At 44.1% G+C, this 61713-nt stretch overlaps 2 protein-coding genes across 2 annotated transcripts; one reads left to right on the top strand and one right to left on the bottom strand.

Moving 5' to 3' along the window:
* Nucleotides 1-4901: 4901 nt before the first annotated feature.
* Nucleotides 4902-22359, top strand: APCDD1L (APC down-regulated 1 like). The gene is made up of 4 exons (XM_059862477.1): nucleotides 4902-5292; nucleotides 16576-16687; nucleotides 17350-17908; nucleotides 20246-22359. Exons 1-4 carry the CDS (start codon nucleotides 5256-5258, stop codon nucleotides 21008-21010), a joined length of 1473 nt encoding a protein of 490 aa, XP_059718460.1. The 5' UTR covers nucleotides 4902-5255; the 3' UTR covers nucleotides 21011-22359.
* Nucleotides 22360-27722: 5363 nt separating this feature from the next.
* Nucleotides 27723-60693, bottom strand: VAPB (VAMP associated protein B and C). The gene is made up of 6 exons (XM_059862478.1): nucleotides 60538-60693; nucleotides 44872-45024; nucleotides 37382-37485; nucleotides 35083-35163; nucleotides 33721-33897; nucleotides 27723-31587 (listed from the first exon to the last, which is right to left on the bottom strand). The coding sequence occupies exons 1-6, from the start codon at nucleotides 60593-60595 to the stop codon at nucleotides 31429-31431; spliced, it is 732 nt and encodes a 243-aa protein (XP_059718461.1). The 5' UTR covers nucleotides 60596-60693; the 3' UTR covers nucleotides 27723-31428.
* Nucleotides 60694-61713: the final 1020 nt, after the last annotated feature.

Consider the following 61713-nt stretch of genomic DNA (forward strand, 5'->3'; position numbering starts at 1 on the left):
AATGAAAATTAATGCTGGACTGCTGGGGTTGTGAAGGAAGCAGCATAACCACAGAATCAGCACCAATTCTTTTGAATACAAGCCCAGTTTTTACTTTGGAACAAGAACTTGGACTCACATAAATTGTGTGAGGGCCTGGCCTTGGATAATCAGTGGGTGCTCCATATCTGGCAGGATCAAGTCCATGGTGAACAAGAATCTTGGCCTAGATTTGAAACACCACTTCTTCTGCTTTCCAGCCCCATGGTGTAACCACCAGACCACAAATGTCTTTCCTACTTTTTGCTGTTAAGAAGGAAGCGTCAGTTTTCAGGCTTGGAGAAATGTGGTGGACTGAGGGCAGGAAGGATCTGTCATTCATAAGAAAACGTGGGCTAGAATTTCAAGATTTATTTAAATTTTAAATTTCCTTAATGCTGATAGAGTCAGGGGGCAGAAGAAGGTTCCCTGCCCCTGGTTCTCACTGCAGCACGCAATGAGCTCTCTCCTCTAGCTGCCTTTTAACGTGTCTGCAAACACTAATGACACCTTTAATTCCTTCACACTTTGGAAAACAGTGGCACCTTGCACAAAATAGAAATCTGGCTCATTTTTGATTCTTCCTTCTTCCCAAGGCCCCAAAAGGGACCCTGAATTAATGCGCTTTCCTGATTAGCATGATGATATAAATCACAGCAAGCTGCTTTCATGTGGAGATGTGAAGCCAGGCTCCAGAGTGCCCTGCAGTGCACACACTCTCAGCAACGTGTAGTGCAGTGACACCAAACAGAGCTGCTGCTGCTTCACAAACTGCTGCAATTATCTCCAAGGATGTGGGAACTTTATCTGTTTCAACCTTTTGCTCTCAGACATTATAAAGTTAATTATAAAATGTGCCAAGGGGGAGGCAAGGAGAAACCTTGTTAACCTTTTCTTTCTGCGGTTTTCCCCCCTCATTGCATTTACATTGGCCTTGAAGAGCTGGGACATTTTGCAGATGGTTTAGGGTCTATAAATTCTTATTTAAATCATCGTGAGCCAAGTATAACAGGTAGCAGCCCAGACTTCTCTAGAAAGGACAAACTCCAGCTAAGCATGTAAATAATACTCCAGTGCTTTTTAATATATAAATACATGCACTGAGCCAGGTGCTCTGCAAGTTTTATTCACATTTTCCTATTGTTGCTCTGTATAATGCACTGGGCATGCTTTGCATGACTCTGCAATATTTTTTTAAATAGCATTTCTTAGTGAATAGTGGAAAGTAACAGGCTAAAGGAAGGTGCTACTTCCTTCACTGCTCATCTCAGGTGGCTGGTAAAGACAACCAAAACTCTGTCTTTATCCACCAAACCTCAAACGGTCAAGTCCAAACAGGCTGCTGCCAATCATGGAGAAGTGAGAAGGAATTACCTGCTCAAGATCAGGCAGGTATAAGAAATGATGGGTGATGAAGGAGGACAATGCTATGATTTTTTTACTAATGGTGAGGAGTGTGGCGGTAATACAGCATGGAAGTATTGCTCTGTGCTGAGCTGAGAGAAGCAGAGTACTCATTTCTACTCATTACTGTCCATTCCAGCTGGGAAACGCCCTGAGACAGGCCCTGACAGCACCTTTCACATGTCTGAGCAGGACATATCCTCCATGGCTCCAGGGTCCCTTGGGGAAGATGCCACTGTCTTCCTCTAAATGTTTTGTGTTAATTAATAAAGACTCTGCACATTGTATTTCTCCTGAAGAATCCTCTGCACATATTAACTGTTTTTACTTAGAACTGAAAGGAATAGCATTCCCACCTTATTTTTTTTCCCCTGAGAAATTCAAGAATTTTTTCCAGGTTTGTTTATTTTTATACCTTTTTTTATAACTTTTTGTTTCAGTCCCCATCTTCTAACTGTGCATCATGGTCCATCTGTTGGTGAGTCCAAGAGTGTTAAATGTATATAGCTCCCTCCAGAGTTTCCCAAGGAGATTCAATTTAGTTCTATGAGGGACACGTAGCTCTTCTCCACAAGTGCCCCAAAAGAGGGATATATTATTCAATTTCCACCTCCCCATAATATACATCCCTGAAACTGAAGTAGAACACAAGTGGTTCTAGGGGGTATATATTAGTTGTTAATGCACATACTCAGCACTTACAGGTCACCCAGTACATCACTTGGTATTCCCTCTTAGAGCCAGCACTCCAGAAACAGCACTGCTATGACTTATGGACAGGGCTTTTTGGGGACCCAAGTCTCTACTCAGAGGATCCCTCGTTTCAGACAACAGTATTTTCAGAGCAGTTGGCTGATCAGTCTTTGGTTTCCTGGCCTGCTGCCTTCACGTGTGGTTGCCTATCCTTGCTGTTCTGGCAAGGGGAAGAGAAAATATTTGGCCTTTGGGAACCGGACAACTCAATGCCCTGTATAGCTAACAAGAGTGCATGATCCTGAGTTCAAATATTCTGTACCTGTTTTGCACAGGAATGAATATTACACAAGGTGCCAGGCAAGTGAAGCATAGCTAATGTAAAAACACCTTGGTCTGGTTCCCAGTTACCCTGCAGCTGTGTTAGTATTTACAGCACTGCGAGTAAAGTGCCCCTGAATCAGAATAGGAACAGCTTTTATTCTCTTTGAATGCATAAATCAGGCCACATAGTTCTGCTGGAATTACAGGCTATTTGCACTCATTTGTCTCCCTCCACGTGCTTTGCCCAGCAGGTAGCCTGTAATTATTTGATAATAAAAATTATAGGCATTTTTACATTGCTGGTCCTCTGCAGGAGCCGAAGATTACCCAGCCATTTTTACACAAGCTGAGAATGCAAGCCTGATGTCCTGGCAGACTTCCAGGTTGGAAGACTCCATTGCCTGTCTAAATCCTCCTGGTATTTCTAACAGGCTGTGGCACTCTTCTCATCCTCCCGGGGCAGTGCGCGGCCGAACAGCTGCATCGCCGCGCTCGGGCAGCACCAGGGTGGTGGGAGGAATTCTTCCCCAAAAAAAAGACAGAGAAGGGCTCATGGCTCGGTTACTTTGATAAGGTCCCTTGGGAGACACAGGGATGAAAGAGGCCAGATGAATGAAATCTATCACTACGCCCTCTGGGGCTGATATGTGATAAAAGCTCACCATAGTTTACATATGATTATTAAAATTTTCAGACACCTGCGTGAAAATTGCTCTGCTTTGATTTTATACCTTCCCCCCAAAAATGCTTTTAGAATACTCTGAAAGAAGTCAAGGAGATTAATGTTAGAAGCTGGAAGTGTCATATGAGAGGTGTGTAGCCAAAATAAAAGTTTGTTAGTGGTAAAAGGCTACCTGTTCCATTACTTTTCTCATTTAAGTTGGCTATGCCTGAAAAGAGTAAGTGCTGGTTTATAAAGAAAACTTCTTGTGAAACTATTTCTTTCTCTCTATTATCATTAAAAGGACAACTTTTTTGCCTATGCATTTGAGAATTTATGTATTTGTAAATATAATAAAACTGCAGTGGTTTGGACATTTACCGAGAATGACTGGTTTGGGGAATTTGAGAAACAAAAAGAGATAAAAACATCAGCTAGAAAAAGGAGTGCCTGCATTACAAATGGACTTTGTTATTTTTTATCTTGGCAAGTATCATTAAACTTTAATTCTTTATGCACCCAAGACAGATAAGTTTGTCCCACTTCACATTAAAGATGTTATGCATTATTTTTGACAAAGTCATTAAACCCATTGCAGTGAGACCTCACCCCAGCACGCTGAAGGTCCTGCTTAGCAAATATGAGACTATGGAATCAGGCCTCAACTTCTCCCCACTGCAATCAGCAGGAATACTGCTGTGAACTTGGAGACGAGCTTCCTTATTTTCCCCTAAAGTTTCCTTTTATTTGGTGAAACAGCCAGTTTCACCAGGAAAAGTGAGTGTGCAGGGTCCTGGGGTTCTGCCGGGGGCATACATGTGTTTTGATTTCTTTGCCTCGTTTGCAAATACTGAAACTAGTTTTTCAGTCTGGAAAAATGCATTAAACTTTAGCCTTTAGTGACAGCACCATAAGTGTTGACCTGGCAGAGCCATGGCAGCTCAGCCTCTTCCCTCACTGCTTCCAAAGGCAGCCCGGCCCTCACACTACGGGACACACACATTGTTTATGTGCTCAAAGGGAGAGAACAAGATGGTTCATCGATACTCACGGAAACAAAGGAAAATGTTGTTCTGTCCCAGACACATCTAAGTTCAGATTTGTGCTTTGCTTCATGCCAAGAGCTGATTCTGAGTCCTTTGTCAGTTGCAGCTCTGTCCCACAGGCCTGGTTTGAGGACTGGAGAGGGAATGGCTGGCATGGGCAAGCACCACCTCAGGTGGGCATTCTGACCTGCACTCAAAGGGTCCCGTATTTTTTCTGTTGAGAGGATTTTTAAGGGATTTACGCCATTCTTTTGATGACCCTGGTGATAATGAAGGGTCTGAGGGTGCCAGGGACACAGTGGGCAGGAGAACCAGGCTGTGGGGATGTGGGGACAACCCCGTCATGGATGATCCCATGGTGGTGTGGGGCATGGGGATGATCCCCTCATAGCCTGGGGATAGAGGGATGATCCCCTCATGGCATGGACGATCCCCTCACGGAGCGGGGCTAACGAGATGATCCTCTCACGGCGTGAGGATAGAGGGACGATCCCCTCATGGTGTCAGGATAGAGGGACGATCCCCTCATGGCTTCCCACAGCGCAGACCTGGCCGGCACCCCGCAAGGGCCTCCAAGACCTCGGGGGCCAGGACAGCCCAACGACCGCAGGTCGGGTGAGGTGGGGCCGGTCCCTGAGGGAGAAGCGCCAGTCCTGAGGCAAGCGTCCACCTCGATCTGTGGTGCCGGGCCGGGGCTGCCCTTCTCCTTCTCCTCCTCCTTCTCCTCCTCCTCCTCCCCCGCGTGTGCGGTGCGCGGCCGCATGTGGGGCGCAGGCGGCGGAGTCTCCACCTCTTCTGGCAGCGGGAACCTGTGGCTGCCAAGCTCCATTAAAGCCATCAGCAGCCGGGGGGACGCGCTCCGCGGCGAAGGCGGGGTGGGCTGCGGTGCTTTATTTTAAAAGATATAGTTTTCTTTTTTCGCCCCCCCTTTATCCTTTCGCAAGGTTCGGGCTCAGCAGGACGCCTGCGGGCTGAAGCCGGGGTGCCGCCGCCGCGGGCACCGGAGCGCCGGAGGCGGCCCATGGCTGCACCGCCGGGCGCCGCGCCCCGCTGAGCTCCGCGGGCACAGGCGGCGATCGCGCCTCTGGCCGAGACACACAGCGGGCACCATGGTCCGGTGCTGGTGGCTCGCAGGGCTGCTCGTAGGTAGGTGCCACCGGCGGCCGGTGCCGTCCCGCGGCGAGATTACGGGAGGGCGAGCGGGTGGCGGAGTCGGGGTCGTACCCTCCTGAGGTTCCCCGTCACCTTCCTCACCCATCCGGGCACAGTGAAGGGGCAGGAGCGGGCAGGAGGGTGCAAGGGGTTGGAATGCAACGGGACTGACTTTATGGGGAGTGCAGAGGGACAGCGAGGAGTGTGCAAAGAAGTGTGCGAGGAGAGCGCAGCGGACTGGGGAGGAGGATGCAGGAAAATGTAAGGGGAGTGCGAAGAGGGTGCAAAGAAGCGGCGAGGAGGGGGCGACGGGACCAGCAGGAAGTCGCACGGCGGGTCTCGGTGGGGCCGGCGCCGCGACGGGGAGCCCAGGGTGCCCCCGCCCGGGCAGAGGCACCTGGCGCCCGGAGCTCCTCGCTCGTCGCTCCCTGCCCGGGTCACCCTCGGTGCCCGCCGGCCCGGGCAGGGTTTCCCTCAGCTTCGGTGCCCGCCCGGCCCGGGCAGGGTTTCCCCGCCGTGCGCCCGCGGAGTGCCGGGAGCTCCGCAGCCCCACCGCCGCTCGCCGGGGCAGCGACGGGCGGGAGCGCCCCGGAGCCCCGGGTTGCTGCCCCCGAGCTGTGCGATTGGGACCGGGGACAGAACCCCTGAAGCCTTTTCCGAAGGAGTGAGTGCCGTGCAGGGATGCCAGAAGGGTTGGCGGTCCGGTGCTGAGCTGCCCAGGGAGGTGCTGGCAGAGGCAGTCGGACATCTCCTTTGTCACCGCAACTCGTTCCTGTCCCGCGTGTGGTGCACGGAGAGCATCGAGCAGAGTTTCGCGGCAGGAAGGGCTTAGAGGTGATTTGCACTGGAGCTGGAAATTCTCCTTGGGAGGCTCCAGCACCTGCTCTAGCAAGGGGCAACCTCACAAGTAGCCTCCTGCTCCAGGGACGTGATTCTGAGCCCCAACTGTGCAGACAGACTCGCAGAGCAGCACAAGCTGCATCTTTGCAGCTCTCTTTCAGAAAGGCATCTTTCAACCCCACGGTTCTTGGAGCAGTTTCAGAAGAAAAGGTTCTGGCTTAAGAGGCCATATGGGAAAACAAAGGCAACTGTGTTGTGAAAAATACACAAAATAATTTCTGTTTACGACAAAGAGCAGAGTCTGAGGGAAACTCCTCCATCCTCAGACAGTATTTTCCTAGGAAATGCAGAGAAGATCCTTGGTTGAGACTCCTGAACAGAAGGGACAGGTGAAAGGAAGGGTGGGAGGATGTCCCTGAGGGCCCTGTGCAGTCTGGACACTGAAAATCCAGACTCCTGGTTTCTACTGCTCTTTCTACCACTTAGTTCACTCATCTGAGGTTTTGGGCAGCAAATACCACACTGGCTCGCCTCCCCAGCTCAGGGCTTAGTGATCAAGGCAAAAGAACTGTGTAGTGACAGCTATTGGACATTACTTGCATTAAGTGTAAAGGACCAAACTATAGAAAGAAATCTCTGAGCAGGGCACTTCTGTAGAGTTACTTTCCTGTTCTCCTTACGTGGGATCTTTGTCATGTGTTTGCAAAATAAAGCTGAGAAATATGAATCCTCTAAGTATCTTACTAGCTCAAGTTGCTCTGCTCAGGGATCTGTTATACTGCATTATGTAAGTTTACTTACTGAAGTCTAATCAGAATAATTATTTCTTAAATCCTCGTGCAGTTTCTCTTAGTCTGCTCTAACCTAAACTCTCTGCTTCTTGCATCTGATGTCAGTGAGAGAATTTCCATTGATTTCAGTAAGAACAGAAACTGAACCTCAAAGTAACTGTTTAAATACCTAAGGCAGACCCAGAACTCATTAAAATCAAAGCAAGCTTTGCTCACTGTGAGCAAGACGAGCATTCTGCATTTTGCATAAGGCTGAACATTAGCATGAGCATGACACCAGTGCATAATTAGTTGAAAAACCACTTCAGTTAGGAACTGGATCTGACTTTGGAGTCTCCTCCAGAAAAGAATCACTCATTCCTGGAAATGTCCCCAGAGACCTGCTGACTTTTACCTAAGCTTTCATGAAAGTCTGTACATTCCAATAACACCGCACTGATATTTTTCATGTGTAGCTTCTCCTACGTGGTTTTAACATAAAAAATCTATTCTTGCTTTCAATGTTTATTTTTAAGTTTGAAAGTGACAATGTTGAGGTAAAATAAGATCACCAGTTGCATTCAGTTAAGAGATTAGCAAGAGAATCCCATAAGTGATAGAACACCACTCAGCAAAGAGATGTGTGTCTATCTACACAATAATATATCTGTTCTTACTACTAAACCAACATCATTGTCTTTGGTTCAAATATTTATTTGGTTAATGTTTACTTAGCTAATTTTTTTTACCAAGTTGGTGGTTATTATTCTTCATTTCTCAGGCCAAAAAAAATCAACAACTAATGTGCTATGCTGGATTGTGTGATATAACTCTATTTGTTCTTTCAATAATTATAGGGTTAGCCACGTTTCAAATTATATGGATATAGATAAAAACAGGGCTGAGAGGCAAAAAAAAGCACAAGTGAAAAAAATATTGTGTGGTTTCTATATTTTCCCCACAAGCACAAATTGTTGAGTAAGGAGATTTTCAAAAGCCAGAAATTGCTGTGAAGAAAACCAAAGCTGGAATCCAGTGCTAGGGGAGGCTGCATCTGGCAGAACAAAGTTTGGAAAGAGGTTTTGCTTTCAGTGGGATCCTGTGTTTCCCCACAACAGAGCATATGTCATCTATAAAGACAATGCTTTCATGGGTGAGATACAATCACTGCTAAAACCAACCTCAACATTAGGAAGCACCTATACAATGCTCTTACACAAGTGCTTTGGATTTCTTACTCATTTGCTGAGGAAGATAAAGGTATGAAAGAAAAAACTTCCTGATTTTAAGATGGTGTATCTCAGATATAATAATCCCAAGAAACTGACAGTGAGAACGTGAGAATTTCAGTGTGTAACCCTTCTTCTGTAGGCTAAGAGTGCTGCCAGAAACTGAAGATATGATTCATAGAACAGCTCCTTCTCTTCCCATTTTAATTTGTGTAAGATCTGAAGGGTTAGTAAGCTACAATCTGTGGGTTTTTTTCTTTAAGGAGTTAAAAGGTCTCATGGTTTAAAATGCAAAATAAGAGAAGTTCTGTTTCTGTGTCTTAGAAAAGAAGCTCTAATATCTATTTGAAATGCCAGGGCTTCAGGGTGTTAAGTGATAAGAGGGTTGAAATCCATCATTATTTTTGAGTTTTAGTAGGGTGATGGTGTGATAATTGTGGCTTTCATAGTGGTGTTTTCTCATTTTCAGTGAATAGCTTATTGAATCATCACAGTTTGAATTCAGCCTGAAACTGAATGCTGCAAAGAAGCTCAGCTCCTGTGGCACTGTTAGACTGATATTTGGATTGGTGCAAGCTCTGCTTACAGCTGGTGTGAGGGGACATAAATCAACAGGAGAAGTCTCACCACAGAGTGCTTGAAGAGATTTGCTTGAGTTTAGATTTTAAAATAATGCTTTCAACTTGAGTGTATGTCAAGCACTGAAAAAGTCCCCCACGGTTTCTCCTGGGTTAATAAGAAACATTGACAAATGTGTGATATTTTGGCCTTGTCTAACTCCAAGACTGTGGTCTTTGGAAGCAGCTTTCTCCTGGCACTCTGGGATCAATGTATGCACCAAGCTCCCCACTGAGACAATTGGATTCACCTTGTTCACACTCTCACTAAATCCACAAGTGCTGGACAAGCAAGTTATGGCTTGGCTCTCCCCTGTTGATACAAAAACACAATGACATGTTATTTTTAAAGCTTTTCAGGGAAAAAAAAAAATCATATTTCCCAGTTAGGCTGCCTGGAAAAGACAGATGAGAATATAAATGACAGCAAGGTTTTGCTGCAGAAAAGCTCCCAGAGTTTGTTAGTTTTGAGTAGCACAAGTCCTGTTATTAGATTATGCAGCACGTAGGCTGAATGTCAGCTCTGATTTTAGCATCTGTCGGCAGAGTTTAGGAGAACTGGAATGCATCAAAACTTGGCTGATGTGGACAGGCAAAACAGTAGACTGAAATTTCAGGCTATCTAGAAACCACACCCAGACCCCAAAACACATGTTAGAAGTAACTTTAATTCTGTGCTCCAGCTGAACAAGTAACCTTTTTCTGTGGTCACTTGTGGCTCTAAGTTAAATGTGTGTGTATTGCTGGTGTGGGCTCTGGATCAGTTTCCCTTCTTTCTGCAGAGCTTTTTTCCTGAGGATGCCTTCTGCTATGACTGCTTTTGAATGCCCTTCTCATCCTTGGCTTTGCAGGAGCCAAGTAGCCTCAGAATATTAGATCCTATTAGATCCTATTTTTATTACTATAAACAGTATCCTTGCAGCAGCGCCAAAAGTCCTGTTGTGTTAGGTGCAAAATAAAGAGAGAACAAAAGGATTGTTCTTGCTTTAGTAGGTTTATAACCTAATTTCCTGGACTTAGATTTTCAGCAATGAGTACTTGACATGGCAGGGACCTGCTGGGATTCCCAGCTGAGTCCAGCAGTTTAGTACCTATTGCCATTGCTTAGGTCTCTACATCCCTAAATGCCTTTGTGCATCCAGCCCTCATTTCTAGTCCCATGGAGGCCAGGCAGGGATTCTGAAGAGCAGGACAGTGAACAATGTGCTTACACAGGAGAGCAGCTGTCCCCCATGGGAGCAGGGAACTGGGACAGCTCCATAGCAGTGGGATACTGAAAGGCCACTCAGATTATCCCGCCAACTCCCTGCCAAGAGTGGGTTGTTCCCTGATGAACTAATGCTTTGCTCAATCCCTCAAATCCTGCCAAGCAAGTGGACTTAGGTTGCCTACTACATTGTGTCTCGAGAAGTTCACTCTGACATACAAGCCACATGTTTTTCCTCTCTTCATTCACTCCCAACAGAATCCTTTTATTCACTGCAAGGAATTCCTTCCTTTCCTTGGTGTTTGTGCTTTGTGAATATTTATAGGCTGTTATCATATCCATCTTGCTCAGCCAGGCTATATGTACTCTGCTCTTTTAATCTTCCTTTGTAACTCAATCCCTCCCACCCCCTCATCATTTTTTGTTGTTCTACTCTCAACTCCCGCCAGTTCCAGTTGCTCATTTTGCTTTGGGTAAATGCTGTATTTATGTTAATATTATGTGGTGGGTGGTCCTCTCTGCACTCTTGGTCCATGTGAGTGATTTAGACATTTGAAATGAGGTTGACATTTTATAGCCAAGCCATGGCTGATTACTGGTTCTGCTCTTCAAAGCACTCCAGGAAAAAATATGCTTAGCCATCACTATTACAAATGGCCATGATTGCCACTAATAAAGTGCCGTGCAGGGGTTCAGGGGTGCTGCCAAAACCTGCATGGGTGCTCTATACATTCCTAACAACAGTGTGGCATTAATTTCACATCCATATGCTGGTTATTCTGTTGGGTTTCCGACTCATCTGAATTAAAGAATATAGATGTAATATTTGCCATTTGGTAAGAATGTGAATTCTGGTTAGAATTTAACTGAGTCATGATGGTATGCTGGGGTATTGTTCAGCCTTGTTTTTGTTTTGGAAAACAAATGCTTCCCCCCATGTGCTCTCCCCAGCCTCTCACTGTTTAGGCACCCAGGGAGTTAGAGATCTCACTGTGGTCTCACCTATCTCACCAAACTGAAATTCAGTCTTTCAGCAGTTCTCAAGTAAAAAGGCTCTAACATAACCTTTCTTTCCTTTGTTTTCTTTTGGGTTTTGGTTACATATTTACCTGTGCCAAACTTACATGGCAATCAGAGTTAAACTGATCAGACTTTAACACAAGTCATGGTATGTTAATGCTGTGAGTTCTCAGATTTTGGCTCACAGCAGAACCCCCTTCTCAACCCCCTTGCCCTCTCTCCTGTCCCTGGCTGGGCTGCCCAGTGCAGGGCTGGCAGCAGGATGGGCTCTGAGCTAAAGGACAGTTACCTCTGAGCTGACCACAGTGGCTGGGCCAGCTGGGGCCATTGGGCTGCCTGGAATTGCTGCTCTTTTCTCCAGTAAATCTTTTGACACTGGCCAGTTTAGCTCTAGAAGAAGCATAGACTGGTCTGAGTCTGTGCAACATCTGGGGGTGAGAAGGAGGAACATGAAGTGAAATGGCTCCTGTCTCTGTCAGGACAGCAGGGATATTGTGAGTAGAGCTCTGTTGTGTAAAAAAGAGTGGTATTTTGGTGAGCATGATCTGCAGGAGAGCTCTTGGGAGGGTGGACTCACATCTGGCTCTTGGGCTTTATTTTGTCACCACAAGTCCTCTGTGCCAGCTCTTACATGTCCAGCATAGTTCATCCCACTTGAGAATATCATGATCTGTAAGGTCCCTTCCAACCCAAACCATTCTGTGATTCTCCCTATCCCATTTCTCCTTCTTTCCTTAATCAGAATGTTTACTGTCAGTTTAGGGGCATCTTCTGAATAAGGTGCTGATGAGACATTTCCTACTTACAGACTCCAGTAGAACTGGGATCAAGCCCTTGAATCCCCTTTATAGTGTAAGGCTTGGTTGTCTTTGGGGTAAACAGCCAGAGAGGCAGTTTTAAGAAGCCATTTTATTTAAATGTGGTTTATACTGAAGAAGATCTTTGGAGTACTTCTCCTTCCTCCCCTTCCCTACCACAAATCCCATCTGTCTTGTCATCTGTTGCTGGACATGACACTTAACAAGAAAAATACATAATTCCATTATTCCAAGAGCAAAATATTTACTTCTCTAGTGCCTTTAAAACCCCCAGGCAACTCACCACAAGCCCTTCACTATTTTAATTTTGGATATGAGACAGATCAGGCAGTGCTCACAGCCTTAGAACAAAGCCAGGCTAAAACCATGGAATGGGATGTCTGAGCTCATATGCCATTGTGCTAAATGTATGTGGTGAAAGTATGTTTTGAAAACTTCTCTAAAATCCCAAACTACTTGGGACTTTTGAGTTTCCTCTTAGGATCTGCAGGATTTCATGTGTGATTATGCTCAGCTGTGCAGAGGAAACTCAGGGTGATGCTCTGCAAGGATAGTTCATGGGTAATACAGTTACTGCAACAGCCTTGAGGGCATAACTGAGAAACATTTAGTGAATTCAAAGCATTTTATGAATATCATGAACTGAGCACCAGAATGGTGAAACAGCTAAATGTGAATATACCCATTTTACAGACAAATAAAAGAAGGGATGAATAATAGAAATACTTTTCCAGAAACCAAACAGTGCTCCAGTGAAAGCACTGGCATCGTCCCTCAACCACTTGACCACATTCTGGCTTCAGTTCAGGGAGGCATTACTAATCAGGAAAAATGCTCATGCACTGGCTTAATTTCAAGCACATGCTTAAGTTTCACTGCAGCCAATTAGACTTAAGCGTGTGCTTAAGTCCTGTCCTGAGCTGTGTTCAGTTTGCATATAGGCAAAATGCAAGGTTCTGCTGCGATACAGTTTTCCATCCCCAGTGGGTTATATTTAAATTTTATAACTTTATCATATTATAATATAAAATTTATCTCTTCCCACAGAGCTGTTCTCTTGAGAATGCCTTTTTCTGAGTGAATTAAAGGCACCACTAACTTAATCTCCACACAAATGCAAGAAAAATTGATTTGCTAAATACAACCATTTTGTTTGCTCCTAAAAGAATTCTTATTCCTTTAGTGGCTAACCCAAAATCCATTCTGTGTGCTCTCAGGAGAGAAAAATGCTAAAGAAACACTGTTTTGCTGTGTTAATGAGGTCTGTGTGGAAAAGCATAATTCACTTATGCAAAATACATTGATACATTTCTTATCACCTATTTCTTTCCAGTCTGAACATTCCTCAGAAAATATCAAAGGTTTTATGTCATCTCTAAATGAAGAAATGTGTAATGCTCCATTACTTCAGGCCCTGATCTTATCCCTATGAATGGGTGACTAAGTGAAACATTAGAATTATAAATGGGAATGATAAATTCTGGCCATAGGAGGCAATAACATGTAACAGATTAAACAATCTAGCTCTGGAGAAGAGCTGATCCACAGTAACTAATTTGTTGCAAACTGTAATATATGCATTTTCTCCTCCATTTATGAAGAAACAGATGTGTGACTCAACTTTGCTTTTTTCCAGAGTCAATCTGCTTGGGGGAGCACAAACAAGATTTGTTTCCAAGGAGGAATACGACAGTATTTCTCTCTTGGTTGATGGTTTTTTCCTTTAGAAGTGAGAAGTGGCCCTGCATCTGGAGCACACAGCTCTTGTGTAGCTCAAGGCTCTCATTTCCAGACTTGGCTGTTGCCTTGAAATCTTCTACCTTAATTTTACCAACAATTTACTGGGAGGAGAATTTGAGAATTTCCAGTTCTGCCCTTCTTGTCAATTTGATGCCATGGATCTGATTTTCCTGAAAGTGGTTTATACAAGTGAGGGTGGAATGGTTGGTCAGCAGCTGCTGCTGGTGCTGTTTGCTCCAGGCTTGGTCTGCTTTGTGCTGATGGCAGTGACGAGCAGTCCCTGGCTCTGCCACTCCCTGCCTTGTGCAGCCCCTTGCTCTGAGGCTTTGGGCAGGTCTTTGGGATGCAGCACACCCTGGAAAGCTGGGGAAAGCCTCTGTTTTGTCTAAGGGCTGTGCTGGGGAGCTCTCTGGAAATGCTTGTGGTCAATCGATACAGACGCACGGCAGAGCGAGTGAGGGGGACAGATCACAGGCCTTTTTTTTGATTTTCCTATGAATGAGGATTTTTGTCTTGAAGATGAATTGTGAATAATTCCTTCCTCCTGCCTGAGAACTCTATAGAGCAGTTAATTTGTGTCTCTCTAAAGAAAGAGGAGCTGCTCTGATGCGCTTTACCAGGGGCTGAGTAACAGAGTGACATATGAGTGACAGCCACTTTGCTCTGCTCTTGGAAAGAGAGGTGCTCTAACTACAGATTTTAGGTCTGGGACTAAACTTTTCCAGCTTGAAAGGATGTTTGGATCTGGTGGGGCTGGAGTATTTGAGAAAGAAAAAAGCAGCCACAAATTTTGGACGCAAGCCAATAGCTTTTGGTTTGAGGATGCATCCAGCTTGGAGTCTCGTGCACAATTAAGTAAGACAAAATCCCTAGGAATTCCCATCATGTCAAATATTTACATTCTGGAGGCTTTTTTTTTTCTTTTTTTTTTTTTTCTTTCCCCATGAAGTTTGATCCTGATTATAAAAATTCCCTTTTGTATTGAATGTGTCAAAATGCAGTGCTTGCATTGCCAAAGTGTCTTTGCTCCCAAACAATGTAGACTATGAGTGTTTCTGCCAAGAGTAGCACGAAGGGTTCAGCGAGATATTGAAGCTTCTGCTGCAATAAACATACACAGAGCTCAGTTTGTGAGTTGACTGGGTTATATTGAGTATATTTTATAGCTGCATTCTATGTATCTATAGACTGCACTGATACCTCTAGAGTCTTTCTGTGGTTATGGGCAAGACCAAATCTGACCCTTATGTCCATTATTACCTCTAATACAAATAAAGTTATTTTTTAGTTTACTATATTCTTTAGGATAATAATATTGTGTTTGTTTGAAGTGTGGTTCAGTTTGGACTGCTCTTGTTCTGATGACTCTCCAGAATTTAGGCCACTTAGGGCAGTCAAATGAATCTTGGCATATTCTGAGTGTGAGTTTAAAAAAAGCCCTGGGAGAATGGAGCACACAGGACCACAGAGTAAAGTCATGGCAAAGCTGGGGTGAGGATACAGATCCCCAGCTCCTAATGGCTCTCCTAAATAGGCACCCATGGGGCAGCCTCACACATGCTGCAGCTGCCAAATTAGAGGTTTAACTAGTAGCAGTGGGTTTTGTCATCCCATATTTTCCCATTTTCATATGAAGAATCACAGGAACTGCATTTTAGGAAGCATGAGTGCAAGCAATTGTGAAGGAGTTGGCTGTGCCTGCTCACCTCATCCAGCCCTTAAGGATGGTAAGAGCAGTGCAGTTGTGAGTCTGTTCCCAAAAGAGCCCTGCACTCTAATAATGTGCCTTTCCAGCTGTTTCATACACTCCAGGGTGAGGTACCAGAAAATGCAAGGCTGGTTTCCCTGGCCTTTGGATACTGCTCTCCATCTTCACTGGGGGCTTCCCTTTCCATGTGTTTATTCCTTTTGTGGTAGTTCAGGCTTTGTGTGCTCAAGTCCACGCAAATACATTTCAAGTGACCTGTAAAGCCTTCACAAATGGCAGCACCATAGTGAACTGGCTGAATTTGTTCATCAGATAAAGGTCTGAAGTTATTGAGTGGGATTCCCTCTCATTTTAGAGGGGTTTTAGTGGGGCTCCCTCTCCAGGAGCCTCTGACTTGCATAGCAGACATTTAATTACTGAATTCCCACCTGACTTGGTCCAGAGCTTGTATATTGTGACTCTGTGTGTTCATCTTCTTGACTGAGGCACGGGTGTGCAAACCTTTTACATCCTCATTCTGTGGGAAGGCGACACATAGATGTTGGATCTTTTGTTCCAGCTGATAAGCAAGCTGGAAAGCAACCTGTGTCTTAACACTGGTATGGAGTGAATAAAAGTTGGCTTCAAAATGTCCAGCACACTCCTGGGTAAAATGCAAAGTACAGCTGGAGCAAACGAACCCCATCTGGGCTCATAAAACCCTGGCTGGTCTGAGCTCCACTGGGACCGGGGTCAGTTGTACCACAGAGAATCAGTGGGGTTTCGGGAGGAGCTTCACCAACAGCTCATTCTGCGGTGCCATGAAGAGGGAAATCCCAAGTTTCTTAGAGAAGCAAGCCTGCAATGAGTGCCACAGAGTGCTTAAGCAAAGAGTGAATAACGTATGGGAATATATGTACATATGTGTGCGTGCATGCAAAGGTCTTCAGGATTTAGCCGAGTGTTCACACATTCCCTAAGCCAATAACATCCGTTGTTATGGGAAATGAGGTAAGTGACAGAATTACTGTCCTTATGGCGGGCGACAGGCGAGGCCAGCGTTCCCATGCTGTAATTCCCCGTTCCAGCCACTGCCTCAACAATAGCATGAGAGGGGAAGAACACGAACAAAGAGTGCTCCGTGTTATTTGAAGATTTCATCTAAAAACCAGTTGGATTTAGATGAAACTCAAGTCGGAAAACTTGAGTGAAATAAACCGCCCTGTGTCCTTAGCTAAGGGTTTGCTGCTGAGCGGGGTCCGTTCATTGTCCGGTCGGGGGCTGGGCGCTCGGGGGGCTCCGCTCCGCGCTGCCCCGCAGAGCTGACCCCGCTCCCCCGTGTCCCGCAGCCTGCGCGGCCGCGGAGCCGCGCTGCCGCCAGCAGCTGCGCCACCTGCAGGACAGCGCCGGGATCGCCGCGCGGCTGCCGCCCCGCCTGGAGGGGCGCTGGGTCTCCACCGGGTAAGGCACCCCCACACCCCGGGAATGCGCCCCAAACCCCGGGAAGGCACCCCAGCACCCTGGGAACTCGCCCCCCTCCCCTGATAATGCGCCCCTAAAACCACGGGGAAGACACCTCGTACCTTGGGAAGGAACATCCATCTCAAAGCACCCCAGATCCCTGGGAACTCGCCCTTAACACCCCGGGTAAGCCACCTCGTTCTCCTGGGAAGGCACCTCCAGACCCCGGAAGACCTCAGAATGGACCCTCAGAGGCCCCAGCCCCTCAGCACAGCAAACTGTCCGGCAGCAAGACGAGGGTTTCCTTCTCCCCTTCCCCAAGCCCTCATTCCCATCTGGAGGAGGGCTGGGACCCCTGGGTGTCCCTGGAGCCACCTGCCATTTCCCATCGGGGTGCAGCTCAGATGGGCAGAGCAGCCCTGATTCCTCTGCTCTCTGCACTCCTTCTGCGGACATGCCTGAAGTGTAAGGCCTCTGTCCATCACTTTCAGATTTTAGTAGCTGATGCCCAGACTGTAAAGCCACCCATGGGTGGCCACCATGTTTGGGAGGCTCTTGCCCAGGAAGCTGCTCCCAGCTCTGCTCGCCCTCTCCCGCACCCCGGCTGCCCTGGGAGGGATTTCTCTCCATCCTGCCGTGGCTCAGCGCTGCCTTCCCCACAGGTGTGAGGTGCGGCCGGGGCCCGAGTTCCTGACCCGATCCTACCTCTTCTACACCAACCGGCTCTTCAAGGCCCTCCAGTTCTACTACCGGGACCCGTCCTGCCGCGACCCCTCCTACTCGCTGGTCATCAAGGGCAAGCTCCGGCTGCGCCAGGCCTCCTGGATCACCCGCGGCGCCACCGAGGCTGACTACCACCTCCACAAAGTGGGCATCGTGTTCCACAGCCAGAAGGCCATGCGGGAAGTGGCCTCCTGGATCAACCAGACCTCTGGCGAGGGCTGCCGCGGGTTCCTGCCCCCGGGGCGCTCCTGGGCTCCCGGAGCCCTGTACGAGGTGCTGAGCGCCAAGACCGAGCGCGACTGCACCGCGGCCTTGGGCTTCGCCATGCACGAGCTGAGCCTGCTGAGAGTGGAGAGGCACTTCCAGCCGCTGCTGCAGCCGCAGCAGAGCGGGAGCCGGCTGGTGGAGGAGCTCTACCTGGGGGACATCCACACGGACTGGGGGGAGAGGCTGCACTACCGCCCCACCGGCTACCAGCGCCCCTTGCAGAGCGCCCTGGTAAGGATGAGGCCTTTGCACGGTCCCCTCGCTGCATCAGGGCCTTGCCAGCAATTCCCTGGCTGTTCCAGTCACACCTTGCAGCACTTGGCCCCCGCAGTCCTAAGGACACGCGGGTGAAGCAGGGCAGGAACCTGGGGGGTGCGGGGTTCACCCTCTGCCTTCCCGAGAGGACAGGACCAGGGTGGGTGAAAGCTCAGCAAAGCCAACATGGGAAACAAGCCTGCACTGACATGGGCCTGGAGCTACCAGCTTTCTTTTGGCCGTGTTTTCCTAGGAAATGCATTTTCCTTGTTTCCTGCACCAAAGTCAGTGAAGGCTTCAGGCTGCACATTGTTAGAGCCTGTCTGCTCTGCCCTTCATCTGCTCTGCCCTTCATCTGCTCTGCCCTCTCCTTGCTCCTTGGGGTGTGCTCCAAGCTGAGGATAACAAGGGATCTGCCATTAACTCTTCAGCCCTTGCTGCAGTGCCAGTAGCACAGGAACTTGCCCCCAGTGCAATAATGTTATTACACGGGAATCAGACTTCCATTTTGACATACATAAAACTGAGCAGCAGACTTTGGTTGCCTTTTATTCTATTTTGTTTTGTTTTATAGCAACTTAGTTATTCCCAAGAAAGCAGCATTCCATCTGAATCGAAGCTGATCAAATCAGAAATATGGTGGTGAAAAAACCACTCTGAACTTTGCCAGATAGAAGGGAAATAAATAAAAAGAAAATTATTTTGGGGCAGCATTTCCCCACACCTCGAACCACACCAACTGAACTTTGAAAAACACAGAGCAACACTCCTCTCCCTCTCAAAAGTAACATTCTCAAATTGGTTAAACTTGTATTATCTTGGGCCAAAACCATATATATGAGCAAAACCAGATGGTAAACATAAACACTTTTAAAAGTTAATTTAAAACCAAACCTAAAGATACTGAAATTCACTCTCTGAATGCAGCCCTGTAATTAATCAGCCAACAGCTCTCCAATGGACCTGCACATGATGTCACCACTTGGCCATAATTAGAAGCTGCCATACATTAGAAATAACTTCACACGACTGGTTTAAGCAAGTAAGGGTTTTGGCTCCATGTCCATAGTGATAATTTTATTGGGCACAGGATTTTTCTTTTTTTTTTTTTTTTTTTTTTTTTTTAAATTTTTAATTTCTGTGAACTGACAACCATTTGCCTGTGCTGGTGAGTTACACAGCTATGTCAGAAATTACTTTTTAACTCTCTTTTTGAAAATATCACTCTTTTCCCCTTAAATTTATATCTGTTTTAAAGAAACCCATTCTCCCCAAATTACCTTTCATTATCAAAGAATTTCCTGCCTAAGGAGAGCATATATATTTGCCAACTTCTGGGATTATTTAGCCATAATGTACTGTGTACTGTCAGCACTCATTACTGTGACAGTAGCAGTAAAGCAAGCTGAAAATGACTAAATTACAGTAGACTCCAATCAACTTGCATGTAAATTACCCACCCTACAGTTAACTACGGAGTTATTTAACCTTCTTGCCTATGACAGTTCAGTAAAGATTAGCTCGTGTTCTAGAAAATTATATAATGTTCCAACCCTGCTTATTTAAAAATAAATCAGTTGTGATATATGAAGTACAAGAAAAATTTCCAAGCTACACAAAACCCCTGCTGGCAGCGGATCAGGGCAGGGCTGGTTTGACTCAGAGCTCTGCACCGGCGGGGAAGCGAAGGTCAGGGCCTCCTTCTGCAGAGGGTCCCTGAGTTTCCTTCCCCCGTTCTGGCTGCTGGGAAAACCCCGCGTCCCCCTCCCTCCTCCTCCGCATCCCTGGATGTGGCAACAGGGGCAGGAACGGGGCTCGGGGGAGGCAGAACACCTTGGGCTGTCCCGGAGGTGCTGCAGCCGCAGAGCTCCCCGCGGCCAGGTGTCACAGCCTCCTTCATTGCCAAAACTGCGGCATCCTTCAGTTCGGCACCGCCCAGCGCCCTCATGCTCGCCCAGCTGGCCACGGGAAACGGACGGGGGGGAGCACCCTGGGTGTCCCGAGGGAGCGCTCCCCGGCCTGGCTGCGGCTCTGCCCTTGCCCCGGGCTCCTACCCGGGCTGTCCTCAGCAGCCCCGGCCCGGGGTGGCCGCAGGGCGCAGCCCGGTGTCCTTCGGCTACCAGAATAGCAAAGAGCAGGGCAGCGCTTTATCCCCTTAATCTGCTCGGCAGCCTCTGCCAAGCTCCCCGCAGCTCCGCACCCTGCTGCGGGCGAGGGGAGTCGCAGCTTTTGAAAAATTCTGGAAGGGTTTGTTTGGTCTTTTTTTTTTTTTTCTTCCCAGTTGGCAGAACTGTTATTTTCTGTCTCCTGCAGCACCACGTGCACCCTTGCCCGGCGTGTGGGATTATCTCCAGGGCCGATGAGCACCACCCCCCGATCCTGCCCGCCCGAGCCGCGCTGCCCATGCAGCTCAGCGGCAGCTGGGTCAGCACCCACTGCGAGGTCCGCCCGGCCGTGCTCTTCCTCACCAGGTACTTCACATTCCACGGCAATAACCACACCTGGGAAGGGCATTACTATCACTACTCCGACCCGCTCTGCAGGCAGCCCACGTTCACCATCTACGCCTCCGGGCACTACAGCCAGGGCATCCCGTCCTCCAAGGTGCGGGGCGGCACCGAGCTGGCTTTTAAAGTCACCCAGGCTCGGGTGACGCCCATGGACCAGGTGACGGTGGTGATGCTCAACTCCTCGCAGCCGGGGAGCTGCGGGCTGGCGGGCTCCTGGAGCGCCGGCGTGGAGCAGGATATAACACCCACGAACGGATGTTTGGCTCTGGGCATCAAGCTGCCCCACACCGAGTACGAACTGTTCAAAACGGAGCAGGACACGCAGGAGCGCAGCCTCCTCTACATCGGGGAGCGGCCCACGGACGGCTCCAGCCCCGACAGCCCCGACAAGCGACCCACGTCCTACCAGGCCCCTCTGATCCAGTGTGCTGCAGCCTCAGAGGAATTCTCCAACTACATTAGTCTGAAATACGTGGGAAGAAAGGATGCTAATGGGATCGAAGCACTAAAACCTTTGCCTGTGGCCTTTTTATTGTTTATAGCACTTCTGTTTTTAAGATGGGACTAGTTATCTCTTCAGGTACAATGCAGAATTCAGATAAATCTTGGTGCTAGCGTGATTTTTATATCCTCCAAATGAGCACATCTGGAATCAGTTTTACTCAGATTTGGAAACACTTTTTAAAAACACCCAATAGCAAATGAAGCCAAGGAGATATGCCTGACTCCACACTGTTTGTCCTGTGGCTTTATTGCCTAATCTCCCCTCTTTGCGTGCAAATTTAATGTACTGACACGGATGCACTGCACATTGCAACAGATAATTTAGCAACATGAGGGGGGGAAAAAGTGACATCAATTAAAATTGCTGCTTTGAGCTTTTGACATTGCTAAGATTTAATCAAGAGCTTGATTCAGATGTAATTCAAACATCCGAAGTGTTGGCTGCTGAGTTTCTTTGAGGTTAAGTTCCCTCCCATCACACTCCTTTTTGCTGTTCATGCAAATTTCATCTGCAGAGTCAGTCAGCAATAAACAGTCAGCAAGTGTTCTTGAGAAGGGCACGGTTCACGTGCCTCTTGCAGTTTACAGATATTTTCTGCACTTTGCCTGTGTATGTCACACACAGGGAGCCACAAACAGTCTTTGCACTTGGAGATGCCCAGAACAGCCCTCACAGAGGGCTCAACTTTTCCACCTGACCCTGGGCATAGATTACAGTAGATGGAAAACACTTCTATGCACAGCTCCAAGCCTCAGCATTCCCTGGCTGCAGCACTGCATCCCTGCTGTGTTACCCAGCTCTCCAGTGCAGTGCTGGCCTGGCTGTGAGCCATCAGCAGTGTCCCCGTGTCACTGCTGCCATGCCCGGCACAGGCACCATCACCATGAGCTGTGGGAAGGGGAAGATCCCTCACCAGCCCTCTCAGGCCATGCATTTCCACTGCCTCCTTTGCAGTTACTGGCACAGCAGTTGTTAATCCAGCTCTCCTCTCAAAGTGTCACTTCCAGCCTCATTCCTGTACAGATGTTTTATAAATCTGCCTCTGGTGAACAATGAGCTGAAGAGATGCTCAGATCAGACAGCACAGTCAGGTCAAACTGATTCCTACTGACAAGCAGGACAAACTATGAAATTATATTCCCTGTCTGCTGCAGCTAAGCATCACATAACTTCCTCGAGAAGCCCTTCTCCAGCAGCTAAATCCTCTCCAAATAAGCCTATATATCTTATCCACAAAAGATATTTTGTTAAAGCAGCTATGCAATAGCCACCTTCTTAATGCTGTATTTACGAACTTGCAGCTTGTACTTAGATAAATTATGGGGTTTATAACACAAAAATACTTTGGGGGGATCTGTACATTAATAATTCAAATGAGAAGCTTATTAAATGCATTACAGTTGTGACATAAATGTTGTCAGCATGTTCACATGTTCCAGGCATGACCCAATATTAGTCATGCACATAAACAGTTCTACTTGAAGGTGATACACAAAAGGGCCAGGCTTGGCTGCCTTACCTTGGGTTCCCTCCCTAATCCCTGGAGACTTCAGCAGGTAAATCTTAGTTCCAATCCTGTTGGTTGTGCTTTGTTCTCTGCTGCTGCACAGAGATCCACGGGCAACTGAAGTGATCTCAGAGGAGGTGGTGTCTCCTTGGGGATGTTCCCATTAGGATGCTGTGAACTGGGCGAGTCCTGGGCAGCTCAGCTGCACCTCCTGTAAGCCACACACCAGCAGAACTTTTCCTTCAAGAGTTTCCCATCACTGTGCTCACCACAGCCCAGGGAGAGGCTCCTGTGGCTCCCATCAGCACAGGTACCTGTTCTGCAGGACACAGATGCCCATGGCAGGAACAGGGAACAGCCTTGTGCTGCCTCTGGAGCGTGGGTGGAAGAGGGACAAGGCAATTCCTGCCCTACGTTTACCCCCACAAATCAGAGTTGTGTGCAGATACTTTTTTTCATTTACATGGCACCAAAATGGATTAAACTTTACAAGTGTCCAGGCTCTGCATGGTGTAAAAGCTCTTACAAGGCCACAGATCCTTTCCAGGTGGGGATGGGATTAAGGTGGTGTGACACACCATCACACACTTATGCAATGCCAGCAACAAGCCCTTGGAAGGCTCTGCCCTGCAGCAGCTCAGGCACCACTGGCTCCAGCAGCACCAGTGCCCCACTGCTCTGCTGGCTGAAGTGCCCTGTGAAACCTCATCAGGAGCCTTCTTGTCCTCTTCCCCCCTCTAAGGACACCTCTGAGAGGAAAAAAACCCACAGAAGAGCTATTTGCATAAATATCATAACTTTTATTGTTCTGTTCACAGTTTTTGAAGACACATTCCTAAATTACACAGTTATTCTCTCTTAAGAATTTGTGCCTTTTTCCAATTTGAATTTGCCTGGCTTTGACTGCCAGTTGGTGATTCTTGTGTTGCTTTTTAAGATCAGAGAGCTGCAGTGTGCAGTATTTTCTGCCTGTGAAGGTACTAGTGCACTGAAATCAAGACAGTCTCAATTCTGGTAGAAAAACTCAGCCAACTGAGTTTTCTCTCACCCTCTCTAAGGCATTTTCACACTCCACCAGTAATTTCTGAATCATATTTTTTGCATCCATTCCAATTACTCAGCTTCTCTTGTAGAATGTAAATATCCAAATTGCATCCAAAATTCCCAACTCTCCCAGCTGAGACATACAGAAGGATAATCACTTACAGCTAACAGTAATTAAAAACAAGAACACATTCGTATTCATTAGGCTTTTACCCTGGGACTGCACTGGGAATGTGCATGGAGCTGTTATTCATTCTGGTCCTGGCTATGGGTATTTCTGTAATGTTTCATCAGCAGTGACTTTGTGCCTGTGTCCCTCAGTGATCTGGAACCACAGACTCTGCCAGGTCCCTGCAGAACCCTCCTCTGGGCATCCCAGAACCATTTCATGGTGGTTCTCTCTGAACTGCAGCAGTGTGTCATTGGCAGGGAACACACAGCTCTGCAGGGCCCTGGCAGACCCAGCTCACTCTGATCCCAAAGAGAACTGGAACCCAAAGGACAGAATGAGAGAACTTACACCAGCTCCATCAGGAACAGCCATCTCCTTTTCCATCCCTTTCCAGGGTGTCCCACTGTCCTGAGCCACTGCCCCCAGCAGCAGTTCAGACACTGCCCCAAGCTCCTCCCTTGCAAACACTGATCAAGGTTTTTGGGCCTCCTGAATTAAAAACTGTTAATTTTTAATCCTGAGCATTGCTAAGGAATGACATCACCTTTCCAGTTCTCTTATACCATCCCTAGGTTTTACCTCCTGCATCTATTTCTTAACAGTTCTTATCCTATTGCAGATTTCCTCTGAACTTCAGCTCCTCATCACCCTCTCCAAGCCACATTTTTCTTTTCCTTTGGGTTGTGCTTTCCTTATTTTCTACATTTCCTAACTCCCATTTTGAATGGATTGCTGTCTGCTTCCCTTTTTCTTATTTGTTTTATAGAACTTTCCATCTAATTTTTCCTCTCATTTCATCGCTGAATTAGGATGGGCTGTTTGCCAAAGTTGTCCCCCTTCTCAATTGCAAAATTATTGTTTTTTTGGCCATTTAATACCTTTCACTTAGAAAACTGTCAATTCTACTTCAGTTTTTCATCTAATTTCCTCCTCACTTCCAGATCTGATATGAAATTTGCTCAGCTATGCCCTTTTGAAGCACCAATTAAATTTATTAGCAGCTCACATGGCTGTTTGCTGAGCTCCACTGCAATCAGGATCCCAACCTCATTTCTGACATTCATTTATCTTTATCTGGCATAAACAAGACAAACCAAATAATTTCATCCTTCATGTCTAACACTGCTTCAGAAAAACAGGTCTAGGATACAGACCAGGAGCTTTAATCCTGACTACTGGGTTCCTTTCTACCACAAAACAAATAAATACATGAAGAAAACCCAAGCCAGTGTGTGCTGGAAGTTGATGGTAACAGGCACATGTGTCTTAGTAAACTCTTCCACATTCACTTATCTTGGAATAATTTTTTAGAAGATTTATTATTTCTTAACCCCTCAAAAAATAAAAAATAAAATAATTTCCCAAGTCTCAAACAATTTTCTGGCTTCCTGCACTGAGACTGAGCCTTCAGTACCTTCTTTAATATCACAATCTCCTCAGACAAGCTGCCTTTCCAATTTTCTACTTCTTTAGCAGGTGCAGAAGTTTAAAGTGTGAGCCAAGTCTGCCACACAAACAGTCCTGGGTCTGACACACAGCTCAATTAACAGTAACTTATTTTTCCAATTACCCACCTTCATGCCTCCCTGTTTAAAATACCTCAGAATGCATTTCTGCATTCCAGATTTCCCAGATGAAACGAAACAAAAAAAATCTGAAGCACTTTTGGATACGTTAACAGCATTGTGCTACTGCTTTGTTTGAGAAACAATCCACATGGAATATCAAAGTCTGTCCCACACTATAAATAAATCCACTGCACTGGCACAGCAGGGGCAAGCTGGAGACAGAAAGGAGATGGGTGACAAGGCTTGCTGCTCCAAACTCCCCAGGGACTGAAGAGGAAGACAGAACAAAGAGGAAGCAGGAGGTGAGTGGCTGTGTGGGATGGGGAAAGGCACCCAGGAGCAGTCAGGTCTCCATGCCAGGGAGAGCCCTGCCAGGCAGCCCGGGGCTCCCTGGGCCAGGGGCTGGGACAGGCAGGCAGGGAAGAGCAAACCTGGAAGGGTGACAGGGAGAGAGAGACCCAGCTGGAAAAGAGGCAGCAGGGAAGCAAAGCCATTAAAGATGCTCGGCTGAGCAAGGTTTCTTAGCCAAGGAGCAGGGAAGGAACAAGGATGACTTGGCCTGGACCAAAGCGCTGAGGGAGGGAATGCAGTGAGATTTGACAGCTCAGGCAGAACAGAGCAGGAGGCAGATTGGGCAGCAGAGCCTCCAGCCCCCACAGAAATGCTCCTTTGGGCTCAGCACTGAGGCAGAGATTCCTGGCTCCAATCACACTTGTGTGTGGCCTCCCAGTGAAATGTGGAAACAGAAATTGCTGCTTCAGCTCCGAGTTCCTCCCCAGCACGCCAGGAGCTCAGGTCAAGAACAGGGATCCACATGCAGAACACAAAGAATTCCCCCAGCACGCACATGGGTTACACCCAACACCACAGTGCCACATTGGAAATTCAACTTTTAAAAACCTATTTCCATGTAACTTCAGAGAAAGCAGGGTTCTCCAAGTCCAGGCACACAAAGCTGGGCAGTTTTGGACAATTTCTGAGCAGTGTCAGCTCAGTTTTTGATCCCCGAAATGATCAGACACTGCAATGTACTCCCCAAACTCACAGAGCACAAACCTGGTTCTGCCATTTCCTACCTCCTGAGTGCTTGACTTTGTACAGCCTTAATAAGGGTCTTTTAAAAGTAGCTCTCTGTGGGTAATTGTGTGTGGGACATTTGCCAAACTAAACATGAGGGAGTTCAAGAGGCTTTTCTAATCTTGTGAGTTTATCCACTAAAGAAAAAGATTTGATTAAAAAAATGAAGTACAGCTAAACTGGGAACAATACTTTACTACAGGCTGTTCTTCATAGGCACTTCAGAATCTTTAAAAAAACCCCCACAAAATTGGGAACTTATTAAATCAGAATGAAATGTACCAATGCAGAAACATAAACAGAAATGCCAGATGTATAATGTCAACTTGTAATACACAGCTTCAATTATTTCTTCTTAATTCATTTGTTTTCTTAACTTCTTTTGTTTTGCTCTCTGGAAAAGGCCATTTTCTAATGACAGATCACAGGAGGAAAGATCCAAAGTTCAAGTTTACTCCAAGGAAAAGCAGCCTCATTTCTGTGCTCACAGACCCCGTGTCCCTTTTGTACTTTTCACTCTGTGGAGGCTTCAGGACAAACTCAGGCCTGGACTGGGAGGCAAAGAGAGCTATGTGGAACTTTAGTAAAGGTTTTAAAGTTTTACTCTTCAAGTACAAATGTGAAATTAGTTCTTGAACAGGAACTGAAGCCACAGGAAATGGCAGAGTGAATGACAGGCACAGTCACTCAGCAAGTGTGCAGGTGTGTGCTCACTGCAGTACCACGTGCAAGACTCCTAGCTGGCTCCACTTGTGTTATTTTAAAAATAATCTTCATTTATCCCATAAAAAACCCCAACCCATTAATCAACCAACTTTTATGGTTAAGCAGATTTGAGCAGTGGAAACACAATTACTTTGTTCTGTGAAGCTGATCTTCTCCAAATCCCGAACACATCAACTGAATTTCACCCACCACCTGTCACTACTCAACTTGCTCACTCCAGGACTTGGGCCAGGGATGCTTCCCCATTCCCCAACCATGGCACAGTGGCTCTCCAGGCTCTGTGCAGCACCAGTGCAGCACCAGTGCAGCTGTGACCCAGCCACAACAAACAGGAGCCTCAGAGTGTTATTTTACAGGGGCTTTAATTTCAAACAGAGGGAGTTTTGGTGGTGCTTTTTCCCTCACTTTAGATAGAAAACTGAACTCAGGATGTGGAATTTCAGGACATCACATAGGGCAAGAGAAATATAGTTTCAAATAAAGAGCACTACAGTGAAGCCACTATTGTGCCTGAAAATGAAGGACATTCCACTGAAGAGACAGAAGTGCCTTCTGAAGAAAAGGGATGACAGTTCCTTCCACTGGCAATGCAACATCAAGTATGCCAAGACATAAATGATCCATTCCTTGTGCACACCACAATGTAAAATTGCTGACAAGAACTGCAAGTTCACATGTGCAGCAGATACAAACCCTTCATAGTTTATTGATGAAAAGAAATTCTAGTGAATTGCAAAGTGAAGTTCCAACTTTATCCCACTAACAGCATTTCAGGAGGAAAAAGTAACACCACCATGGAGCTTTACAATCCTGTATTTTTGGAAAATGACATTATGGTACATCAATCCCCCTCAACATAACAACATGACATGATCTTGCTCTTCAGCCCCCAGGCTACTCCCCAGTAACCTGAGCTGCTCCTGGCTTGCACATGCAGCTGTTCCAGCTGTGCATTCCCAGCTGACAGCTGCCAATGCACAGCAATAGTTATGATCATCCATGCACAGAGTATTTGCTTTAAGATGTGGAGAACTACATAAAAATAGAAGAAACCATTTTCCATTTGTTTCCCAGCTCTAGGCTTCAAGATATTTCAGGTATCTGTTCATCCCAAATTCGCCCAGAGTGCACCAAGCAGCCTCTACTGGGTGTTACAAAAATCAACAATAAATGTGCAAGTGGTCATCTTAAAGTAACAGCAAGGACAATAATTAGATCAGTAATAACTTGATTTCTACTACCATGAATCAATCACAGGTTTCTAATATCTGATGTTGTGTGAGGACCCCAGACAATTATCTTATTTAGAAACTCTACATTTTGTGCACAACTTCCTAAGATATACAATGTCCTTCAGAATAATTCACTTTCTGTGAACACTTCATGAGAACATTTGCTCTTGTGCTGCCACAAAAGGAACAACTTACAAAAAGAGCCAGGTGGCTTAGGAATATCCATCCAATCTATATTTGCACTCTATCTACAAACTGGCCTTTTAGGAACCTTGGAAGAAAAAAAAATCCTCAAGATTTCTCTCTACTGCCTATGAAAGAAGGGTTTGGTCAAACAGGGACTGAGAATTCCCCTGATCAGTGACTTTATTTCAAGTTCAGCAAAGCAAAGCATTACCCAGACAATTCAGGGCTACTGTGTTCAGGCTCTTGTGAAAAATGGTGAGGGAAAAACTCAGGATTTTGTTAAATTCCAAAATACAAGCAGTTAATTTAAGAGTCTTGTTTAGGACTGATGGTGTGGGTCAGCCCAGCTGCAGGTTACTGATGTTACCCACACTGATATCCTCTCCTGGTCTCCTTGCTCAGTGTTTGAAAGGTCTGGAAAAGCATGAGAAGGTTTTCTGGGACCTCCTTATGATCCCAGAGTGCAAACACCAGGAACAGCTTTGCTCATGAGCAGCTCCAGGCTGGCACAGATCACCAAGAAGTCACTGCTGAGCACTGGGGGAGGACAGAGCTGCTCTTGGCTTTGCCCTGGGCCAGCAAAGGCAGCTGTGGTAGCTTACACTGGGTGTAAAAACTGCCTGGAACATTACTCCAGATATCCTCACAGGAGACCGGTTTAAACCTAAAATCCTCCCCCTTTATCATGCAAAGATAGTGATTTTTTTTTTTAAACCAACCACTTTTAGGCTGTTTTTAAGCAGAACAAAGGACTCTCAAAAAACCTTATTTTTTTCAAAATGAATCAGAAATTCTGATAAGAGAACAAGATATTTACAGCCACTTAAAAAAATCTACTTCATATCTCAGTCTCCCTTCAGCAAAGGTTTTCTCAAATATACACTTCAAAGCCATGGAATTAATTTTGCAGTATCACTCACAACCTTGCCTTTCTGAAAGAATGCTTCATTAGAAAGTTTTCTTCAGCTTCTACTGCCCAGGCAGGATCTTCTTTATCAATTCTGCCCAATTTGTCCCATGAACTCCCTGCTTTGTCCTTTCCAGCTCATCTCCCACCTGCCCTGCCCTTTGCAGCCAGGCTGCAGTGGCTCTGTCCCTTCCCTCTGAGCAGACAAGGCACCAGCACTTTAAAATGCTAAAAATTCACCTCTCCTTTCTATTGAGTCTCCTAGAAATACTTCCAGACTCATGTTCATCAGCTGAACACACCAATTACAAGTTTTTTTTTTTTCCCACCTATTTTTCTTATTAAGCCTTACATAAAATTTCACTTATTTGCACTTGCAGAGGAGGAAGCCCTTGAGACACAAGTGGGACAAACATAAAGGTCAAGGAGTGCAGCAGACAGGCTGCAGCCCCCACAGCTCTCACAGAATCCCAGGAACAGGGAAGGAATGACAGAAGTCATCTGTAAAAGACTCAGCTTCATCTTGTAATATGCTACAACAAATTTTGCCACTGAATGTTTTTGGGTCTACCATTTGAGAATAGATGTGAATTTACCTGCTCAAAAACTCTTTAATCTACTGAATCCATCATGTTAAAACACACTGAGTTTGTTTATACACCTTGTGGTAAAAGGAAGCTTAGAAACAAAATCTCCTTATTCTAAAGGTGCTGTCAAGTGTCTGAACTCCTGAACCCAACTAACCTGGAAAGTGGGATGTTACCTTGTACCTCAGCATGGTGACTCTGAACAACTTTTGTGTGTCAGGCTCACGATGGGATGGTTTGCTTTGATATTAAAATTAGTCTGGAAAAAAAAGAAATTCACCCTGAAATCAGACTGCAAGTTTCCTTATGCCATGAACAAAGCTGACAAGAGAACCCTGTTTCCTCCCCACCTCTAAAACTGTGAGAACAGGACAAAAGTAACAAAGGAAACATTAATTTGGGGGCTTTATTTAATTTTTCTTTTCTTTCTTTTTTTCTTTTTTCTTTTTTTTAAGATGCTACATAGTCAAACAAGATTGGTCTTTTGATGGCATAGGACTAGTTTACTACTGATATTTTTGTTTCTCCCCTAAATAGACTTATTTACATACAAAAACAGTTTCCTGACCACTGTTTCCCCAATGCTCAGATGATCAAGACTCCCAACAATGGTGTAGTGCCCAAAACACCAGGAGGCAGAAGAATCTTGCACCACTACAGCAGCAAATTTTTAGTTCTCGTCACTGGCTTTGAACAGGTGCCTTTTCATACCACAAAGAATTAGTCAATTTCGTGATAATAAGGAAACATGAGATGAAATACATTAAATAAGTCAAATATGCATTAAACATCTCTGAATAACATTTTAATTCAACTAAATGAACCAACAGCAATGTAGCTTGGTCCCTTGGTGAGAACAAGGCATTGACCTTTATTCTGAACGAGCCCCTCGGTGCTGCCCAGCTCCCTCAGTGCTGTCACACCCAAGGCTTTGCAGCTCCTCACTACTCATTTAAGTGCCAAGAAATTGGTAACTTGCACAGAGTTGAAGACACTGACAGAAACTGTTAAATTCATGAGCAGAATGGTGGATTAACGTATTTTACAGAAGTTATCAACACCTCCTGCCTAACCCAGCTCCAAACATCCCTAGGGCCAGCTCCAGCAGTGGAGGAAGAGGTTTTTCTAGTTTTCCTTTTTTTTTTTCTTTTTTTTTTTTAAAAAGAGGTAATCCAGCAACATGTACCAGGGCCTAAGAATGTTTAAAATGACATATACAATATTCCATTGTAGTGTTAAATCAGGATTTTCTCCCCCCTTCATCATTGAAGCATATTCTCTTTCATTCATTCCCTCACCATACATTTTGAACTTTCTAGATTATGTTACATAGTATTTGTGCAGGGGTAATTTAAAGGCAAGACCTGTGAGATGTCATACATTAATTTTTTTTTTTTAAACATTGTTATGAATAAATTTAATCCAATGATATGGCAGAACCATCAAACCAATTTACAATTTCCAGCATGCTGCCTCTACAAGGCTATTTTTCCTATAATTACACCAAAGACAAAGAACAAAACCACCAAAGCAAGTAGTCTGGAGCTGAGCCCTTCATCCTTGACAGCAGCTGCAGAAGGAGATATTGGGTTGTTTGTCTGGGGTACCTTCCTCATCCGCAGTCCATCTTCTTCCTAAAGGAAGAGAGATTGATTATCTCTACAAAAAAAAAAAAGCTTTAAATGTTCACCCTTCTCATATTTATTTGGGTGGGTGTTATAGAATAGGGAAATTTTCAGCTGAGTTAGAGCTCTGTCCTGAATGATCCTGAGAAGGAAGGCTGGTGAGGCAGGAGGTGAAAGCCACATGCTCTTGGAAGTTTTCTCCTGCTTAGGGAGTGGGGAAGCACTGAGGAACCCTGCAGGAACTCCTGCCCAAAGCCTAGCTATGGCTCTAGAACTTAGGGAAAATGATGGAGGAAATGCCATGAAGGTGCTTTTCTTGCTCTGTAACAAGACAGGTGCTGTTGGGGAAAATGTTTCTCAGTATAGCTAAGATGAAGCTGCATGTTTTTCAGAAGCCAAGGCAATTACACTCCTCATTCCCTGTCAGATGTCACAAGCAGATCTCCCAGCCCTCGAAGGGAAATCAGTTTAATGCTGACATCATATTAATGCTGACATTTTGACATGAACCTAATGGCAATAATTAGGATATTTTCTTGATAGGAATTTGGCAGCTCACCTGATTTAAAGATGAGACAACAGATAAAACAAAGTAACACCAGCAGATATTCTTGTTTCAGGTGGAATGATGCTCCCCTCAGCTCTCCCTGAGCTGTTGTGCAGCACAGCTGTGTGTTAGCACACCCCACTCACACACACACTCAGAGCACTTCAGGAGAGGGGAAATGAGTCTTTTGTGACTTAATTTGTGTCCAGCTGAAGCAACACTGTTAGACTTTCTAATGTGATACAGTATTATAGTGCAAAAGTATAAGGTATCAAAGCAAAAGTCTCCAGTCTATACTTAAAAAAATAGTCAAGAAACAAAATTGTAATGAAAGTTACTGCAGTCTTCAAAATTGTCAGGTAAGTGAAGTTCAAAGGGCTCAGGGTATGTCAGTGGTTCTCACTTTTGAATTTAAAGGGGCACCTACATGATCTGAAGGTGAACTTAATTTTCTATTAATTAATTTATTTATTTACTAATTGAAAGCCACAGGGTATCCAAAACCTCACTGCTGCTCTAATTCTGAATGGGGACAACTGACTTTTGTAAACAATAAAATGCTGTTTAAATACAACACACTTTCTATAGAAACAACAAATTTTTATTTAAAGTATTTTAATTTCCTTCTGACAGTGACTCCAGCCTGACACTGACAGCACCTGGTAGCAGGCAATTCAGCATTACTTTCTGACATTTTACAGGTGTTTTTAACACTCCACAAAGGGACAAAGAGCTCACCTATCTGGGATGTTACTGTAAGATATCAGCTCAATTCTAGATAGCTCCTGCAGAGTGTTTAGTCAACACCAATTTGCAAAAACATTAAATAAAATCATACAGAACTTAAGAGTACTGAGTCACTGGCAAAACAAGAACACACGGAGAAGTTAGGGCCATGTCTGTTATGTACACATATTATTTCGGTGCAAAACAAAACTGTTTTCAAGAATTCCTTCATGCATCAGGCAGCCAAGCAGCATCAGAGCTGAGAGAACAGAGCTCCTTTCACTGGGCTGCAAGAGTCACAGCATCCACACTTTCCTTGGTGCTGATATCTATGGAAGTAGACACTTACAGCAAGTCAAGCTACTGTAAAAAGAATTTTTCAGCAGAGTGATAAAGGCTTCTCAATTACTGGATTTCCCAGCCATGTGCTGGATATGACAGGAAGGCCATTTCCCATTCATCTGTCTTAATTTGGCCATTTCAGCAGCACATTACAGGTGCAATTACTGAAACACTCAGTATTTGCACAACACTGCCCTCAAGCTCCCATGGTTTGGGAGAAGGGGCCAAGTCCAACACTGAATGCTTAATTCAGACTGAGAAATTAGGTGGGAAAAGAAAAAAGAGGGGGAATTCACTCCTCTGGGTTGCTACCCAATCTTCTCCTGTGACTGCATGACTTGTGCCTCCTTTCAAAGGAACCATTGATTTCAGCACCTTCTCTGAGTTTACAGAGAAACCTGAATTATCTTTTACTTTATAGACAGCAGTAAAATATTGTGCTTAGGTCAGGTAACCAAACCTTTAAGATGGAAGCTTCTTTTTCAGGAAAGGGGTAAATCTGAAAAGAAAACAACAGCAATCTTTACCTTAAACTGTTTATTCTCCTCCCGTAACCTCTGAACTTCTACTTGAAGCCTCTTATAGTCTTCCATTACTTTCTTAACTTCAGTGTCATCCAAAGAAGAACTTATTGATTTAGACATTACAGAGGAATCTGTCTTTGTTGCAGTTGTGGATACAATTTTATTTATTTCTATGTCATGCTGTTAAAAAAGGATAGAGTGATTTTTGGTTAGTTATTAACACCACACCACACACCTGATACATAGGAGGACAATCAGGTAAAATTGTCTGTGCACACCTGACACGTGCCTGTATCAAAAGAAATAAACAACATTTTGCTTTCTGTAACTTCACTGCTATCCCAGAAAACATCAGATCAGCAGCAGTAAGTGAAGAGAGAATGACCTTGACTTTTCAGACTCTGCATGTACAGAAATGTCCCTAAACCAGATCCACAGCCAATGGTCTCCTCCCCCTTCCCTCCCCAGGCACAGCCCAAGCAGCCACTGCAGGACCAGGACAGTCTGCAGCTCCCTCCCTCTTCACTTCCCACTCTTGGCTTCCCTCTCCCTGTTTCAGTGGGGATGCAGGAATTTGCAACCCAAGCTGGGAAACAAAGTTCAGATCTCCCAACCCTGCTCTCTCTCCTGCCTTTGGATCTCCTCCATGCTCTGCACTTTAGAAAGGGTCTCTCATAACATCAAACCTCTCCCCAGCCAATTACATAATCCTAATTACAGACTGCTCAGTGCAAGGCAGAACAACTGTGCCTTTAGTACCTGCACACTGGGAAGCATTTTTCAGTTTATTCAATCCATGATCAGTTTTATACTGGACAATACAGAAATGCATTACAAATTATCATGTCTATTACCCTAACAAGAAAGGATCCTACAATATTACAGATGCTAATTTCAATATATTATTCCTAACTGAATTTGTGTCCTCCTCATCAGTTTTCTATCAATTCACTTGACAAAATCAGAGCTGTACTAAGGAAGTGTTGGACAGGCAGTGAAATTTATACTGCTGATGATTATAACTGCTTCACTATAAACTCTGAGCTTCACAACCAGCAATCAGCACCTTTAATTTTTTCTAAGTATTCTTTATCCTCTGACCTTTCACTAAATGACAACAGATCAACTCAAAAATTGCTTTGTGCTACTGTTGCATTTATGAAGTTTAAACTGGCTGTTAGTTACACCAAGGATTACCAAGATTTTAGATAGTTTACATTGTGTTTTTAAAGGGTGATGCCATCCAGGCAGTGAAACAGAAGGTTCTGTCTTGTGCTTATACAGCTGTCTGTACAAACATGCCATTTTACAGGATTTACTGTGGTATTAAGTCAAATCACTCAATATGCATCTGAAAATACTCACAGGCTTATCATTCTCTGCTGGTAGCTCAAACACACACCTAAGTTTCGAATCCATGAGTTCTTCTGGTTTTGCTTCTTTCCACTGGAATAAGTTAATATTAATTTCACATTAAACATATTAGTACAATCAGGCAGATTGGAAATGCAGTGCATTATGTAAACAAATCACATCATTTCACTCAGAAAGAACCCACAGGTGTTTATCACACTACCATTAACCACACACAGGATGAAAAATGAGATCAAAACCAAAACTGAGTGGTATCATAAAGACAGACCAGATACTATGAAGCAAGTCATTCTAAATAGTCTGAAACTTCCACAGGTAATTTATGAGAGAACTGGGAGCTGTATCAGAGTAATTAGCAGAGACAGGGGGAGTAATGAGCCTGCTTAAAAAAAAGAAGGAAAAAAAAAAAGTAAAAGGAGGGGTGAATTCAGGGGAAGGGAAAGATAGCAAGCCCCAAATAAATCACAGAGTGAGTTCTCAACTCTCTGGCCAGTGGAGTTCCTATTCAAACTTTTCAAATTTCACATGAGCTTTTTTCCTGACTGGAATGAATACAGGACTGTTCTTCTCCCTCCTTGTTTTCCACATCCTTGTTTTTCAGCATCAATGTCTGAACAGCACCAGATGTGCTACATACAGAGGGATAACTTCCCCTCACACCCTCTCTCCCTTTCAGCTGGGGAGTCTGCCATAAACAAGATTCCTTGCCACCTTTTTAATAGGGATCAGCAGTAATAAACCTTTGCTCAGTATCAGCTGTAACCCTGAAGTGAAAAGATTTATTCTCAGTAATAATAAACAGCAAGAAGTGTCCACACTTCTATCCTGGAGTTCTCACGTGCTCCTCTTCACTTTGACCATCCTCCTTGTAGCTTGATAGTCCTCAGCATATCTCAAGTAGGTGACAAATTATGGCTAAGCCCATGCAAGCTGGAGTAGTATTTAACTCATCCTAAACAGCTGAATCGTGGTTCAGCTCTTCTGGGGCTGAAGTCAGATCTATTTCGAGCTCCTTGGCTGCCTGTGAAGTGTTGAAAGCTTTATAGTACTCCCATAACTGGTCTCACCTGTTCATCCAGAATAGGAAGAGATCTGGAGAGTGGTAACAAAACTGAGAACTGATCAAAGTGTTACAGGAAAAGGAATCCTATCGGTCTGGAGAGCTTTGGAAAATTGAAAGGCCCATCTAGGTACTAAAAAACATTCTTTGCCAGCAGAATAACATTTGTCATGGTATAAAGTAACTCATAAAAATTAAAGAGCTCAAAAGAAAGGCAGACTGACTTATCTTTCTAGTGATGCAGACATTTTATTATTATTGCTGTTTCTCCCACTGGATCTTATTTTGAGCCCATTAAACAAATACAGTTTCATAAATCAGCTTCAGAAGGGAAATTATTAACCTGCAGAGTGCCCCAGCTTTAAGAAGCTATTCAGAAGAAGACACATATTGTAAAGACAACTGTAGAGTATTTTTGGGTTGGCTTTTTTGTTTTTAAGTAGCACACACAAGCCACACACTTTTAGAGTAATGTTTTTTTTGCTTTTTACATTGTGTCCTCAATAGCCACTGAATGTTCTCTCAAGCTAACAAAAGCTGGGCTACAGAGAGCTCCGTTGTGCCTTCTTCTGGGGGCAAATCTTGCTGATAAAGGAAACCCAGCAGTTGATATAGTGGTTTACACTCCTCTGCAGGTTGTCTTACTGTAGCCTGACATCCTATTTTTATTTCTTTTGTCCTTCTCTGCTCCAGCACCTACATATTTCTACTGCTCATTTGTAATCCACAGGACAGAATCTGTGAGGGCCTTTCATTTACAAAGCCACAGCAGACACAGGTAGGGATAAAGAAAAATACAACACTTGTAAATCATCCTCTTGCACCTTGCAAAAGGAGCTGCTCAAGAGAAGACTCAAGACTGAGAGCAGATGCATAAAAATGATGCCACAGACTTAGAATACATTCTGTATATCCTTAGAATATATGGTTCAAGCTGCCCTTTCTAAAGAAGGATATACTGCAAAAAACTACAACTACTTTTTCATGGCTTGGTATCCCATTACTGACAGCAGCTTCCTAAAGAAGCAACCACAGACAAAAACTCTCAGTGCAGGATTCCTGGGGCTCAAAATAACAGAAAACTCCTTGCCACGCAGAGATGGAAATCTGGAAAAGCTTTCAAGGACCATTCCAGTGTGGTCTGACAACATCCCTTAAACAATGCAGTCAAAGGACTGACAAAATTCTACAATTAGAAAGAAATCAATTTAAAATAATTTCAATACTTACTACTGCTTCCATATCTGAAGTATCAGCTGGAGCAAACATAGACTGAACCATAAACTTGTGTTTACTTTTCTCATTAGGGTCATAGTCAAAAGGCTGTAGCATCACTGGAAGAAAAAAACCCAGAACACATTGCATTAACATTGCTCTGCTGCAGAGTCATGCACTGATGACACAGTTACCAGATTCCAGAAAAACAAACATTAAAATGGTTTCAAGTTGTCTGTTGTTAAGACCAAAGCAGCAGCTGAGATCAGGAACCTCACTTTGAACCAGAATTTTGAAAGGAGGCAAGAGAAACAGATTTCCTCAGTCCGTCTAGACTTTGGCCTGAGAATTCTGGAAATGCTGATCACCCTACATAATTCTGTACACAGCTATGGCAGGATAACAATAGCCATTTATAGGAAATAGGATCATTTACATATCTTCTGGGACAGAGGGAAATTTTTCCCAAGACAGCATCTTTTTGTCTGGCTCCATCCTCGGGGCAGAAGTGAGAAGCATTTTGATGAGCTGTACACACAAATATTGCTGATGGTGCCCAAGAAAAGCTACAGAGGCAAAGTCAAACATTGTAAACCTTGAGGTTCAAGTCTCAGCATGGAAATTTCCTCTACAAAGCTTAAGAGTCTCATGGCATTTGATTTATCAAGTACAAGTATTCTGCTTCCACAAATAAGTTACTGAAAGTTTGTTACCAATTTATAGCTGGAAGTTTATAGTTAAATGTGATGCAAACTTTGCCTATGCAAGGTATGCAAGGAATGTATTTCTCTTCACTCAAAAAATAAAAAGCATTCCAAAATTTACTTATGCAGAAAATGACTCTCTTTAGGGGGCAGAGAGGAGGGAATAGCAGGTTTAGGGAATGTGTGTGCTTTATTTTAATTTTTTAAGCCATACTGGGAATTTCCATGTCTTTGCTTTTGGGTTAAAGCAACCTGAAGAGGGAGAAGAAGGACAGTTGGGAATTTCATTTACACAGAATAATCTTTAATCACAGTGGTCACTTGGAGCCCCCACATCTGCAAATAACCTGGATATTCAGCTACTGGGGCATTAAAAACACGAGCTTGGCTTTACCACGAGACAGAACATGTGGAAATAAGCAACACAGTTTACACAAACTTGTTATTAGACACGGCAAAAAGCCACCACCCCCTCAAACTGAAAATGCAGCTTGCAAATACTGCCATTACTGCTATCAGAAAAAAATGGTGTAAGGTTCAAAAAGTCACATTTTATGACCTGTCTTATTTCAGCCCCTCAATTCAATCACTAAGAAGAGAAGCAGGTCAAGAATTAGGAGCATTTTCAAGTACTGGTGCTATCAGCATTATGTGCCCAAATTCATACGCACTAATTGCAGGGGTTTCTTGCATAAAAGCAATATCCAAAGATCCCATTTGTTGCAAATGAAGGCAAGTCAAACCAATTTGCCTCCCTTAATGAGCAGGGTATGTTATGGCTGTGCCATCTTTACTGCGCACACAATCTGTGGCTATCAACAACCACATGCCTTTTAAAGCCCAGAGAAAAGGCAGGCAATAAATTCTCTCAGATGAGGTGCTTTAAAAATTATTATACATTTAAAACTCACCTTGCAGTAGTTGGCTTTTATTCCAAAATAAGTATGCAAATTAATTTGCTTTAAAGGTTTACCTTTAAAACTATTTTCCAAACAGGAGTGAGTGCACTGTGAAAGCACAACTACTTCAACACTGCCTGACACATCACTGAAAAGCAGCAGCATTGTTTTTTCTCCTCTGTAGCAGACACTTCAATAATTTCAATGTGTAAGATCCAACTGGATGGCCAGAACTATTCAGCATTTATGGAACTTCTATAATTGTGGCTTTTTCAGCTCACTTTGCTGAGTGCAACTATCAGCTCATCTGAAAATCCTCATTTCCCAAGGGACAGTGCTGAATCCATCCTGGAATGCCAAATGATCACTGCTCCCAGCTCCATTCACTGAACCACAAGAGCCAGAGAGGGCTTGACAGCACAGACGTTGTTAGCACTTGTATTTTTAGATCAATACATGAAAGCCACGTTGACACAAATTATTCAGCAAATGTCTTGTAAGCCAGATGGGAAGCTCAAAAATATGTACTTTTTCCAAGAGGAAACCAAACCATTTTAATATTTATCCACATACTACTGGGGCTTCTGTGAAAGATTAGTTCCATAAAATTGCCCTAATTGCTGGAGAAATTGCTAGTGGGAATGTGGCTCCTTTGTTCTGAATGGAAATCACAAACCTTATGCAAAAATTATGTGAGAAGTATGTTCCTACAGAATGCCTTATCACATCAGTTGTCCCATCAGGTCAGAAGCTTCAGCTTTCATCAGTAATCAGAGTTTTAAGAAACAAAATTATCAATGTGATCTCCAAGTTTACAGTCAGCAGCATCCATCAGGCAGAGATATACCTCAACCACTTCCCAGGCTGCTCACCCCAGAGCTCGAGCACCAGCACTGTTGTACCACAAGCAAAAACTGCAGAGTCACTGAGAGATCAATGGACATGGGTTTTCTCACACATTCCTGCAATATCCCCAGCATTTTATGCTCAGCAGAGAGCTGAGGAGAGGCACTGACCACCCAATGTGCTCCTTCTTTTCCATAGAACAGTTTACTGGCAAAGTTAGTTACAATTAGTTAATTACAAAGTTAGTTACAATGACAGAAGCATTAAACTCCTCTGCTTTTCCTAGAATAAACCAGCTTTTCCAAAGAACAGAGGAAATCTGAAGCAGGGAACACCTTTAACACCTGCTAGGATCTAGCTGTCCTTTCCAAGAGCAGAAGGAACAGAAAAGTCTCCCAGCTCAGATAGTCAGCAACCTTCCTCTAGTTTCCATCTAAATTTATTAATGGCCTGTTTACTTGGTCCTGGACCAACACTGCCCTAATGCTGAAATAGCAGAAGAGGGGAAGAATCACTTACTTCTGGTGCTCTCCAAGCCATCAATCACAGGAACTCCTGGCCTACTGGTAAACTTAAGCCAGACTTGGTGGGTTCTCTCTAGGCCAGACTCCCCATTCATCCTCTGCACCTGTTTTGGTTTGAGCTCCTCCAATTACACATGCAGGAAACTCTACTAGTGCCTTGAACCACAGCATGCATGCCCTCTCACCTCTTGCCTTATCCAGATGTATGATGCTACATCTGCCTTCCTCACAGCCACATTATGTCTTAGTATTATTATGTCTATGATCTTGCTCACCCCAACCAGGCCCCTTCATTCAACAAGCTTGCAATTGTAGCCAGAGTATTTTATTCTCCAAATATGTGATTATGCAGTTTTTCTAATGAAACTCATCCCATTTCTCTTACTGTAGCCTTCAAGGACACCTAATTCTGCTGTATATCTTCAATCTCTCAACTTTACAACATCATCAGAGTTTTTAGTATACTCTTTGTTCAGAATTGCTTGTAAAAGCATTAAACAAGATTAGGACCAAGAATCACTCTCAAGAAACATCACTATCACATCTCCAGCCACATCACTGTTCATTCTTAAGAAGCTCATTCAACAGACTGTCAATTTATTTGTTCTTTTCTACCTTTATCAATCATTTTCCCAAAGAGCACTGCAAGGAATTCTTCATGCTCTGGATGGATCAAATCTACCACACTTATGTCACATAAAATACCCCAATCAGAAACAGGGGCAAGCCCCAAGATCCTTGTGGAATTCCATCAGCTCTGGCAGAGGTAAGCAAAGGACACTCACATGTACAGAAATGAGCAGAAGCCATTGCACCATCCCACCTTTGTTTCATGTTTACATAAATAAACATAAAATTTCTGTAAATATTTCAATAATACTAAATGTTGAATTTGTGAAGATCATGATAGAATTTTAAAGCAGGCAGGCAAGAATAACCCAAAACTTGGTAGTTTCTGTTTGGGAGATCTGTGAGAACAGGGCACAGGAGTTTCCTGCCAAGGAAAGTTTGGGAATGCAGCAGTGGATGGACACAATCAGTGCCTGAGGGAATGGGGCACACCCACCGTGACTGCAGAGCACAGGGCAGCAGCTCCATTCCTGCCTTTTCAAAGTCAGGAAAGCTCAGAAAAAACTAAAACCCTCCCTCCCGGATATTCGACAGCAAACTCAGCTCCTCCTCCCTTCTAGGAGGCGTGTTCAGCCTGCTCTCTTCAGTGGGACGCTGTGCACAGATGGTACCATCTGCAATTCCCCTCTCCTCCTTGTAAGTGTACTGCAGACTCACCAGCATCTGCTGGTATTCCTTCACTTTTCCTTTGTAATCCATTCATGGCTTTTATTTAGGTTTCAAAGGCACAAAATCAGCTATCTTTGCTGAAATCAGAGGTGCTTAGCACAGTGGAATGTGTGCAAATGGTCCTTTCCAAGCACTGCAGCCCCAGTGCAATGGAATCAGATGACAGTGCTCACACAGGCTTCCCGACAGTTACATAAACTCAGCTGTTAAAATTACATGCCATTATATAACAGGTGAAAACACGGGCTCCAAACCTGACATCCCAGCAGGCAGCACATGCTGACAGGGCCTCAAATGCTGGTATTTAGCAAAAGCTGTGATATGGCATAAGAAGGCAGCATTTGAGACTCCACTAGATTAAAGCATTTTCTAGCATTTTTCTAGCATTTTGTTAAGTCTTTAAATGAGCCATCATATTAATGTGAAATAAAGTGCAACTGCTGCCTCTTAGAGCAAAATACCTTCTCATATACTTACAGCAAAATAGTACAGACACAGTTTCACAGGAGTGTCACAAAGGCATCTGGTTACTACAGAGCAAGAAGGAAGAGGCTGTCCCAAATTCAGCTCCAGGCAATAATATTCTCTGAGACTAACCAATGCTGAGGCACTGATTTTTTGGAGACAAGGTGCAGCTCCAATGCAGGGCTATCAGTGGCTGTGGTAAAGCCAGTCAGCAATTGTGAAGGGAACAGATTGTATATAGTAAACACAACCCAATTAGCTTAAGTGTCCAGAAGTTACTGGATTAACTATATTTTAAATAATTTCTCATCAGCAGTATTTTCACTAGGTTTGAAGGAATTCAAGCCCTATTTTTATGCCCTGTGCAAGACTTGAATTAAATGACTGAAAAGATAACTGATTTAGAGGCAAACAAACAAATTCTATTCATTTTTCACTTCATTAACTCCAAAATCAAACTCCAAAGTCTTTTGTTCTCGAGCAATATTACTCCAAAGTAAAGGTTAAACACATCTTCCATCCTTTCTGTGAATCTGAAAACAGATTCCCTCTTTGATCCCTCCCATCCAAAGGATCCCATCTGCTATTCAAAACCAAAGACACTGCCATCCTCAAGTCCAAAATCAGGTCCCAAGCATGGTTTGAAGGAGCTTAATATATTACCTAAGGAACAATGAAAGTGTGCTACTTGCATTTTAAAATATGTTAATATAAGGATTGGCAATTTAAGATTGTTATTTATTACTACTCTTAATATCAGCATGGAAATATTAGATCACACATGTGAGCTTGTGATTAAATATACCACAGCCATTTCCCACACTAACCAAATCATAAATCACTAAAAATAAGGTTATCAGAAAAGGGAAATTCTTAAAGCTGTGTAAGCAAGAGCAAAGCACAGCTCAGGGTTAGCACAGCAGTCACATAAGGGGATACTTTAGCCCTGGACTAGATCCACACTCTGCCTGGTGTGGCACTGGGAAGGGTCAGGCTGGAAAAGCAAGCTGCATAACAAGTGTAGCATAACAAGAGAGGGTTCCTACAACACTTGTCTGCACTGTATTTGCTTAAGGTGGAGCTAAGGGGCACTTGTGAGCAAAACTCAACACTGAGAGCAAGACAACATTTCAAAAAGCCTGGTAAGAGCCTGCAAAGGAAGTAGGCTTTTAATTTTCAAAGTTCATCTGCAAGATGAAAAGCATCAACATCTTTATAGCACAAAGATAATTTGTAGCTAGAAACCATGCTAATTTTCATTATCATTTCATTGATTTCAGTGCATTTGATATGCTTGCCTGCAGCTAGTATAGATGACAGACAGCTTTACTTGGGAATTGTTCCGACTTTTAAAAATCTCCATTTCTCTCCAGAGAGCTTTTTCATTTACATATTAGTCATTTCAGAGCTCACTGGGTACCTGCTGGCCCTCTCCTGAAGCAGAAGTGCTTTGCCTGCCCCACCTGGAGCTCCCACCACTCCCTGGTCACCTCCTCACTGACATTCCACTGGGATTAACTGCAAGGGAAGCACAATCCTGCAGCCCTTTGCACACTCAATTTGACACCACAGAAATCCCAAAGACAACAGATCAATGAGTGTGCAAATATGGGCCTGTATAAGATGACTCACAGGATTAGAGTTGCTTAATTTTACAGTGCAAAGTGGTTTTAGAATCAATTTTTATTTTGTTGAAGCAAGCTCTCTCCAAGGGTGAGGTGTTTAAATAATTTAAATTTTATTAAGTAAGAAACTGAACTCAATTTTTACATGTTCATTTTTTTCAAGTTAAAAGCAGTGGTTTTGGCATCCCAAAATTTTATCCCAAGCTAAAAGAGGTTGGTAGGAGCAAACCGTATAACCTATCAATAATATTTCTTATCATGCCAATATTAATTTTTTTTTTCAAAACAAATCTGAATCTGCAGGTTTAGAGGAATAATTTTCTTAACTCAAGTCTGACCTCATTCATCCAATATGCCACAACTACATCTTTTGATAGAATTCTTATTAAGAACATGGATCAGAGAAGTTATTGAGAGAATATATTATCAGCAAGTTAATAACACACAGACACTGTTTGTAAGAACACTCAGCTTTTTATGCTTTCAAAGTAAGCCACTCCTTTGCTTTTCCATTACCAAACTTAGGCAAGTCAAGAGCTACTGACTCAGAGAAAATCATTAACTTTTCCTATGCAACAGCAAAGATTTAGTCATTTGACATTTTTAACACCAAAGGATACTGAATCTCAAGGCACACAAAACAAGCATGCTTTGAAAGTAAATGTTTTCATTGTTGGTCAAATCAAAGGCAGTTTAGCATCAGCCCACACCGGTCTAAACCAGTGGCTACAGTCCACCCAGTTTTATTCTTTCCTCAATGTGCTCATCCAAGCACTTGTTTGACCCCGTGGTGAGCTGGTTCAGGAAGTTAAGCTGGCAAAAAACTAACTGTACAAAAATAATCCCACAGGGAGGGCAGGGCTGCAGCAGGACTGGTTTGGATACACTGGCTGAGGCTGTTAATGAACCATATCAATCACATGTGTATTTCCACCTTTTTCCTCTCCAAAACAAGATGTAAGACCAAACCTGTTCCTGCTAAACCAGGAGTAAGGGAAGTAAGGATACATGAAATGGCTGCTTCTCCATGAAAGCACAACCTCTTGGAAAAACCAAAATACTTTCAGGCTGCAAGGCATTCCAAGAAATAACTGATCATAAGAAGCTATTTTCATTCAGCAAAGAACTGCTTAAATGGCTTACCAGAAACATTAATTGATGTTCCTGCATCAATAATTCCACTGTTGGGCCTTACACAGTATCTACGTGGTGCTGTGGTCTTAACTTTGAAGCACACATTTCTGTCCGTGGGGTTGCCGAGCTTCAGGTTTGTAGTGACCACATCTGTGAAAGGACCTGAGGAGGAGAACAAAAGCAGACTTGAAATCACCCAGAAAGCACTTTTCAAACAGAGGCTAAGCAGGCTCTAAATCTCTGTTCACAAATCTTATAAAGTAATTAGATGTTCAATTTCCATCTGCAGCACGTACAGATAATCGTGCACGCAAAGCTGAGGCTGCAGCCAGGCCCCAGCCCAAGAGCTCATCATTAACAGCAAAACAAAAGGGGGAAATCATTTACACATTGTGCCAACACCACAACATGGCATTCAAAGGATGCCAAATTCCCTGCTGTGTCACAGTTGCTCCATTCTAGTCACAGAAAGCCAGGCTAGTAGAGATACCACATATACCCATGCTGTAGGTGTAAGTAGTGAGCACAGGACAGTTTGTTAACCAAGGAATGGGAACCATGGACTAACACAGATCCTTCTGCACATGAAGCTGGACCTCCACAGAACCAGGATTCCAGCAGGTATTCAGGAATGCCACATCAAAACCAGCAAGACAAGCATACAGGGTGCATCTCCTTTTGCCTACCAACGTTTTTTGGTTCTTTTATAAACTGTCTTGGCGACTAGAAATTATAAACCAGAAGAAATAAAGTAGCCTACGTCGCCCAGGACAGGAAATAACCATGTGGAAATAGGAACATTTTTAGACACTGAGAGCACTGGCAAAGATTTCCATATTAGCAAAGCCAAAATCAAACCATTGTCAAGTTCTGCAAAACCAAGTGCCTGCACTTGGTTTTGCAGAACTTTTCTGCAAAAAGAGCCCTTTTCTCTCAGGCTCACTACCTAATTGAAACTCCCAAATCCCTCAGGCAGAAGAAAGGCTGATTTCCTACAAGACACTGATAAATCAGACAGGTAGCACACAACTACAGTGCTTCACAGATGGTAAAGAAGTAAAATTAAAGAAATATAACCACACTTTGATCAACTGTCTTCTCCATAGAAGTGCTTAATTTGATGCCTGAATAAAATACCTTCAGGAGTTAAAGCAAATTAGTCCAAAAAAAGCATCAAACTTTTCCTTGTAGAAACGGCAACCCTAAAACTGAAAAAGGGTGAATAATGATGATGATAAAAATACTGGCAGGCAGCATTCCACCACCCTCCTCTCCCAGCATGGACACCTTGATGTAATTTAAGTTTGCTTCTTATTCTACACAAATTTGTCTCCTAACACAGTATTTAATGCAGCTGTAACAGTACTACAGTGCTGCAATCTCTATCCTTGATCCAATTTGCTTTAATTATAAGGGGAAAAGCCTCAAAACAATCACACACATAATAACCCCAATCAGACAATAAGGCAGCACCACTTCTGTCTGCATCCTGAGCAAATCAGCTTGGCAATGCAATGGGAGCTAAAAAAAATTTGAAGCAATATAATTTTCAGATCCCATGGCAAAGGTTTCACTAGACCTGTGCCTGGTGAAACACTGAGATGTGAAAGAGAATGAAACGCAGCTGTCAAGTTTTCTCTGTGTTCTGCATGCAGGGAGAGACTTGAAGCTAATGGAAAATAACTGGCCAGAAGCAGCCATGAGTTGTTAAAGAAGTGAAAATAAGCCAAACCATGAGAAAAATCCAGCAAACATTTAGGTGTGTAAGGACAGCAGCAGATCTTCAAAACAGCCCTAACAGGGAGAAATCTAACATTTCAGATGAAATTATAGGATGCCTATGCATTAAGGATGTGTCTTTACTAAAAAATTACAGCTTGAGCTGTTCCAGCACAGGGGGAGGGTTGGCTGTACAAAGCCCTTCATCTGCAGCTGCATCCTCAGTAGTGCTTTACTGGTCTGCATGCTGGGATAGAGTTCCTGGGGGAAATACCATGTTTTTTACTTGGCTGATCCATGAATGTGTGCGGGATTTGTGTGCCCCAGCACAGAGCTGCTGTTTGAAATAGTAACACGACAACAATTCTGTGTGGAAAATAATCTCCAAATGGAATTACTTATTGCTAACATAGATCACACCAAAACACTTGGCAGCAAAACCTTTCAGCAGACGGAACTCATTTCTTCTTGTCTGCTTGGTGTTTCCTCTTCTGTTCTGTCCACTAAGCCCTAAACAGCTTCTTTAGCTACATTTCCCCCAAATTACAGGTTTTACAGCCACCACAACTGTACTAGAAGGTTGACATCTGCTTCCAGCAAACCTGTGGGCAAGCACATTCATTCTTATGGCACTGCTGTTCAAACTCAGCAGCAAAGCAAAACACAGCAGACAAATGGAGGATTAACGTGCCAATTAAGGTCTCCTGAAATAAAAAAATAAACAGACCACAGGGTATTACTCAGGGGTAACTGGGGCATGGCAGTGAAATATTATCACTTGGCTGGCCTGCCTTTTAAGAGCAAGGCCCATGGACTGCCAACTCAGGCTGAAATGAAATCTTGGTTGCCTGTTGTTGGATTACTAGAGCCAAGGTAACAGGTTTTTGGGGAGGTTGGTGAATGTGGGAGAACTTATCCCAGGAGAGACACCAGCTAATTCTGCACTGGTGATACACCTTTGCTTTCCAGCAGCTGGATTTGAGCACTGCAGATAAAGCTGGTCTGGGTATTAACAGTCATGTGAGATGCACATCAACCCTGCAGCTTCATTTTCCAATGCAAGGCACTGGGACTTTGGGAATCGTACCCAAGTACAGTAAGAGAAAACACTCTACAATCTTTCTGGTAACTCTGTCCTCATTACAAGTGGATGGACTATTTATTTATACAAGTTTATGCTGTAAATAAACACCTCGACAATGCTTGTACTGCCAAGGTGGGCTTAGAGCACAGTTAAGCCAGACTGGTGCATCTGGATGGTCCTTGGGTGAAAGCAGCAAGTGAAGACTGACTCTTAAAACCTACAACCCTTACTTAATCACATTATTTTGTTTTGAATGTTTCTTCAATTGCTCATAATATTTGTAGATAAGTGGAACTCATACTAAGGCAAGGTGCTTTCCAAATGACAATCTGCTCTTTAAAATCATCCCAACTGTTCTTCTCACAGGTTTTTTAAAGATCATGAGAAGAATGCCACTGGTGTCATCCCAAGGACAAAGTTATAGGAAACAGGGTCTGTACATGCATCATCTGACACGGGGTTGTCATGGGAGCATGGAAGAATGCAGTAAATTGAATTTGGTGCTGAAAGTCTGAAATATTCCACAAGGGCTTGGTGACTTTCTCCTGCCAAAATAAAGTCAACTCATGTTAATGCGAAGTGGGCATCTAGCGATACACAAACTAGCAGTATTACTGAAAGGAAAAGAAACATCACCTCCTATACTCATGAAACAACAAATAGTAAGTGGTATCCTGGTTTTTCATAGGACTACTTTTCAGCAGGGTTGTTACTGAACTGTGGCTTTTCACCCACGAATCCAACCCTTCACGTTTGAAGATCGCAATGTTACCTCAGAATTTTCCAGTCCATTTCCTATTCAAACACCAGTGCTGTATCAACCCTTCCTTAGAGAGCCATGCTGCAGCTTATGGCATTGTAATATCCCACACCATTTTAGTAATGATAAAAAAGTCTGGGAATTAGGTCAAAAGAACATGATGTCAACTCTATTTAAATTTTAAATAACCCTCTCTGCAATAGAAATTGCCCATAATTGTTTCAGCAAATTCAGGCTGATAACTTTTTGATGAGCACAGTACTCACTGTGAGTTCCTTGCCACTTGCTCCTCAAAGAAACCATGTTACACAGTCACATCATTTGTACTACATCTTAACACAACCATCCTCACCTTAACCAAAATTCCATGCTTTGGCATGGCAAATCATCAGTCCTCATGCTGTTTGGCACATGAAGGAATTTAGCATAAGTGCCAGCAGAGGGAAAGCTTTGATGGCACAGGCTTGGGCAGGAACATTCAAACCCAGCAGGGACAGTCCTCTGCAGATCTGTACCTGCAATTATCACTACATCTTTATAATTAACTACACACATCAGGTGGGCCACAGGGTTGCTTAATTCCTGCATGAGCCCATCTCACTGCTGAAAGGGGAGATGGTCTGGCCTCTCATCTCCACCAGCTGCCTGTGCAAATTGCACTGTGTTCCTCTGCACGGGCCAAGAGCAGAGCCAGGGAGCTGCAGGGGCTGGAAATTAATCCACTTACCAGAGAGAGGGAGGGGGCAGTGGGGAAGAGAAAAAGGAGATTCAGTTTTCAGCCAGAACGAGCAGCACTCAGACCTGGCATCAGGGAAACTGCATCTTCCTGCACAGCAGGAATTTAAGGTCTCACAGTTGCAGGTGAAAGCTTGCAAGCACATCTGGGCATACGTGCTGCAGTCACACTTGTAGTGTTGGCATAGCTGCTGAAAGTAATTAAGGCACATTTATCATTTGTTCTGTACTTAAATTTAATGCTAAAAGCTAGGCATTCCTGCAAAATGTAGTGAACTTTTCAAAGAAAAGCACTGCAGGAATACTTGATACAACTGGCAACCACTGATCCACAAGACTAAGAATAAATTCTTATCAAGTTGTCCATGTTATTCCCAGAGTGTTTTAGATGCACTTTCAGCATCTTCCTCTAAACAACTTGTGCAAGTCCAGCTCACCACAGAGATGTATCCAACAGCAAGGTAATTGGAAACAGCCAGCAACACAGGCAGAGCTTCTCATGAGATAACCTCTCTTGTACTTCCTTTGTGGAAAGCAGTGGAATGCAATAATAGGAGGGGAAGGATGTACTTCACCATGGTTTAATCCCACTGATGTGTCAGATGAAAGTCATTTATCACCTGACACATTAATCAGCCAAAGAAAGGTAACTGAAGAATCTTTAATAAGAGAGATGGTGGAAAGCAATAGAGGGGAAACCTAAATTGTTTTGTGACTACTCTCAAGAGCCCAAATCCTACATGTGACTGGTAGATGTCCACATGGAGCAATAACTAATCCACTGAAAGAGTCATACTGGCCCTGTGTGAGGGAAAGGATGGGGGCTGAATGTGATACTCATCCCTTCCCCATCCCACACCCTGCACTGGCCCCTACCCCACGTCATTAAGTGCCTCCCCCCAGCTCTGCCAGCCCCTCAAACTGGGATGCCCCTTGCCCTGCTCTAGAAAGAGGTGTCAGCACCATCCAACAGTCACCATACCTATGTCTCCATCTGATTAGACCAGTCTTTCTACCTGCAACTTTTCTCATCTTCACATCCGAGTGGTTTCTCAGTTCCTTTACTGCCTCTGACAACACCAAGTGATTTCATTTTATTTCCATGGGCTCTCCCATTTTATTTCTGTGGATGTCTATCAGAGACAGGCAAAATAAAACCAGTAGTGATGTGCAAGAAGGCTCAATAACAGGTGAAGACCCTGACTTACTGCACGCTTCTTTTAAAGTCATATATAAAGCTGATGACCTTTGAAGATAAACACTGAAATGAAAAGAGCTGAAATGTCAAGCAAGACATCTTGAGCTATCAGCCAGGTGCCTGAGAATCAAGAACACCCAAGATCCAATCAAACTCTCCCACCACCTTACTTGTCTTTAGACAAATCACTTAAGGGCTTGATCTTCTGCTATTAAGAGCCTTAAGAGTTGACAGCAACTCCAAAACAGAAGCAGGTTTGGACCCTTATAGTTTCCCTCTCTGTCAAGTAAGGAGAATACTTACCTAATTACACAGAATCTTGTGAAGATTAGTGTTTTAAAAAGTACCGTGTGCCAAGGTTTAATCATCATCATCATCTGGCTCTGGAGACTCTCATAATTAAGCGAGCATCCGCAACTTTTGAAATCAAAGAAGCCAAAAAATCAGAAGCAAGAAGAGCCCATGTTGCATAAATATCTGATTTCACAAGTAACTCACTGAGACAACCCAAATCCCCCAAATTTGGTAATTATTTTTTAAAAAATCCTTGTGTAAACCACATGCCAACCTTTTGATCTCAGCTCAGATTTTAAAAGGAATTAGTTACAAACCCCCAGCCCTGTGGAATCAATACCTCTACTCCCAGCACCCACCTCCTCAGCCAAAAGAGCCCTTGAAACAAAGTGACAGGAGGGGAGTGGTCCCTTCCACTTCTGCTGTGTCAAACAGTGGATGCCTGGATGAAAAAATATTACAAAAATAGAAGCAACATCTACATCACTCCCTATGCAGTAGCTGATGCAGTGGAGCAATTTTTTTAAGAAGTATGCAATCAATAAAGTGACCTAAGAGGAAAAAAATAAAAAAAAGGGCGCAGAAACCTAACAAAATTACATGATTCAGATGCCAGAGTTGGAGCAAGGTTGGCAGTAAGTTACTCCATTTAGATGGATTAATCAGTGTCCTTCCCTGGCCTATTCTAGCATAAACTATTTTTCTCAGAGCATGCCTCATGCTTAATTGAGAAAAGAGCCCAAACCCCAAACAAATAGGAGACTGAAGACTATTCTCAGGGTATTTGTTAGTATGTAATTTTTGTCACCTTTTATCCCTCAGAGGATCATTAACAGTCTGACTTCACAGCTGTAAGAACTGAGAGGCCACACATAAGCTTGCCAAGAGAAATAGAAGAATTTGTCCTTCATATAATTTTGGTACCAGTGTCATTTGTTTTTTCCCAATTGATCTCTTCAGAGTTTTTTTACACCCAAACATTACCTACAGCAAACTTCAGCAACAAAATCACACAACATGAAATATCTTCTCTGCATCATGAAGTTAAACCAGATTTCTGCACATGCTTGCATGAACAAGAGACTGAGAGCAGCCCTGGTGAGCTTTCAGAGGTATATCTCTGTTTCAGCTGTGCTTTCAGATCCTTTCAGGACCGAGTGCCAAACAGATTGTATTACCTGGCTCATTCTGCACACAAATATCACATGAGCCAACTCTATCCAGGTATGAAAAGAGCTCAGGAAACCAGCAGCTGCATCTCTTTCAATAACCATGATGCAGCCAGATTCACTTAGATAAGATATCTCCTTTTTGTACACAGTCTGGAGCTCCATCCGTGGGCTATGGAAAGGACAAAAACAAAGCTCAGGCTCCCAGGAGAAGTGAGGATGCAGCAACAGAGCAATGAAGCCTTGATGTGCTTGTCCCTGACAAAAGCACTGCTGAAGACTGAAATCAATGTAAAATGTTTCCCTGGAAGAACCATCCTGATTTTAATCACCAAGCTACTCTTTCTCTTCTAAAGTGATTTTTTCCTGGTCTAATTCCATCACTAATCTCCATTTCAAATGCACATCAAAATGTTAGGGAAGGAGCAACTTAACTACTCTAATTTTACGCTCACATTTTCTCCTCAAATAGAGAAATCTGATGTGCAACTTAAATAGCAAATGAGCAAATATTTTAAAGTGCAAAACTGTGCATAAGTCGAAAATACCAGAAGAAACAAACAAAATTAGATATTCTGGGGATGCACAAAGAATAGCTGCTTTTCTAATAAGTTAAAAAAAACCCAAGCCACATAAAATAGGCAGTGGGATACTATTTATGGCTATGAAAAAGGAAGGAATCCTTAGCTTAGCAAGATATATTTCAGGGGAGCTACTTGAAAACCAGCCTATTAACTGTACTTTCAGGACCAAAGGGAAAAAACAAAAACAAAATCAGAAATTTAGCCAGCAGCAGAGAGAAAACATAATCAGAAAAAAAAAAAAAAATCTGACAATTTACATGTGTGGCACAGAACAAGAAACAAATGTCAAGTTGTGTTCTTCAAGCCTAAACTTCTGTCTTTTCCAACCTAAACAATTCCATGATTCTGAGATCATCTGCACCACTGTATGACATCACTAACCACAGTGTAAAATCAGCTACACAAAAATTAAGGGGGGAAAAAAATGTTACTGCCCTTAGATCTTTGCTTCTAGTCTCGTAAAAATATAGAAAGGCCAGAAGAAGAGAAATCACAATCCAGAGGAAATACAAACGTTTTGAGAAAACACAAAATATATTGTTAATTCACAAATCACAAGAAGCACTAACTGCAAATATCAACTGACAACAAACACGAAACTGCACATGGGAGAGGGTGAACAGCTGGGAGAAACATCAGAAGCACCAGCAAGGATGAAGGTAACTAGTTGTGATGAAAAAAGTAGCAGTCTTAGGAAAAATAAGAAAGTGCAATTTTTTTTCTTAAAAGAATTACATAGTCATCTGACATGCCTTCTACAAGCACAACTAATTTGTCTTTTCAATTGCTTGCAAAAACATAAGATTTGGCTCCATAGTGATCCCTACACCTACATGATTTTATAATCTGCATCCTAAATAACTGGATCACCAGGCAAACCTCCTCCTTCTCTATTTTTCCACCCCTCGTGGAAACCAACCAAGAAAACAGGATTAAATTTAGAATGATAAAATCTTTAATCCATGCACCATGGTATGAGGGACTTCATATACAGCTCAGAGAACTAGACACTAAAGTAGTTTAGCACAGAGATTATTTTCATAAAGTATTTATAAAAACGTGGGGTAAGTACTGCAGGCAGCAGCAGTACCCAATCTGTACAAATGTGTTTGAGGCCAGGAGAATTCCAGCTGAACTGAGCAATTTTCAGAACAGCTCTAATAGAGAAAGAACAGAGCAGCCCTCAGTCTGGGCTGTACTGCTGGTGTGAACACACAATCACAATCAGGGCAGGTGTGCACTCCTACCTTGCCCTGAATCACACAGGGCAATGGGGATTTGCTTTGCACACATTGCCAGGGACACCAAGGACTGTGACAGCTGCTCCAGACCCAGGGCACAAATCCCTCTTTACAAAAGGTTGCCTAGCAGGCCAAATTTTAAACTCAACAACATCCCAGGCATCTCAGAAAATATCTTATATGGCTCTACAGACATCTTGGTCTACAGAGCACAGAAAGAGTTTATATATTGAAAAAATAGAGGGTCAAATGCCAGAGGAAGAGACTTAGCATGAATCTAACCCCTAACTTGGAAAAACTGGTAGTTAAATATTCATATATAAATGTAAAATAAGCTTCCTTTCTGCCTCTGGTCATCACACAGGAAGACAAGGGACCTTCAGTGTTGTGGCAGGAACTGTCACACCAGTGCCAGTCCCTCACCTAGAGGGGAGAGGGCTCTAACTTGGAAGAGCTCCTGACCCAATCAGTGAGGATTTACTTGCAGAAAAACCCAACAAAACAACAATTGCAGCAGCAAGATGAAAATGTTAAAGATCACGTTTCTTACAAATACAAAGATGAAATTTAAGTCTGAAACAACAGCTGTCACCACAAACAGAACTGTTGCAAACACCATCAGTAAGGCTTTCAAAGCCAAGCAGTCACACTGACAGGGAAAGTAAAGAGGCTGTTATTGTACCAACTATGAAATGCATGCAGTAGTTATTAGCTGTTCCCAGCAGGCAGCAAACATAAGACCAATATGGTAACAAGATAGTAGAAAATGAGTGTGACTGCAAGATGTGGGCAGAATTAGCAAGGGTCATTTGATTCCTGCACTGCCTCAGCTGGGCAGAAAGCTGTGCTCAGAGGCACTCAGAAACAGGACAAACCCTCCCTTGCCAGTTTCCTACAAAAATTGCATTATAACATACGGAGAAGTTGCTCATTTGATCCAAAACTCATTTGATGCAATCAATACCTTCCAGAGCTGGCTGCAAAGAACAAATTAAGCTGCTTTTAAAATTGGGTATTTGTTCATAGATGTAAACTGACCTGAGCTCATGAAGTTGGATCATTTGCTATGGTGATGATGCCTTTTTTCCAGTTGAGTTTCAAAACAGATCTGACAATTCATTTAAAGGTTTATACTTGAATTTTTACAATCCTAATTCTGAATTAGAGAGCAATTAAACAGAATTCACTCTTGTATTTAACGGCAGCTAACCTATTTTAAAAGAAATAAGGCATTACACAATTACTGGTAAGTTCTTAATTTATGAATCTTGCACGGTGAGGAAAAATAGGTAATAATTTATTTTCCAATAAGGAGGCACTATCAGGAGCTGCTGTATAAATTTCTACTCTATATTCCTTTCACGGGTGACAGGACACTGCACATGGCATGCAGGGCAGCAGCTGGTAAATACAATTTACTGCTAAGTACCACTGTGAACCTGCATCCACTCTGACACATTAACTGTGTCTTCATTTTGCCATGATAGCCATGCTCCCAGGACTTGAGAGAGCCACCCCTTCCATCTGTATTTTCAATATAATCTGTTATCAGATATATCTTCTGAAGTGATGAATAGAGGTCACTTTGCAGCAACCAAATCAGACTGGCAGGCTGCCATCCTGATGAGCTTTAAATAACAAACTTGAAAAACTTTTTCACATATCATTACAATAGCTCCATAGCTCAAAGTGAGCTGAAAATCCATGGACAAACACAGGATTCCCAAAGAACAGGAAGTTGAGAATGTATGTGGCCCATTCTGTACAGTAAAGGCAAGGAGTTGACCACATTTAAAACACAAAATAAGAGAAGCAGTGGCCAAGGAGCAAATTTTATCACTGCATTAGGTCTTTCCCTGAAATAGTAATACTTTGATCCTATTAACGCTCATAACTTCAACTGGAATTCTTAAAATCTGCACAGTACAAAATTATTCAAAAGTTCTTAACCCGTAAATCACATTGACCAAAGACTTCAAGGAGATTGTGGTATTTTTGGAAACAGTCTTGGGAGACCTAAATACATTAATTAAATTTAACAGAAAATGCAGTTAAACCTCCTTGACTGCTTCACACATCTCAATTGTTCTTTGGTGCTCCAATCATCCTATTCAAAGTTTCAAATTTCTGGTAGTCCCACATGTACAATTCCTTTCTCCTTTCCCAGTGGAGCTGTTGAGTGTTGTGTCTCTAGTGTACAGGACATCAGCAGACTAAGAACGCTCAAGAGAAGCACAATCTTCAACTTATTCCACCTTCAAAAAAGAGATGTGTTGTAAGAAATGCACAATGCATCACTACCCTCACTTACCTCCAGTTTTTTCCCTCCTAACACCTCTCCTCTAAAGTGAAGAGACTATGCAAAGTGATGAATTAATTATAAAACCAATGGAGCACATGAAATCAGAGTAATTCAGTGAGATGCAGCAGGTCTGTGCAACTAAACAAACATTTAATAGAATAAGTTATTGATTTTAGCTAAGCTGCAAGAAAAGTGAATGCAACATTAACTGCACCAGAAAAAGACTGATTTTGATATATTTTAGGATAAATTTTTGTAGATTTAGGAAGCCTGCCTGTTATTTAAACACTATGTCCCCTTTTTAAGACTATGATTTGATAATTAAATTCAAATATGTAGAGAGATGCAAAGGTTTACTCATATTTAATGCGGTAACAATGACTTGACTTGGAATCAGGCCAGACAAAGGGAAGCAAGGGCTGGTACATTTTTCAGCAGGAAAGCAGACAGCCATTGGCACAGCAGCCTTCAAAGAGTAAAGAAATGCTAGTACTGCCTGCTGTTCTGCTGTGAATACCAGGAGGGCTCTAAGAGTTTAAAGAAAACAGCACATAAACATTCAGCTTTAAAGATGCATATTAATTATCCTAAACAGCCAACTACTCACAATAATGTCACTATTTTACATTCTTTAACATGGCCTGTAACTAGAAATTTATCCAATACAGAAGACAATGAGCACAAAGTCAAATTCCTCCCAATCATTCCTTCAGTGCACGAGTGATTCAACCACTCCCAATGGATCAGGACAGGGACAGAGACGTTAAGTGAATAGCCCACATGCCCTTAACCTCTCTTCTGAGACTTGGCAACAGCAACTTCAGCCAACACTAATCTCACATCCCAAATGTTACTGGCCTGTAGGACTGAAGAGCCTTAGCCTGGTATCTGGTAGGAAGGGGATATTTCTGTCAGACACAGGAGGCTTTGCACACCCCCACTGCAATGAGCAGATCTGGCTGGAGTTTACTCAGGCTGACCTGGAGGAGCTCCGAGTGTCTCAGTAGGGAGTGGCAGCCACCCAACCACAGAAACACGAACTGCACAGGACTGGGGCTAAACACTAAATTCTGAACACTTCAATGCTGCAGATGCACTGCTGGACTGAGTACACCAATACAGGCCGAGGCCACACCTTTGGGCTGCAGCTCTGAGGTAGCCAGGGCTTGTTCCTGAGCCAGTGACAGGTGACAGCCCCAGGTCAGGGGTGAACCCGCTCTGTTAGCAGAGGATCGGCTGCTCTGGTTCACTGTTGTGCCCTTAGCAGAAAGCAAAGCGACACAGTGACATATTGCATAGGTACAGCATCACATACTGGGGACAGGAACCTGCATTTCCAACTTGCACGACCTGCAGAGTTTAGCAAGGCACTAATCCCTGCTTGGCAGTACTGCCGGGAGCCACTTGGGGAGCACGGACAGAGTGCTGAGTCATAAGTCCAGCCTAACCTGGAGCAAACCTCCAGAAACGCTACCAAAATGTCCCTCAGCCTCTTCCACCTCCCATCTGTGCCGCCTCTCCTGAGCAACACTGCCCCAGCAGCCTCTCAAACACTATAAACCCAGGGAAGTCCTAAAATACGCTATATTTTAACAAAATTTTACTTGCTGACATTAAACAGCCGATCTCTAGTCCTGGTGGGCACATATGGTGAAAACAGATCAGCCTCGGTGGGCAGCCATCCTGTGAGGTGCAGGAGGCATCCTGCAGCACAATTCCACATCCTTGTTCAGGTTTAAATCTAGCAATTCTTAAAGTCAGAGCCCCAAATGTTGTAACAAATTCTTGGCAGATTAATGTCATCTCTTAGATTGAAAAAAAGAAGAAAGAAAGGGAAACATAAATGTAAATGTCACACATACCAACAACATTCTTTTTCACCATTTGTTACCAGTAAATGCTGAGCTGTAAATCTTTAGCTGGATAATTTTTCTGCAAGCCTACAGTGACCAAGAAGTGGTCAGCAAGCCAGTGAAGCTCCTATTTCACATGGCATCAGAGACCAGGGCAAGAAGTGGGCACCTTCAGCCACCTAATGGTGCTCTGCCTCCCACGACTCACAGCTGCATTTCAGCACAGCACACGCTGATGCTATTTTGGAGCTTGTGTGCTCTGCTGTAGGAGATGCGAGGCGGGAGGAAAGACAACCCCTGCTCATGTTCACATGCTGTGAAAAAAAAATTCCAGCATGAAAAACTCCTTTGATTTTTATTTCAAACGAGACACAAGCACAGTATTTTGATACAGAGCACCAAATGAATTTATGAGATTCACTGCAAAACCAAGGGGCTACAAAAGCTTCTATAAAATGGTTTTCAACCCTTAAGAAGTGAAAGTGCAGGCCATGGTTGCAACCCCAAAGTGACTGGGACACATTACAGAAGACATCCTCACTTACTATATTTCTCCTGACATCCTACCTCCCTCTAAATTTTATACTGAAGAGTTACACAGAGCCTTTCAACAGCATCAGAGTGAACAATTTTCTGCTTTTTCTATGTCTGCATTTGGATTCAGCCCTTCACCATTTCCAGTACTAGGTTTACAGACCAATCTCAGTTTCCTACATTGAGTACCATGTCTTTCAGCACACACCATAAGGATGCCTGTACCAATCAGCAGCTCTATGACCTCTGTCAGCCTGGATCTACTTGTACGGGGCCAAGGAACACTCTGGAAATAAATGCAACTATTTACAAAGGCAAAAATATCATTTTAGCCCTATGACCAGGCAGTATGTCACCACAAGAGCAGAATTTACTTCATGAATACTTCAACCTGGTGTTTCCTGAATGAAGGACAGCGGTCAGCACTGCTTGCTAGAAAGGACTGTAAGGCAGAGGTATTGCCAAAGCATATGAATGCTGCCCACAGCATTAAGTCTGTTTGAACATTAATATTTCAGTGTACTTTGAAACTAAGCCATTTAATAGCTGCAGTTAGTCAAGTAGCATTTTATGCTATAAGGAGCACGCGTTGCTGGCTAAAGATCTGGCAACCAAAAGTGCTATGGTTAGTTGATTTGACTTCAATGGCTACTGGTTATTTCGCCCAAAACCTCATCTGAAAGAAAGACAGCCTGACAAATTATCATTACTTCAAGAAAAACCAGAGTCTGCCAAGGTTTATATCTACCTGTGATGAAGAATAGAAAGAAAAACAAACCCTGAACCACAATTACGTCTCATTAGCAAGTCAGCGCCAATTAAGGGCCCACTTTTTGCCCACCTGAGCTTGGATTTGCTTGTTTGCTGAAAGCAATTTTATCCAGAACAAGAGGTGATTTTAATCTAATCATACTTAACACAAAGAACATTAAAAAAACAATAGTTTCCTTCTTAAGCATGTTTGATACTGCTGCCATAACAACTTCAGCTAACAAAGATATATTCATTCCCCCCAGTGTTTATTAACAGGCTGTTTGACAAAACCCACTTCGTATTAATAGTTCAAATATATTTACTAATAAAAACTGGCAAAGACCTCTATATTTAAAAATGTACACAAAAGCTTTTTTTAAAGGAGTATTATTTTTGCCAGAGGCCAATTAACAAGTCCCTATTTTTTTTTTTAAAAGCTTATTTGCCAGATAATCAAGCAAAGCTATAAAACACCTCTGACTCTGGTCGCATAAATAAACTTGCTGATCGCTTATTTGTAATCCCAGAATATTGTATTACAGCTGTGCTGTCAGGCTGCAAGGCAGGAATTTCAGTGCCAGTGGAAGCCCAAACCCATTCAAGACTTTTACTTAAAGGATGGATTTTTGCACAGGCAGCCTATTTGTGACTTATTTAGCCAAACAGCTTGCTAAATTAAAATAATAACAATAAGCAAGAAAAGCCAGGAAGTGCTGCCCAGCACCTGGCCAGAGGCCTCGCGTTTTTGGCCAGAGACATGATTGCAACCCCACAGTGCCTGCTTGGGACACATTACAGAAGAAACCCTTATTCGTTATCTTATTCCCAACATCCTTCCTCCGTCTAGATTCTATATAGAAGACCCACACAGAACACTTAAACGGCTCCATAGCTAGCAATTTCCTGATTTTGTCTTTTGATTAAGCCCTTTATCCGTTCCTAGGGTTTGTGGCACCTGGGCTCCCAGTCCTACCTCACGGACATCGCTGTCCTACATTACAGCACCAGATCTTTCGGCCGGGGCCGCGCACACACCCCCGGCGGGGCCTGGGGAACGCACGCCAGCTCCCACCGCTGCTCCGCGGGGTCCCCCCCTCTCCGCGGCCGCCGCCCCCGGGAAGGTCAGCCGGGCACAGCCCGGTGTTCCCGCTGCCGGCCGGGGAAGGCGGCGGCCGGGACCCCCCCGCGCCGTCCCCGCGGGCCGCCCCCACCCGCGCCGCGGCTGCGGCAGCGCTGAGGGCGGCGCGGGGGGACCCCCGCGGGCCGGGGGCGGCTCCGCGGCGGGCGGGGGGCCCCGGCGGGGCGGCGGGCGCGGCGCTGAAGGACATTTTAGCTGCCGGCGGTGCCCGGCCCCCGGAAAATGGCTGCCGGGAGCGGGCCCCGAGCGCGGCCGCGCCGCCCGCCCGGCGCGGGCAGCGGCGGCGAGGGATGGCGGCGGCCGCCTCGTACCTTTGAATTTGAGCTCGTGCTGCGGTTCGAGGCTGAGGACCTGCTCCGCTTTCGCCATGTTCCTCCTCCTCCTCGGCGGTGGCGGCACCAGGCGGAGAGAGGAAGGGACGGGGAGGGAGGGAGGGGAAGGAAGAGGGGAGGGAGGGAGGAAGGGAGGGAGGAGGGAAGGCGGGCGGTGGGCGCGCCCGGTGGCGGGTTCACTCCTCGGCCGGGTGCCGGTTCGCCTTCCTCCCGGCTGCTTGTTCGCTTGTCGCTCGAGTGCTTTTTCACCCTCGCCCGGGTGGTTGTTCACACTGTCCCGGCGGCTCCGGAGCGGGGACAGGCGCGGCCGGCGGTCGGGCGGCGGCTGGCGGCGCACACGCTGCCGGGCAGGGCGGGCGGGAGGCGGGATGATGCAGCACGGAGGGGCCCGCGGAGAGGCTGCGGCGGCGGCTGACGTGAGCCCGGCCCCACCGTGAGGGGCCGCGGGGGGAGGCTCAGCGCCGCCGCTCCTCGGGCGCTCCCTTGGCCGGAGGTGCCTCCCTGGAGCGTTTCGGGAACAAAGAGGGCTAATAAACAGCGTTTATTCGTCACTGGAAAGCGTGGTTTGTATTAAGCGCCTTGTTATCCAGAAGCAGCGTGGTTTTTTAGGCCTCTACTCCGTGTGGCCTCAGGGCTGCAGGGGAAGCCCTCGGGCCCCTCGCCGCCCCTGCCCGGCTCCCAGCGCCGCCGGGAGCTCCGGCCCGGCTCGGGGAAGGGCAGGGAAGCGCTCCCGGGAAAAGGAGGAGCTCCCGGGGCCGCAGGGCTCGGGGCGCAGCGTTACAGAGCCAGGACAGCCCTGGGAACCGGCGTCGAGCTGCAGGCAATACCCGCTTTTTAATGAGTAACACCAGAACTTCAGGTTACCTCAGATTTTAAGACATCCCTCCCTCCCTTTCTTAAAGTTTTTGGTTACTCGTTGGGGTTTTTATGTTTGTTTTGGGGTAGTTTGTAGTGGTTGTGTTTTGGGAATTTTTGTTTGTGTTGCGTTTTGGTTGGTTGGTTTTTACTACAATGTTTTAAAACATTTCTTTGAAATTTACAGCATGGTTTAATATAGAGTGCAGCTTTACTGATAGCCCTAGGCTAGTGTAATTACAGCAACTCTACGCTTTTGCTCCCCTTTCTCCTCGGGTTGTTTTAAACATTTGAAAAGTT

The sequence above is a fragment of the Haemorhous mexicanus genome, chromosome 18, assembly GCF_027477595.1.
Source record: "Haemorhous mexicanus isolate bHaeMex1 chromosome 18, bHaeMex1.pri, whole genome shotgun sequence".
In the NCBI taxonomy this organism is placed as follows: domain Eukaryota; kingdom Metazoa; phylum Chordata; class Aves; order Passeriformes; family Fringillidae; genus Haemorhous; species Haemorhous mexicanus.

What these genes read in the sequence shown, in the direction of transcription:
- APCDD1L (XM_059862477.1), top strand. Translation starts at nt 5,256, where the DNA reads ATGGTCCGGTGCTGGTGGCTCGCAGGGCTGCTCGTAG. An exon ending in GCTCGCAGGGCTGCTCGTAG is followed by an intron (nt 5,293 to 16,575) that starts GTAGGTGCCACC and finishes CGTGTCCCGCAG; the next exon opens with CCTGCGCGGCCGCGGAGCCG. An exon ending in GGGCGCTGGGTCTCCACCGG is followed by an intron (nt 16,688 to 17,349) that starts GTAAGGCACCCC and finishes CCTTCCCCACAG; the next exon opens with GTGTGAGGTGCGGCCGGGGC.
- VAPB (XM_059862478.1), bottom strand. Translation starts at nt 60,595, where the DNA reads ATGGCGAAAGCGGAGCAGGTCCTCAGCCTCGAACCGCAGCACGAGCTC. An exon ending in GCACGAGCTCAAATTCAAAG is followed by an intron (nt 45,025 to 60,537) that starts GTACGAGGCGGC and finishes TCTCCTCCTCAG; the next exon opens with GTCCTTTCACAGATGTGGTC. An exon ending in AACATCAATTAATGTTTCTG is followed by an intron (nt 37,486 to 44,871) that starts GTAAGCCATTTA and finishes TTTTTCTTCCAG; the next exon opens with TGATGCTACAGCCTTTTGAC.